The sequence below is a fragment of the Octopus bimaculoides genome, chromosome 1 (genome assembly GCF_046866305.1).
Source record: "Octopus bimaculoides isolate indiv1 chromosome 1, ASM4686630v1, whole genome shotgun sequence".
NCBI classification, from domain to species: domain Eukaryota; kingdom Metazoa; phylum Mollusca; class Cephalopoda; order Octopoda; family Octopodidae; genus Octopus; species Octopus bimaculoides.
This window is the reverse complement of record NC_142928.1, coordinates 80546336-80613835: the sequence shown is the minus strand read 5'-3', so window position 1 is coordinate 80613835 and position 67500 is coordinate 80546336. Positions and strand designations below refer to the sequence as shown.

At 36.6% G+C, this 67500-nt stretch overlaps 2 protein-coding genes and 1 long non-coding RNA gene across 5 annotated transcripts in view; 1 reads left to right on the top strand and 2 right to left on the bottom strand.

Moving 5' to 3' along the window:
• Positions 1-10706, bottom strand: part of LOC106877088 (uncharacterized) — a 51586-nt gene extending 40880 nt beyond the window's left edge. Inside the window, exon 1 of the mRNA XM_014925877.3 lies at positions 10563-10706. The gene's annotated coding sequence lies outside the window, so the exon portion shown is untranslated. The remainder of the gene's footprint in view (positions 1-10562) is intronic.
• On the top strand, positions 10645-14799 carry LOC149137600 (uncharacterized). Its single transcript, XR_016242018.1, has 2 exons — positions 10645-10785; positions 11420-14799. It is a non-coding gene; the product is annotated as an uncharacterized LOC149137600 (long non-coding RNA).
• An 18662-nt stretch (positions 14800-33461) lies between these two features.
• On the bottom strand, positions 33462-60767 carry LOC106877089 (uncharacterized). 3 transcript variants are annotated; one of them, XM_089352822.1, is made up of 5 exons: positions 57549-60767; positions 49832-51292; positions 42688-42765; positions 40525-40628; positions 33462-39284 (listed from the first exon to the last, which is right to left on the bottom strand). In XM_089352822.1, the coding sequence occupies exon 5, from the start codon at positions 39269-39271 to the stop codon at positions 35903-35905; it is 3369 nt and encodes a 1122-aa protein (XP_089208948.1). In that variant the 5' UTR covers positions 39272-39284; positions 40525-40628; positions 42688-42765; positions 49832-51292; positions 57549-60767; the 3' UTR covers positions 33462-35902. The 3 variants fall into 3 exon arrangements, with proteins under 3 accessions (XP_089208948.1, XP_014781366.1, XP_052823670.1); XM_014925880.3 differs by lacking the exons at positions 40525-40628; positions 57549-60767 and having other exon boundaries at positions 49832-51371; XM_052967710.2 differs by lacking the exons at positions 40525-40628; positions 42688-42765; positions 49832-51292; positions 57549-60767 and adding an exon at positions 39851-40482.
• Between the last annotated feature and the right edge of the window lie 6733 nt (positions 60768-67500).

Below are 67500 nucleotides of genomic sequence, written 5' to 3'. Positions count from 1 at the left end.
AATGTGGTATTGTGCATTGAGAATTCATCCCCCAGGGCCAGACCAGCAATCAAGAGTTCTACTGTGATGTTTTGAAGCATTTGAGGGAGGACATTCAGTGAAAGCAAGCAGATCTGTGGAGCGTGAAGAATTGGATTCTTCATCAAGCTCTCCTCACTTGCGAGTTTCTTGCCAAAAACAACATGGTATCACTTCCACATGTGCCCTATTCACCAGATTGAGCACCTGTGGACTGTCATCTCTCTCCCAAGATGAAAAGGCAACCATTTTAACACTGTTGTTGAAATCCAGAGTGAATCATAGAAGGTCCTTGACTTGCTTACAGAAAACAACTGCCAGGCCAGATTCCAAAAGTGGCAGGAATTCTGGGACTGGTGTATTGCTGTGCAAGGTGACTGCTTCGAAGTAGATGATGTTAAAACTTGGGTAAATAAGTTATTTTTTATTAAACAAAACTAGCTTGAGAAGAACCATTAAGCCAAGTGAGATCATAGTTGTGGCTGATGCCAGTATCGCTTAACTGGCACATAAATAACACCCTTTGAACATTGGGTGATATGCTGTGCTTGAAAAGACCTGTCAAGCCAAGTGAAATTGTAGTCATGGCTAATGCCAGTCCTGTGTGACTGGCACCCATGCCATTGACACGTAAAAAGCACTGTTCAAATGTTGAGCCTCACGGAGGCAGTGACAGGTGACTGAGACCTTTGGCAATATACTGTGCTTAAGAAGACCTGTCAAGTCAAGTGAGATCATACTTGTGGCTGATGCCAGTGTCACGTAAAAAACACCCACTACACTCTTGGAGTGTTTGGCATTAGGAAGGGCATCCAACTGTAGAAACTATGCCAAATTAGATTGGAACCTGGTGCAGCTCACCAGCTTTATCAAACTGTCCAACATGGAAAATGTACATTAAATGATGAGTCTGGAAACCTTTTGATACCATCTCGCATATGAAGGTGCATAGTATATGAAATATAAGCATTGCATGTAGCACTCTCAGGGATGAAAGGAAATGAATATTATCTGTTAAACATGCAATATCAACTTGCATGAAAAATGGAATGTAACTTAGCTGAGAGGATGCTGGATGTCAAAAGCGTCAGCCAATGATTGTAGGAAAGGCAGTTGCATTGGTATAGGCAAATGTTAACTTGTCTAACTCTGACTACAGGATCTCTTGAGAATGGAATATTGGAGACATTACCTGCATCTACAACACTGCTAACTAAAATGTGTTAATTATACAGTGATCCTGCGTCTTACAAGGTTAAGATGTACTTACACATTGAACTTACTTATAACTAGTGGACAGAGCCAGTGAGAAATGTTGTCTTGGTTACAACACATTACTGATGGGATATGAATTGTTACTTTAGCAAGTGGTCCAACACACCATCAACTTAGTTGTGATTCTAAGCTTCTCATGTGCGAGAAAGGCATTCTGCATTTCTTAGTCTTCAATAATATAAACTACAGAATTCTTTTTTCCTATCTGCTCTCACTTTTCAATGTTATTGTTCATTGCTGTGTTAACATGTGTTAGGTAAATTAGAAGCATTCCAATTACAGAAAAAGGAAGAAAAAGCAGATAAATAATTAAAAAAACATTAAATGAGAGAAGTGAAGTGGAATCAATACTGCAAAAATAGTCCAAATAGTAGAATAAATTTTATTGTGATAACAAAGAGAAATCAAGGGGTTTGGGTAGAACCATTTTTCAGAGAGAGAGAGAGAAAGAGAGATAAAATCTCAATTGGTTTTGTAAGATAAATAAACCAAAACAGACTTCCCTTCTTCCTCAGGATGTAATATCTATTCCACAATTTGTCAGTGTAGACGATTTTTTTCTCCTCATATTTAACTGTTTTACTATACAAGCCTTTGCCTTGTTAATGATGTTTTTTTTTTCCCTAATTTCTTAATTCTAATCTCAAAAACGTTGCCATTCTAGTGTAAGCATAAGTATAGTTGATTAAATAGGACTTTGTTATAGTTATATAACTCGGCAGTTTAAGAAGCAAAGTCTTTGAACCTAAAATGGAATGGGATGAAGCAACCATGGTGAAGCACTAAATTACTGGCTTTATGAATGATACTGAGTCTGGTGCCTAATCATCATCATCATCATCGTTTAACGTCCGCTTTCCATGCTAGCATGGGTTGGACGACTTGACTGAGGACTGGTGAAACCAGATGGCAACACCAGGCTCCAATCTAAATTTGGCAGAGTTTCTACAGCTGGATGCCCTTCCTAACGCCAACCACTCAGAGAGTGTAGTAGGTGCTTTTACGTGTCACCTGCACGAAGGCCAGTCAGGCGATACTGGCAACGGCCACGCTCGAAATGGTGACTTTTATGTGCCACCCGCACAAGCCAGTCCAGGGGCACTGGCAACGATCTCACTCGAAAATCCTAAGGAAGCCAGTCAGGCGGTACTGGCAACGGCCACGCTCAAAATGGTGCATCTTATGTGCCACCCGCACAAGAGCCAGTCCAGGGGCACTGGCAACGATCTTACTTGGCTTGCCGGGTCTTCTCACGCACAGCACATTTCCAAAGGTCTCGGTCAGTAGTCATCGCCTCGGTGAGGCCCAATGTACGAAGGTCTTGCCTCACCACCTCAGCCCAGGTCTTCCTGGGCCTACCTCTTCCACGGGTTCCCTCAACTGTTAGGGTGTGGCACTTTTTCACGCAGCTATCCTCATCCATTCTCACCACATGTCCATACCAGTGCAATCATCTCTCTTGCACACCACAACTGATGCTTCTAATGTTCAGCTTTTCTCTCAAGATACTTACACTCTGACGGGTATTCACATTGACATTGCACATCCAACGGAGCATACTGGCTTCATTCCTTGCGAGCTTACGTATGTCCTCAGCAGTTACAGCCCACGTTTCACTGCCATGTAGCATGGCTGTTCGTACACATGCGTCATACAGTCTGCCTTTTACTCCGAGTGAGAGTCCCTTTGTCGCCAGCAGGGGTAAGAGCTCTCTAAACTTTGCCCAGGCTATTCTTATTCTAGCAGCTACACTTTCAGCGCACCCACCCCCACTACTAACTTGGTCGCCCAGATAGCGGAAGCTTGAAAATTTCATCAGGGTCAATGAGATATATAAACAGACCATAGTCCCAATGAAAAACTTTCCTAGTCTTCAGTAACAATAATCAGTGTTTCAGGTTGAATACCTATTTACATAAGAGAAGTGTAACTGCCTGAATCACACCTAAATTCTGACACTATGTGACACCACATAGACACTATTATCAATAGTGTAACAGTGATTGTTTAAGGAGCTTGTCCAGAGTTTCTGCAGTGGGTTTAAAAAACAGCTTTGAGGGCTCTCCTTAATATATGACGAAGTCTGAGGATGAGGTCCATAAACAATCAATTAAATGTTCATTAACTATTTGATTGTCGGCCCAAATAGGACAAGGTGGTACCTCTAACTTGATGCCATCTGAAAAACTGAATGACTTCTCTCTTGTATGCTACTGATTCTTTAAAACAAACCAAGTTTACCATGGAAGCTATCTGAATAGCAAGATACTGGTTTACTTGTTTCAGTCACTGAACTCCGAACATTCTGGAACACATCTTTCAAAGGTTTTAGTTGAGCATATAAACCTCATTACTTATTTTATCTACTTTTACAGAGTGGCTATGTTACTTTCTGAACAGTAATATGCCAAATACAAACATGGACATTGATGCATAAACTCATTCACACATACACAAAACTGGCTTTTGTACTGTTTCTACCGACCAGATTTGCTCATAATGTATTACTTAACCTCAGGCTATTTTAAGCAGAAGGCACTTGTCCAAGGTGCAATATAGAGTTATGGAATCAGAAGCTATTATTGGGTACAATTTTACTGACTCCACATCAAAATTTCTAATTTCAGACATTAATGTGACTATTTTCTGTACTGGAAATAATAAAATCAAATTTAAGGTCTTCTATAAAGAAGGAGCTGGTAGAAAAAAATCAATGTTTGCTTGGCTTGATGGATCTTCTCAAACACGACATAATACTAAAGGTCTCAGTCATTGCCTCCATGAGGCCCAACACTCAAAAGGTGCTTTTTACATGCCACCAGCAACAGCCATGACTATGATTTCACTTGGCTTGACGGGTCTTCTCAAGCACAGCATATCACCAAAAGTCTCAGTCACTAGTCATTGCCTCTGTGAGGCCCAAAGTTCGAAAATCATACTTCACCACCTCATCCCATGTCTTCCTGGGTCTACTTCTACCACAGATTCCCTCCACATCTAGAGATCAGCACTTCTTTATATAGCAGTCCTTGTCCATATGCATCACATGACCATACCATATCTTGCACATCATATCTGATGCTTCTTATGCACTCTGTCAAACATGTACATTGACATTGCACATCCAACAAAGCATACTGGCTTCATTTCTTTCAACCCTATGCATGCCCTCGGCTGTCAGAGCCCACATTTCACTGCCATGTAGCATAGTTGTTTGCACACAGGCATCATACAATCTACCTTTCACTCTGAGGGAAAGGCCCTTTGTTACCAGCAGAGATAGGAGCTTGGTGAACTTTGCCCAGCCTATTCTTATTTTCACAGCTACGCTCTCAGAGCATCCAACTCTGGCACTAAGGTGGTCACCTAGATAACAGAAGCTATCAATAACCTTTAGCTTATCCACCTGGCAGTTGATGGAGTCTATTTTCTGTACATTTTCAGTGTTTATTGTACCTGTGCATCTTCCACATACAAAAGCTATTTTCCCTGTCAACCTTCCTCTGATATTGCTGCATGTGTCTAAAGCTTACACCAGGTGCATCTTATGGAGTTTCTACTTACACCTTTTCTACAGATTGAGTAGGGCCATCTACCTGAAGAGATTTGTGATTTGTCTGCCTGCCTACTTACTAAGATTTTGGCTTTTGCTAGGTTAACTCTAATGCCCTTCGATTCTAATCTTTGCTTCCATACCTGGAACTTCTCTAGTTCTGGTAGTGATTCAGCTATAAGAGCAAGGTCATCAGCATAGAGGAGCTCCCAGGAGTAGCCTGTCTTAAACTCCTCTGTTATTTTCTGGAGGACTATGATGAACAAAAAGGGGCTGAGGACTGAGCCTTGGTGAATCCCTACTTGTACATTGAATTCTTCGCTGTACTCATTGCCAACCCTCACCTTACTGGTAGCATCCCTGTACAAGGCTTGTACAGCTCTCACCAACCACTTGCCTATCCTTAGTTTCCACATTGACCACCAGATAAGGGATCAGGGGACACTGTCAAAGGCTTTCTCCAAGTCAATAAAAGCCAGGTGCAGGGGTTTATCTTTGGCTCGGTATTTCACCTGCAGCTGCCTTATCAGAAATATAGCATCAGTGGTGCTTCTCCCTGGCACAAACCCAAACTGCATCTCATCTAGACTAACTCTCTCCCTAATTAGTTGGGCTATGACTCTCTCCATAACTTTCATCACCTGATCCAACAATTTGATACCTCTGTAATCATTTCTATCTAAAGCGTCACCTTTACTTTGTAGCAGTTGACAATGGTATGACTCCTTTGTGAACCATCTGATTTACAATATGGGTGACTAGACCATAGCCCAGACCGCGAGATATTTTAAGCATTTCAGCAGTGATTCCTGAAGGGCCATATCCCCTCTTCATATCCTTAATTGCTTTATCTACCAAAATACTGTTGATTCAGGTAGCTGGTCCCTCAATTGGGTCAACATATGGCAGACTCTACTCCTCCCATTCATTCTTCTCATTCAGTAGTCTTTCATAATGGCATTTCCAAGCCTCTTTCTTTGCAGAATCATTAAGTGCAAGTGCACTATCATCCATCCGGACACATTTCTCTCCTATGACATCACAAATTTCTCTCACACACCGTCTTGCAATCCAAAACACTTCAGTTCTTTGGTCCTTACATCACTGAACATATGCAAACTTCTTTTCTACTTCTTCCTTGGCTAAATATACCTGTCTCCTAGCTTCCCTTCTGGCTATCTGATACAGTTCCCTGCTACCTCCACTCTTCCAGGCTTGTTTCTTTGCTCTAATGGCCCTGTCTACAGCATTGTTCCACCACCATGTTACCCTAGGTCTGGATGGAATTTTGCACCAGCTGCAGATTTTGTCTGTGGCACTCTGCAAACTGTCCTGCAGGAATTCCCAGTTACCCTCTAAGTCTGCAGCTCCTCCTCCCCCTCATCACATTTCACAATTAGGATGTACCTAAATCTCTGACCATATGAAGGGTCCTTAAGCTTCCACATCCTTCTTTTCCAGATTGATCTGCTTCTTGGAATCCTTCTAGTCTAGAGTCTAAAATTACTAATGATTAGTCTATGCTGGTGGGTACATTCCTCACTAGGGAGGATCTTTGTATTTAAGAGCAACCATGCATCTCACTGTCTAGTGACAATGTGATCGATCTGGCTAGCACAGTCACCTGATTTGCAGGTTATCAGGTGGCTGGCTGGCTTCCTGAAGTTGGTGTTGCAGATCAATAGGTTATCTGTATCACAGAACTCCAGTAGCCTTGTTCTCTCTTCGTTTTGGGAACCAATTCCGTGGCCCCCATGTACACCATGGAAGATACCAGGCTGCCATATGACATGTCCGTTGAAATCCCCAGCCATGAAGATGAAATCATTGTCACTTGTCTTTGAGGTAGCCTGTAGAAGAATATCATAAAAATGGTCCTTCTGTTCATTTGGTAGGCTCCGCTCTTTAATGAATTTTTTAGGAATAAACTATTCAATATTTTACAAAGTAATTTTTATTTTATTTAACCCTTTAGAATTCAGATTACTTTGTCAAATGTAAAGTTTCTTTATTTGAATTGTTTTCATAGCTTTGAGATTTCAATGATGTGATTGTTTATTTTTAAAATGACATTGTAGAGTAGGTGCGAGAGGCCAGATTTGGTCAATTTGAATACAAAACAAGTAGGATATTTGGGTTGGATATGGCTAGTTTAAATGTTAAAGGGTTAATGTAATCTTACATGTTACATTCATACAAATCTTATATTCAAACAATGCTTTAATCTCGAAAAGGAAGGACTATATATTTTGCTGAATTTATTTCTTTTAAAATAGTCATCTGTGAAGTAGCTTAATCCTTTTGTTACCATATTACTCTAAAAATACACTGTAGTTGTTTAAATTAATTTTGAAAATTTTTAAGAATTTAGTAAAATAACTGTCATTATTAAGCTGGCATTTGGAAGGTAAATCACCACAAAATTTTTATGGAAGTTTTATTTTAGATCATTTTAAAACAGAAAGTTGTGTTGTAGAACAAGAGGACAGTGCTTTTTACATGGCACCAGCACAGGTGAAAGCAGTTTGGTATGGTTTTTACAGCTGGATGCCCTTCCAAATGCCAACCACTTTACAGTATTGGGTGTCTTTCAGATTCTGTCGACCAAATCCATGCACAAGGTTTTGGTCAGTCTGATGCATGGTAGGAGACACTCAATGAACCTAATGGAGATGCTAATATATTGGCTCAAATGCTATTTATCATACTTGTAATTGTGTATTTTATTCTTAAAAAATATTAGATATACATATGCAGATGGGCACAGCTATGGCTTACCAACCATATGGTTTTAGATTCAGTCTCACTGTATGGCACCTTTGACAAGTGTCTTCTATAATAGCCCCGGGCTGACCAAAACCTTGTTGGTGGACTTAAAATAGAAACTGAAAGAAACCAATTGCAAATGTGTGTGTGTGTGTGTGCGTGTGCGCGCGACTATGTATATATCATATGTGTGTATTTGTGTCCTGTGTGTGTATTTACGTCAGAGAATTTTATCACAGATGAATGGGCATTGCGGCGTAATTACAAAAAAAAAAAATCAATAATAATAAAAGAAATGTGGATTGTATAAAACATTTGGTTTGTTTGAAATAGAAAAACGTAAACAAAAAAAAAAAGATTACTTTTTTTTTCATTTTACCGAAATTTCTGCTGACTTTTATACATCCCTATTCCATAACTAATACTCTTTTTTCTCAAATGTTCGTAATGTTTTTTTCTAGCAAAGGCACAAAGCCTGAAATTTGGGCGAAGTGGCTAGTTGATTACCTCGATCTTAATGCTTGAGAGGGACTTTAATTATTGACCTCTAGGCGGAAACGCAAAGTAGGCAATAATTTCGGCCAGTGTGTTAATGATTCAACTGACTCTCTTAATGTTTGCAATGAAATACCTATAAGTTAAATGTTTTCTTTTCTCTCCTCATAATACATATGCTTTTAAAAGTGAAAGCAGTTCTGACAAATATATCATTTTATCAAAAAATTACCGATGTCTTTTTAATGTTTCTAATTTAAAACTTCTAAGCTGCTTTTCTTTTCTCTCCTCATAGTACTTATACTTTTAAACTAAAATATTTTTGTTCGTTTGACTTCAAAAGAGGCAAGCAGTATTTTACTTTCGTTTCAGTATTTCAAATAAACCATATTCTTTGTCATGGATACTTCATTTTCTGGAAATTACGATATGATTCTCCACATTTACCTAGACTATTTCCTAACAAACTGAAAACGTATCAGAAACAAGAAAAAATTAAAAACCAGAGTACACAGTATGTAGTGTTAGTTTAACGCTGACGTTTAGGACTGTTGTCTATTAAGGACAAGTATGGAGGGGGAAAAAAGACTTGTCTTTTGAGGAGGGAACTTTCCTTCCTTACTTTGGTTTATTCTGTTTTTCCAAAATGAAGGACAACTGTCCGAAACGTTGAAAACTTCTTCCTTGTGGTGCTAAGCTAACCCACTGTACTATATAGCCTTGCCTTTCCGTTGTTTTGTTTTGTTCTAATACTCCTATACTTGCTTTTTTTTTTCAGCATGTTAACAGACTTGTAGATCCTTATATTACTCTTAATTCAGATTATACTGGATCTATGATTATCTGTTTCTAACAAAGGACAATCCTCATCTAAAGACGTTAAATAAATTACTATTTTCTTCTCATACATCATTTGAATACGTATAAATACTGACTTTTGCAAGAGATAAACACCCAATTTTCAGCTTTTAGGAAAACGCTATTTGATATGATCGAATGCAGTAATACTATAAGTGATGTAGCATAAAGCACCTCAACGTATTTTTATTGCGCAATAGTGTTCTACGTTTTGGAAGAGAGAACCAAAAATACTTCACTTTTAATATTTTCCAATGCTTTTGAAGCAAAGAAAGCAGCGACTCCTTCAAAGAGTCGATAAAATAAATATTAGTTAAGTACTCGTTTACCACAATTCCTTCTCCAAAAATTTGTGGCTTTGGAATTATTTTTTATGCTTAATACTACTACTATTATTTATTATTATCGATTTATAAGTAAAAGAATGAAATAGTGTTTTACTCTATTTTAAGGTAAATACTTCTGTGTTGACTCTCAAAAGAGAAAGCGAAAATTTTCGGTCATGCTAGCAGATTGCTATGTTGTAGAAATTGTTTTGGAGGATTCTATATTTTTATAAAGAGACTCCCTTCAATATCGAGTCTTACCTTTCAGCAGTCGATTGAAATTGATTTATCTAACCTTTTATTTATATATTTTTTATAAAATTTAAATGACGCTATGTCATTAGGCTTTACAAAGCCCCTCCCCTCCCCGTCAGGTATTAAATCACTTCAACTGCGATACACACCACTAATGAGATGTGAGCTACAAAAAATAACAATAAGTAAATAAGGTTAAGGGAAAATTTAAAGAAGATGGTTTTAAACGAAAATTTGGTTGGAAATGCGAAGCGACCCGGCGTTAGGATCAAAGTATGCGGTAGCATGTCGCACTGCCATAAAGAGTGATGGGAGAGAAAAGATATTTCTTCGTAACGCTAAGAATGGTCTACATCATGTCATATTTTACATAACGTTTTATTTCATTTTATTTTTTTACCATTATCCATTATATTTTTAAAAAATCCAAAATTACATTATAAGAAAAAAATAAAGAACTCATCCTCATATTTAATATTGGTTTTTGACGCAAGTAAGATTCTTGCTCATGCAGAAATATATAAACAAAACAGCTGGCTCTTAATACAATATCATGGCTCCGCTTTCAGCTGGGTTTGTATTTTAAAAAATTAGTCTCGGCATAATTTTAAAAAGCTCAAAAAACACAACCAGCTTAATGGAAAAATAGTTTAAACACGTTTATTAATTAATTTCAGCTTTTGATTTACATAAATCATATCTTCGATTTAATTATCATGTATATATAAGCACAAAGCTCCAGTTTTATAAAACAGAAATTAAACTCCGAGAATTTCATTTTCCCTTCTAGCTATGTGAGATTTCATGCAGATACCATAAATCATTGTTAACTCGATTTAAATAACACTATATATATATATATATATATATATATATATATATATATATGTATATGTATATGTGTGTGTGTGTGTGTGTGTATCTGACAAGTGACAGAGCTGATAACGGTATTCTTCTTTCATGCAGCATTAATATATATATATACACATAGAGAGAGAGAGGTCCTCATTACTTACATGTTTCACTGCTGCTTTTATTGCTTCAATACAGTGACAGCTTGGAGAAATTAACGCATTGCAAGGTAAAGAAAATAGAGCAGGAAAAAGAATGTCACAAATAATTAAAGCAACACGCTCATCTACCATTCACGTGCCAATTACGTCGATTCTCGTTGAGCATGCGCGTACCATCATCGCACGCCAGCCGTCGCACGTGTTAAAGGCGCGTAAAAAGCACCGTGTATCCTTTACACTGAATTTTATTTCACTTTATAATCATTTATTTGCCGTTTTAACTGCTTTGGAAACGAAATTATCAAAGTTAATGTATTGGCAATAATGAGTAAATAGATTAAAAGAATCTATGTTGACGTAAAATAATCAGAATATAATGTCCATATTCTTATATATTATTTGTTCATTTAAAATCAAGTTGCTTTAATGTAAGCCGATCAAATTAATATTATCATATGCAAAGATAATAAAAAAAAATTGCTTTGTCTATTAGCCATACAGAATGACAAAACATAACTGATGATGTTTACGTAAATGTAAGCTATAGCGGGAAGGAATGACGTTCATACTTTTATCGAAGGACGTCAACAGCATAAATTAGCTTAATGTGTAGAATGGCGTCATAGTCGCAAGTTTTCAAAAAGCTTACCACTTGCTTTGTAATATAAATAAATAAACGTTATATACCAAGAATTGCACTTCAAAACGCTGCAGGAAAAAAAAAAAGCCTTAAATTGTGAGAGTTATCTCCCATGTTCTTCAAGAAACTTAAAAATAATAGGAGCAGACGATGAAAGCATCAAAATATTTTTTTTTAAAGCCTCAACGAATCTGTTACCTTTCCTTATAGTTGTTTTCAGTCATTGGGCTATGGCCATGCCACGGCACAGTTTTGAAGTGTTTAGCCGAACAAATTGATCACGGTACTTATTTTAAAGTCTGGTATTATTCTATCGAATCTATTTGTCGAACCGCTAATCAGGGGACGTAAACAAACCAGCACCGGTTATCAAGCGGTGGTGAGGGCATACCCAAATATAAAGACACACACACACACACACGCATACGACGAGCTTCAACACAGTTTTCCACGGGAAAATTCGCTCACAAGACATTAGTTGGCCCGAGGCTATAACAGAAGATACCTGGCTAAGGTGCCACGCAGTAAGACTGAACCGAAAACTGTGAGGCTGCAAAGCAAGCTTATTAGCCACACAGACCAAAAAGCTTTATTAATTTATATGAGAAATCTTTGATGATCACATTGCAGAATACTCTAAAATAAACAGGCTTTGTTTAGATCGAAAATTTAAAAACGATATTGAGAAGTAATGTTTATCCCCCCACCATCAATCTGGCTGTTAGACGTTACTACCGTTTTCAACCCCAGGGAACGGTAGTAACGTTGAACAGCCGTATTGATGTGGCGATAAATATTACTTCTCAGTGTAGTCATTATTTCATCTCTTATAGAGATTGTCTAACTAGCTATTTTGCTTAAATCAGGGGTTTATCTATGGACCCCCTTTGATTGCTATTTTATTCTGATGGACCCCGTAGCCATTCGATGTTTTTATAAATGTTTTCAGACATTAATTTGTGTAGGCTGAACTATGTAAAATGGTAGAGAAAGAAATCTAGCTGTTTCTTGCAAAACATACCGCGGTGCATCAGCATGGCCGCAGCTCTAAGCTGAAACTATAAACAAATAATGTCTAAAGCAAAAATTTTTTAGGGGCCCTTAAAATACTATTGTGGATCACCAATTTACTATTTTGTTGTGTGGACCCCCAAAATTCTGATGTGGATCTTCAGAGCACATATGAATCCCAGTTGAGAACCACTGGCTTAAACGATATTTGTTTTAAAATGGGATACATTTAATAATTATGAAATATCATTTCAATATTTCTCTCTGTTATTAGCACAACCCTACAAGTGGACCAAGTGGACTCCCTGGGCCAGTAGATTTTGGGGGCCGCTACAATTTTGCTAATTCAAAACATAATAAGACAATAAAAAGGCTCCAAACAGTTTGAAAAGGGACTCAATTAAATTTAATGGCTTTTTAAACCTAGAAGGGTCCAATAATTTTTTTTTTTTAAGTGCTCAATAATTTTGAAAGAACTCTTGGATTATAAATATTTAAACAAATTACTTGATTGCTGTAAATATATTTAAGAACTTTTATCTCCAAGCGTTTGGTTTCTCTGAATTAAAGTCTGTCTTCTTCCCCCGCAAGCTTGTAGGGCCTTGGGCCATGATCCATATCGGCCCATACATAAATCTTGCCCAGTGTATTGTCGATTGAATCCACTGCTGATTGACACATATTTTAATGATTCGAAGGGACTGGGAAGTAAAATCAGTCTGGTGAGATAGAAACAAACCAAGTATTGGAGGGGGGGGGGAGAAAAAGGAAAGAAAATGTTACTGTACTTACTAGAGATCAAACTAGTTTCCTGTTGCATGTCTCCGTTTAATTTTTAATCATTTTAAATTTCGAATATCTCAACCTTGCTTTGCTTGATAAGAATTGTCATCAATGCCAATGACTTAACTTCTCATAACGAGTTTAATTTCTAAGTCGTTTAAAAATTCTTTCTTGCTCAATACATTACGCTAACCGAGATTTGTAACTTGGATAACATAATGAAATGAATGTTGGCTAAATGACCGAAAGAGTTCGATACAAGCGGCCTAAATGGAGTTTCTCTCAAGGATCTCTGGAGTTACGTTACTCAATAAGGGTGCGTACTTCGGAAATCGTGAAGTCTCTCCAGGTCGAGTCGTTACTTCTCCACATTGAGCGGCCATAAATCCGGTACTACGGACATGTGATTGGAATGTCGCTGGAAAGAATTGCAAGCAGATTATTCAAGCCGTTCCAACCAGCAGGAGATCTAAGGGTAGGCCAAGAATGAGATGGTTGCATAATATCTATATTCCCAGTTGGTCACACTTGAGATTCCTGCGGGAAAATGCAGTGGTGGTTGCTTCTGTAAGGACGCCGTGGAGAAAGTGCCTGAGGACTCGACTCCAACGACCCACCCAGGAACAGTGGGCACCGAAAATGGGTGGGTGGATACATATTGTTAACTTGCATTTAAGTCTAAATTCTTCACACAGAAAGTATCTTGGGAAATTTTCTAAGACAATTTTCTCATAAAGACTTAATTTTCTCCGTTGTTCTAAGTTCATGGCTAAAACAAAAAGAAAAAAAAGGGCGTTTTGCAGCGTTTAATGAGCATTACCAACTAAATGTAATTTGACTTTCAGAGAAACTTCGGTGCTACTTTAGCGTGCTGTCTACCGCAGTATCGGTAGTCTACGCTGTGAAATGACCTGATCTGGGTTAAGATTAGGATTAGGAGTTAGGGTGAAATTAAGGTTTATGATTAGGGTGTAGTGAAACTACCTATCGCCATTAGATACAAAACTACTATCGCCATTACATACAATCTTCTCATTTAAATATAAACAAGCGCGGGCGTAGCGGAAAACACAATCCTTGTCATCACGTGACTGATTATTATTCGAAGCGGCAACTTCTTCGAACCGTTCCCACCAGAACGCAAACTGACCAATCACGGCCCCTAATAAGGTCACGTGATAGAGTATTTTTCTGATGTCTTGTGAGCCTACCATCAACTATAAAATGCTTTAATTCAGCGGCAAAATTCGTCTCCATCAACAGCTTCGTCCAGCCAAGATTACCACCGCCGTCGCCACATCAGCAACACGATTCTACGACTACTACCAAGCATTCATCTTCGCCACCAGCATCTCCAGCCATAGTCAACACGACTTTCTATGTACACCCATCCAAACCACCGCGGCACATCTCTCTCTCTCTCTTCGATTCTGTTAGGTGTTTCATATTCACCACGATTAATAATAGACAAGAGAATACAGCCAGCGACGAACGTCTGTCCTCAAGAGCCCGGCCCGGCATGGAAGCCAACATCACAACTAGTGATCGATCTGCCACACACAGCCTCAACTTCTTTCACATACAGACTCTTCCTATTGTGTACTCAAAGAACTGGTATAAATGCTCACGTGTTACTGACTCTTTCTATCTGCTGTAATATCTCACATACACATATATGTATCACTCACATACACACTTTTTTTGTACGACGGCCTGTCTTTTATTATGTTATTATATGTCGCATTCACACTCACACACAGACATACATTTTAACGACACAATAAATAATTCTGTTATTCATCTTCATACGGTTGTGTTTATCATCTTCTATCGTCTTCTTTTACTGGCCATATGTTATCGTAGTATAACATATCTGTATATCATCTCTGATATATAATTTTGTGTTCGACCGTGTGACGCGTATAAATAAAAGGAGTCCTGTTTTTCCATTCGTCACCATTTCTTCTTTTTGAGTTCGCACGGTCGTTCTTACAAGGGTTAGGATTAGGGATTAGAGTTAGACTGCACGCTTAAGTGTAAACAGTCAGGTAAACAGACACGCTAAAGTATATAAGTACTGGGATCGATTTGTTCGACTAAAACCTTTCAAGGAGGTGCTCCAACATGGCCGCAGTCCAATGACTGAAACAAAAGATAAAAGCTAATGTATGCTTTTTCAGTTTCTCTGCTTTTACTCTATACTAAGTCGTTATCCGTCACTACGCTGCCGGTAAAAATATTTGTTAATTATGCACGTACTTTCATAAATTCTTCAAAGCGAAAGTCATTTTTAAAGTCTGTGTTGCGTTGTCTATATGTTGAAAGACGCAGAAATACACACACACACACACACACACACACTCCCCCTCTCTCTCTCACTGTATTTCTTTTTCAACAACTTTTTCTCCTCCCCCTTTTCCCTTCCTCCAACAGCTGTGGCAGACAGACAGCGGAGATCAGCTTCTCTTTTATAATATAAGATTCTTCAATTTATTGTGTCAAAAGTTTTTATCATCATTAACTTAACGAAATATACAATGTGCTTCTCAGTTTGTACAAATTCTTCATCGATTTGAATATCTCGTTTTTATGTTTGATTTTGTTTTTAATTTATTCCTATTAATTTTTCAATTCAATTTCTTTTCTTTTGTACCATGTCTACAGTGCCAATTCCTTCGTTTTCAATTAACTATCACATTTTGATTGCATTCATTAACTATCACATTGAGTTATAAGTCATATATAAAGGAAGTTTGTATAACTTGTTGCAAGCTGTCCACATAGCTTTAAAAAAATAGCTAATTTATTATTCAGTGTTTATTGATAAACGGTAATTTATTCTAATTGAAGTAGGTGAAAGCTAGGTGCCATAGCTCACACTCTTCACTTAGTGCTTGTATACATAACAAAAATGGGTGCTATTTGGCAGTTATGTAGATACGTCCTGTCTGTCTGTCTGTTTCCCTGCCTCTCCTTTCTTTCTCTTCCTCAGTTATAGTAACAGAAAGATTTTAAAAAAATTTATGCTGTTTAAACTGTTTTCTTTAGTTTGTATAGTATATTGTAACAAACTCTCTATTCATACATTTTCAGTTTCTCCTTATGAAAAGTTTTAACAATTGTACAAATACAGGCGCGGAAGTTCACCTTGCCATGAGTACTAGTAGTTCTAGGGCAGACCCTACTTTCAAGGTTTTCTGTATCCTAAAACTGCAGCCGATCCTTTTGATTGCTTGTCAAAAGAATGTCAACCAACTTTGAAACCTTTCTACCATGAACCAGTGGCGTAGCTAATAGGGGAGCACATTTTTCAAAATTGGCGCCTATTTAGCAATTATTTTTTAAAACTCTTTAGTTAATTTGTGCGATAAAAGTGGAATCTTATTCTTTTGTTTTGTTTATTGTATGACCTTGGAAAAACTTTCTGAAGTCATTATTTTATTTGACCAACCTCCCGTGTTTTTGAACTGTTTGCTCAATCTCCCATGAAGTGTTGGTGGCCAGTGACATCTGAAGAACCAAAACAAATCCTGACATCATAACCTCTCGATACTGGACGATCCCGTGGAGTTTCATCTTTTTCACGTTACACCTATATCATTAGTTGTAAGTTTCATACATAATATGAAACATGAAATTAATGAATGTAGAATACAATTAAAGGGTAAAGACTCCCTTCGGTCATGAATGACCATATGTACCTAGAAAATTGCCCTCTGAGGCACAAGTCTGGGCAAGGTTGCTTATGGAAGACCAGCAGTCGCCCATGCAGAGCAGCCTCCCCCCTCTCCATGCCACCGATGTTGTCCAAGGAAAAGGCAAAGGCCAATACAGCTTGGCACCAGTGACGTCGCAACTAATTTCTATAGCTGAGTGAACTGGAGCAACATGAAATAAAGTATCTTGTTCAAGAACACAACACACAGCCTGGTCTGGGAATCGAACTCACAACCTCATAATTGTGAGCCCGACGCTCTAACCACTGAGCCATTATAATTAATGAAATATTTTCGTAATACAAGAGAAATGAGTTAAACATTGAATGGTATGTGCCATGGCACCTTTTTTTAGTCCCCTAACTTTAGAACCGGGCTACGCCTCTACTATGAACCATAAGGAGGAACCATCGCCCTAATCAATCATAAAGGATTTTAAGTAGTACTTCCGTGGAGAGATCCTCTACATTTACCGCTTGTTTTGCAACCAGTTCTATCCTGCGTATACTAGGTAAAATCTCTCCCCCAAACCAACACTTTTTATTCTTACATATACACGCCAAGTGCGATCACTTCATACTGGCAAGCTCATCGGCACGGCAATATCCTTTCCATTACCCTTAACAATCCTGGAACAATCGTCTATCTTCGCCAAACTCATCAGCCTTTCTTTCCCCCAAACTCTCTCCCCCCTCCTCCCTCTCTTTCTCTCACTAACTGGATGTATTACGATCTCTGGAAATACACAATAGTGTCTCCCATTCCCAAGAAAGCAACATCTCTAACTCTACCAACTATCATCCTCTAAGCACTCACTTCTATCATCTCAAAGATGAGGCAGGAATCCATTAAAGGTAACATTTAAAAAAAATTTACCGCTTGTTTTGCAACCAGTTCTATCCTATTTTAAAACGGGGGCCACATTTTTCATTAATGTTTTACGTAGTGTTTTTGGTACGGAAAGACTTTCAAACTTCGTATACTTATCTATTTTGTGTTATAGAACAGAAAAATATTTTTGTATTCGAATTTATTTCATGTAAAAAATTGTCTTATTTCGATAATTTCAACCAATCACTGACAAGTTGTTTACATTTACATTCAGTTGTTTATATTTACTCCTTTGGCTGATTAAGCGATGTAAAGCGTATTTAATCTCCATACCTTCGTTTTATTTGCTTTTTTCATTTTAAATTTGCTTTAACCCTAACCCTAGGGTTAGGGTTAGGGTTAATTGTTTCAGAATCGTTTGTTTATGTAGTCGGCACTTAATGTATATCGGCTGAATGGACGTCAGTGATTGGTTGAAATTACAGAAATACGACAACTTTAACATGGAATAACTGATGGATTTCTTTTTTTTTTTTAAGAAGACTAAGAGAAAAAGATGTTTTATATGACACATTCTACCAATGTTCCAAGTTTCAAAGTGTTTCGTTAATGAAAAATGTGGCCCCCGTTTTAAAAAAGATCCCTAGATAGATATACATGTACCTACTCTCCTAAATAACTCACAAGTGCGTCCTCATCATAAAATTTGGTGAAAACCAAAGTGATATTGCCTTTATTATTCAGAGTTTGTTAAAGTAATTTATTAAAATTAAAGTAAGTGAAAACTAGCTACCATAACTCACATTCTCCAAAACATTACAAAACATAAGACTGTATCTGGCACTAAAAGTCTAGAAAAGTCTAGAAGACTTGATGACATTAATATAGACATGAACTGCAGCTTGGGACTTGTGACAGCTATATCACACTTTGAAGGCTATGCATTTGCAATCCAAGAGCAAGAGATTGCTGCAATACATCTCATAAATAAGAAACAGTGAAGCCCTTCAGCCCCAAGACCTAACAGAAAATGTCTATTAAATCACATTTCTGTGGAAGACATCACATGTGATCAGTAGCCGCTCAAACTTGTGACGTTGTCGCTAAAACAATAAACAATGCCATCGGAAGAAAAAAATAAAAACTGTGCAGGGATAATGTACAGAATCCTCTTGTTATTGAAACACCAACGCAAGGAATATTAGCAGAAGATTCCCATCAAAACTTATCAAGTACAAACATAACATACAAACGATGGTCCAGATGGAGTATATGTAATCTGAACCTTCCCCACCACTTTCTTTTTTTTTTTTACGGAATCCCACGTTTTAGGCTATGGAGATTCCGATTCTGAAAAAGAATTTTCAAAAATCTCAAATTCAAAATTTCGATTCCCCCCCCCCCCCCTCCCATTTCCCCATTTTAAAATATTTTCCGGAATTTTTTTTTTTTTTTTTTGAGAAATGCGTAAAAAAATACGGAGATTATGATTCTGAAAAAAAATTGTTTGAAAAATTTCAATCCCCCCCCCTCCCCAAGCAGGCTATTTACATGCTAGAAATATCAGCCAAATCTCACAAAACTGCGATAACATAAAGCAAGAAATGTGTAATCAATCTACTCACCTTTCTGCAGATTTCTTTCAGAGTAATTTCCCGCAGTAATATGAAATTATAGCGTGTTTTTTTCATTATTTATTTATTTATTTATTTATTATTTCAGAAATATATGAGTTTTGTCGAGAAGTGTGTTCGGGGAAGCCGTGCTGGTGGAGTTTAGGGAGGATAAACTGCCGCAATGTGTTCGAGAAATGTATAGAAATTCTCAAAGTTTTTCTTCGCAGTAAATCCATACATTTCTCGATACATTGACTCATCGACGCGGGACCATTTCATGTCGCCCGATGATCCAGTCACATACTTCAGCCGTCTTTTAATTCGGGACCAATAGGCCTCAATGTGATTCGTACAAGTGCCAGTTTCAGGGTCGACGAAATTCGTTGAGTGGTTAACCGTTTTGTGTATGTAACCCAGCTGTTGTAGATTCCTATAGCTTGCCCATTTGTCCGTATGTACTATATAGTACCCGGTAACACATTTTCAATTATAACGGCTTCAAGTGTTGCTGCGCTTCTATTAGGTACACGTTGAAGGAACCCTTTTTTCACTGTGGTGTCATAGCACCCGACAACCCACGTTTGATGGCCTTATTCTCCCTACGTGGCTCTTCCTTTTAAAGAGCAAGCTCTCATCTATTTCCACCTCATGACCTGGACCACCGAGCGGAGCTTTGTCTCGAAGCATCTTCCCCGAACACACTTCTCGACAAAACTTATATATTTCTGAAATTAAAAAAAAACAAAACAAAAAAACACGCTCTAATTTCATATTACTGCGGGAAATTACTCTGAAAGAAATCTCTGCAGAAAGGTGAGTAGATTGATTACACATTTCTTGCTTTATGTTATCGCAGTTTTGTGAGATATGGCTGTTATTTCTAGCATGTAAATAGCCTGCTTGGGGATGGGGGGGGGGGGGGTTGAAATTTTTCAAACAATTTTTTTTCAGAATCATAATCTCCGTATTTTTTTAACGCATTTCTAAAAAAAAAAAATTTCGGAAAATATTTTAGAATGTGGAAATGGGGGGAGGGGGTGATCGAAATTTTGAATTCGAGATTTAAAAAATTTTTTTTCAGAATCGGAATCTCTATAGCCTAAAACGTGGGATTCCGTAAACAAAAAAAAAAGTGGGGGGGGGGGAAGGTTCAGATTACATATACTCCATCTGGACCCAAACGATAACAAGTTATCGTTTGGGACAGATAAGGAAAACTATGTACCTTTATAGAAATCAGTTGCCCTGCTGATATAAATATCTTTTTGAAAATCAAAGAAAATGAGGATAATTACGAGCAGCTACTTTAAAACTTTTAAATTCTATACCCAGACTATAAATTTACATATATACCAATGATAATTGGTTTACTTGGTTTTTGTTAGAAATGCTTGAGCGACAATCTGGAAAAGCTAAGGTTTTCAAAATCAGACATCAACAAGCTAACACACACATTACAAATACGAGGTGCATTTCAGAAGTTTTCAAACTATTTTAGGAGAGGCAGTTATATTATTGTAACTTTAGTAAGTCATTACTATACATCTAATAAGCTGACCTGTCGACTTTTGCTATTCCAGATTGGAGGAAACGGCCATAACAGTACTTTGATCACACCCTCCTAAACACTACTTGTCACAGCTGACTAGTTTGCAGAATGCAGTCGGGACGTGAAGACAATTTAGAAACTCGCAAAACAATAAAGTTTGTGTTAAACTGGGCAGAAACGCTACTTAAACTTATGGAATATTCCATACTGATTATGTATGTATTAACTTTTTCGCTGACACCTTGTAGTTAAAGGTCGGTAGAGAGGAGATGAGAGATGTGGGAGGAAGAGGGATTTTTATAAAATTGATAAAATTCACAATTTTCTGGATGAAGATCGTCGTATGTCTAAAAAGACAATACGCATACAGTTGTGGCATGAAGATCTGAACATGCGCAAAATTTGTTCTCAGGATGCTTAGTGACAAGCATCTGGGTAACCAACTACTTGAGAGAGATGGGTATCTAAACTGTTCCTCACCTTCCCTACAGACCAGACCTTGCTCTCTGTGACTTTTAGGTTGTTCTTTCTGTTGTCAGCTGAAGGATAGCTTCCGGGCAGGTACATAACCATGCGGGGGCTATGGTGTGCTTAACTCCCCGCCCCCGCCAGTTAGAATTTCAGTTCCTCGCCTCAACCACTGTTTGTAGACAGTGAAAACAATAATTTTAACAAAAAAGAAAAAAAACCTTCTTCACATCCATCCCTTTTGTGGACATCCCTTTTCATCATCTTCATAAGAGCTGACGTCGCTAAAGAGGCAATAGATTATTTCCTTTGATTTAGTTAGTAGACGAAAATATGTGGGTAATTACAAACGCGTATCTGTGTGTGTGTGTGTGTGTGTGTGTGTGTGTGTGTGTGTGTGTGTGTGTGTGTGTGTGTGTGTGTGTGTGTGCGCGTGTACTATAGAACTGGTCAGTACTGAAAACAATGCCAACTTAATTCCCTATGGAGAAATAAACTGGAGACAGATTTATGTCTGCGAGTATGTCGAAAAGCATTGACTGCTTTATCTCCGGCGATAAAAATCGGATCTTTCTAATTTGGCGGGCGCCATTCTTTATTTATGTTTTATTTAGTGTGTTTTCTACTGAAACACTTTAAAACTTCGTATACTTGTATATTTTGTCTTATAAAACAGAGAAACAATTTTATATTCGAAGTTATTTCGAATTAATATAAAATACATTATCAAAGATTCTGTATGGTCTGGCATTGGAGAAAGTCCATGGAAATCATAAGTTGTCGCACTAAACCACACTAATCCTACTGAGCTCACAAAATCATACACATACAGACAGTAGAAAAAAATGTTATCCTATATAGGGTATAGGCGTATTACCCCACTTGACAGGGGTAAATAAGCTGGCTATACAGAGAGAGGGCGCTACACAACATTGAGGTTCAGACACGAGACCTCACCTTCTTTTCTGCATGAACACGCAATCTATGAGGATGTAAATTGATTGGCTCTGTCTTAGGCCCGCTAGCAGATAGGAGCAAAGCATAGAAGATCATGGCCTTTACACACCAACCATTCTGTTTGTCATTCCTTTGGACGTGTACGTGTGGCCACAAATAAAAAGTGTTTTAAGACAACCTTGCTCGTATGTGTTTTCCATCAGGGATTACTACCAACCAAATTACAGCCTTCTTGGGAGTCTTAGGTAGTTCAATAACGACCTGCAACCCATCTAAAAGGGCAACGGTTCTTGACCTTTTTTTTTTTGTAACGCCCTTTTTTAAGTAGTTGTTATGCCTGGTACCAACTTAAGTAGCGAGTGAGGCATCACGACTGAACTAACTTAGCATGGAAGATAATTTATAAATTTTGTTAAACAAAAAAAAAAAAAATGGATTGCATAAACTTTTAACAGTGAAATGATAAAAAATTAATAAAGTCAAAAGTTGTAAATTTTCTTTATACATTGCAAGTTAATGGCTACTCTGTGCTTGATAAGATTTAACTAGTTTCTGTATCAGGTTCGATACTAGTCAAGTCATAAGTTCCCTTTGTGACTTATTCTAGATTTATTTCGTTACTTAGAAATTACGACACCACATTGTGTCCTTTCTCTATTAAATATAAAGAAAGGAAAGCAATGAACAATAATTTAATTTCTTGCCAAAGTTGGGATTTCTTTGCATTTTGGGCCAGAATGATTCATAACCAAGCTGTTGAAAATATACTTGAACTTCGAATTCACTTTTTAAGTCAATATTTTTTTTCATGTAAATTTGGTTGAGTGGAAGCAACATAAGAAAATAAAGGATTTATGACCCAGTCAGGTACTTTAAGATAAATAAAATCTTTAAACTTGTCAGGAGCCGTGTGGCGTGAGGTAACGAGAATGACTCTTTAGTACCACATCACATGACCGTTACAATAAAAAGGAAATTGGATAGTACATATAAGTACCAGATGGAAAAAGAGACACAACCACTTAAAATGATCAAGAGTACATTTATTGATATATTAACCTGTGTGTGCGTCATGTATACAGAATAATAAACAGGCAGTCATGAGAACAAAATGTATGTGTGCGTGTGTGCAGGCATAGATGTATGCGCGTGGAGAGAGTTAAAGAGTCTATAGCCATCGAAGTGAGAAGTAAGTTCATAGACACAAGAAAGACAATATCAGTTCGTAGTCAATAGTACATGGTAGTTGAAATACTGTATCAAGAAGTCGCGGCCATGATGCTGAGCCGGTTACAGGTACATGTCGTACGTGAAGTCGTGGCTGCGATGCTGCTGCCTGGGTCACTTGCACAGGGGTTCATGCAGGTTGTGTATTCGCAGTTGATCCGTAGTGAGATAATTCACAATGAACCGTTGGAACCTGGATGAGTTGCTTGCTGAGCTGTGTACATAGAGAAATGATGGTGGCGACGAAGACGAAGGTTGCCGCAATGCTGTTGGACAAAGTTGGTAAGTTTCAGCGCGTGGTGGTGTTGTCGCTGGAACTGGCAGTGTCTTGTGGTCAGTGGCTAGACCTTAAAAGGTCTGGAACCGGATTTTTTCCTTTTGGCTGGCACGTAGAAAAAATAATTTTTTGTAACTAAACACTTTCAAATTTCGTATACTGGTAGAATGTGTCATCTAAAACATCATTTACTCTTGGCATTTTAAAGAAAATTCTTTATTTTCGAAGCTATTTCGTGTTAAAGTTGTCGTATTTCGGTAATTTCAATCAATCAATGACGTCTATTGAGGTGAAAACAATTACTGCTGTGGTTTGTCAACAAGACGTTCTGGTGGTGTAAATTTACTTTTTCACTGTTATTTATGACATCGTTCGTGCGTTTGTACTGGTTTAGGGTTAGGGTTCGGGTTTTAGAGTTAGGGTTAGGGTTTTAGGGTTACGGTTAGGGTTTTAGAGTTAGGTTATATATATAATAATCTACTTTCCCTTTGCAATTTTTGGCGCCGTAATTAGGTAACTAATGCATTTCATTCTTGTAGAAAGAGAGAGAGAGAAGGTTTAAACAATGATGATATATATGATATAATATATTGCTATACCATTGAAAGATTAGGTAAACTTCGTCACTCAATCTCTCTCCCTCCCTCTCTCTCTCTCTCTCTCTCTCTCACTCTCTCTCTCTCTCTCTCTCTCTCTCTCTCTCTCTCTCTCTCCACAAAAATGAAACGCATTAGTTACCCTATTACGGCGCCAAAAATTGCAAAGGGAAAGTGGATTTGGCTTTCAAATCTATTCTGCAATCTGGGATTATTATAGATTATCCTGCTCCATCAATTTGCTGGTACCATAGGAAACTCAAGGACCATGACGAAAAGTATACACAGCTCTGCTCTTACACTTCTCAGGGAAACTAGCATGGGAGGTGCTGTGTATGCCAGTCGTCTCTCCCATTGATTCACCTTACCGTGCATTTTTTTTTTATCCAAGATGCCATTTCTTCAAAGTCCTTTATGGTGGACATGGGTACCAGCGTGAGTATCTGGCCTCGAAGGTTTACTTCCACCAATCCTGGTCTTTCCGACATATCTTTTTATGCGGTGAATCACTCCGCCATTAAAACCTATGGTCAAATTTTCTCTTACCCTGGATTTATCACTCTGTAGGGATTTCAAGTGGATCTTCGTCATTGCGGACCTGCCCTATCCCATCCTTGGTGCTGACTTCTTACATCACTATTCTCTCCTTGTGGACGTTGGAGGACGCCGGCTTATTGATGATACTACCTCACTCGCCGTCTCCGAAAAGATTCTTCTGTTCCTGTTGTGAGGCCTTCTTTCTTTGTGGCTGCTTCAGGTGACTCTTACCACCAGTTACTCACTTCGTTTCCAGAGCCCACTGATTTCTCATTTCATCTGTCGAATCCAGCCCATTCCACGAGACATTTCATCACAACTGAGGGACCTCCAGTTTTTTCCCGACTGCGCCGTTTGTCTCCAGAGAAACTCTGGATCGCCCGGGCTGAATTCGAGCACATGCTCCAGCTGGGCCGTACTTGTCCCTCCACAAGCCCATGGGCAGCACCTTTACACATGGCCAGGAAGAATGAAGCTGATTTCTGACTGGTTGGAGATTTTAGACGTCTTAACACTGTCACTATTCTGGGTCGCTATCCGCTACCAAATGTGCAGGATTTTTCGTCTGCCCTGCACGGCTGTAAGATTTTTTTCTAAAATCGACTTGGTACACGCATACCATCAAATCTCTGTCAACCCTGACGACATTACAAAGACAGCCGTCACCACACCTTTTGGAGAGTTTGAATTTTTGTCTATGCTGTTTGGTCTTCGCAATATGGCCAGCACATTCCAAAGGTTCATTGATGAGGTCGTTCGTGGATTAGACATTGTCTTCGCACACGTCAATGACCTTCTAAACGCCAGTGGTACTGCAATCCAGCACCTCTGACACTTAACCCAACTGTTCAAGCGCCTACGTTCCTATGATGTGAAGATCAATCTGGCTGTGTATTCGGTTCTACCAGTCTGAAATTCTTGGGGCATCTCATTGACGCCAACAGTATTCGTCCGCTTCCTCCTTAAAACAGATCAGAAATTTTATTGGTTTAATTAATTGTTATTGTCGTTTCATTCCTAACTGTGTGGAGAAGTTGCTTCCCTTGACTCAGCTTTTAAAACATCAACAGAAAAAAGACTCACCGATAATGCTGTCTCCTACAGCCATCCAAGCTTTTGAATCTGTCAAAGCTGACCTTGCGCAAGCATCCTTCCTTGCTCATCCTGTTGCAGATGCAAAATTATCACTCACTGTTGACGTCATCATCCACCATTGCCGCAGTTTTAGAGCAATCTGTCAACAACAGAAGTCAGCCATTGGCTTTCTTTTCTTGCAAGTTGAAAGCTGCCGAACTGAGATACAGTGTTTGGTAAAGAACACTTAGCAATTTATCTAGCGGTGAAGTATTTCTCTCATCTTCTTGAAGGTTGAGATTTCACGATTTTCATTGACCACAAACTGCTAACGTTCGCTCTTTTTGCAAAAACAGACCGGTACTCACCCAGAGAAACAAGGCATTTGCACTACATATCACAATTCACTAGTGACATTCGCCACGTTACTGGCACTGACAACATCCCTGCCGATGCCTTATCTTGCCTGCTGCTTCGACTGATTTGGTTGCTATGGCTACTGACCATCCCTCTTGGACTCTCCAGACATCTCTTTACCACAGTTTTCCTGCTGCAAGTTTGAACACCTGCCTCTGCCTTTTTCTGAAGGAACCATTCTCTGCGATGTTTCTACCGGGTCACCCCGACCCCTCGTTCCTGAACATCGCCATCGTGCTGTTTTTGAAGCACTGCATTCACTGTCACACCCCGGCATTGCGGCCACAGTAAAGCTTATCTCGGCCCGCTTTTTCTGGCTGAATATGCGATGATCTATTACTGCTTGGTCATGTGCCTGTCTACCATGTCAGCGTTCCAAGGTGCATCATCACGTGAGAGCACCTCTTGGGCACTTCCAGCTACCGGACACCAGGTTCTGTCACATCCACATTGACCTGGTTGGGCCTTGGCCGGCCAGTTGTGGATTTACTTATATATTGACCTGCATCAACCATTTCTCCAGATACCTGAAGCCATCCATCTTGTTGACATTTCCGCGGAAACAGTCACCAGAGCACTCATCTCTGGGTGGATATCTTGCTTCGGAGTGTCCTCTAGGATTACCACTGATCGTGGACGCCCATTTGAAGCTTGTCTATTCCGTGAGTTTTTGAGATTGCTCAGAGTTCAGCACATCCACACCACAAGTTACAGAATGGTGGAACGATTCCACCGCCAGCTTAAAGCAGCAATTCGTGCTGCTCCTGATCCTCATCGTTGGTCCGAGTTTCTCCCCGTTGTTTTGCTGGGGTACCGCTCAGCTGTCAAGGAGAATTTAGACTACTCCTCTGCTGGGCTCCTGTATGGAATCACCGTAGCACTTCCTGGACAAATGTTGGCGCCTGTCGACTTACCGAATGTGAATCCCACATCTTACGTCACGCGACTCAGGTGATTCTTTGCTAACCTTCCACCAATGCTTCCTCGCGACCAGTCTATTTCTTCTACAGTACCTCTGGATATTTCTACTTGGACTCACGTGTTTGTAAGAAATGATGCCGTCAAGGGACCACTCACACCTCCCTACACTGGTCCCTATCACGTTCTTAGAAGCACACCAAAACTGTTTACGGTGGACATTCATGGAGAAAAAGAGACTGTTTCCATCGACAGAGTAAAAAAGAAAGCCTTTTCCGAAACATTTATGCCACTTGCTGACACACCCATCATTCCACAAACACTGCCACCCCCACTCCCACAAGCACCACCTCCACTCACCAAAACACCAACTACACAAATGCATTCTTCACCCTACAGGACACGTTCTGGTAGATCGGTTCATTGGCTGAAGAAATTAAATTGTCTCAGGCTATCTACATTTCTAAATAGACTATTAGATACCGCATTCATATTTTCTCTCTCTCTGAGCATCATTGTACATATATACTTTGTTCTATTTGATTGGACACCTTTCTTTGCTGAACGTTTTTTCTTTGTACATACTTGCATTATATTTTTTAAATGTTCTGCCATATTGTTCTCTACAAGAACAGACATTTTCCTGCATGTTTCCTCTAAGTTTGTACTCTTGCATTGTTCACACAACTGTTTTGCCATGTTTCATTCTTCTGTGCCCTCCTATCACTCATGTACTTCGACTACTTTACTCTTGTTCGACTGATTCTGGTCTAAGGAGGGAGCTGTAGGTGCAGTTACCTCCCTTGACGTCAGTTGTTTAAAACAGCTCGCCACCAGATGGCGCAAGCAGCATTAAGGTTCGGACACTAAGCCCTGGCACTTCCTCTTTTGCGACGGGATACCAGACTGTGAAAACATGACCTAGCTGGCTCTTGTACAACACACGCCAGCTAGCAGACAAGAGGTAATACACAGATGAGCATGGCCTCCACACATCAAACTCTTTCCATTATTATTTAACTTGTATATATTTGAGACCAAGAGTAAAGGTATTTAAAGTCTCAGCCTTGTTCTATGGATTCCTTTATCAAATGATGTTACAGCCTTCAGAACAGAGTCATCATTAGATGGCTCTACAACCTGAGACCACCACCATCTATAAAAAAAAAAACAGCAATAAATACTTGAAAATGGACCACAAAAAGGGTTTTGTGGCATATTAGGCGGTCACCATAATTCATTCAACGAAAGAAAAGAAAAAGAAATTTCCAATGATTCCGGGAAAGCAGGGGTTTATGGCATTGAGTATAGCAGAGTGTGAAATTGAAAGTTTTGTAGGTGTTGATGGTAGTCAGAATGGTGCGCATAGGAGGTGTGTAGTTGAAGCCCCCTGTGTTAAGTTTGTTAGTTATGTGAGAGCTGAATGCCATAGTTTGAATGTGTCATGTGTCTTGTTATTTGAGGAAGGAAGGTAATTCTGCAAGTTGGTGTTGTCAAAGATCCACCTTTCTAAATGCGTGAATATGCTTAAGAGAGGAATGATTCTGTGAGATATTACTGCAATTGGCTTTTTGATAGTCTTAACAATTGCAATCACTTTGCTTTGGCAGTACTTTTTGAAAATCTGACAGCGCTTGTATGAGTAATTGTTGATACAGATAAGCATATTTAATTCCTTCAGATCCTAGATATCTTAATTTATGTTCGTGAATTCAAAGTTTTAGATTTTTATGGGTGTCTGATACAAGAAAAAAATGAAAATCATGGACCTGTTTTTTCTGTGTATATTCATGTGTGTGTGTGTTTGCTGTTTGTGTTTGTGTGTGTGTGTGTGTGTGAGCCTGGGAACGGGTGAAAGTGCAGTCACTAGAATTTTTGTGAGGTGCAAAATCAAAATTTGACCCCTACTTACTTTCCTCAGTTTTAGAAAACTGAATAAATAACTGTTTAGGCTAATTTTTGAGTAATGTCTGATAACCTATTTATTCATTATTGATATTTTTTGGTATATTTGAACTTGAATATCTAATCACTGTTGTTTTCCTTAATTAGACAATACCCCAACTCTTTTGACAATGTGTGTTCATAACATACATGATTCAATGATGTAAGCGATCTCTGAGACAATGCGATGTTTTGACCTCATTGTGTGTGTCCTCAGTCAAAGCTACTCTACCAGACCGTTGATTTCGAGTATGGCAATGTCATTTGAAGCTGCTCTTGTTATATTGTGAAGGTAAGTAGCTTAGTGGTTAGGTTATTCAGCTCATGATCATAAGGCTGTGAGTTCAATTCCCGGTGGTGCGTTATGTCCTTGAGCAAGACACTTTATTTGACATTGACCCAGTCCATTTGGCTGGCAAAAATGAGTTGCACCTGTAATTCAATGGACCAGCCTTGTCACATTTTGTGTCATGCAGAATCTTCCTGTATGTTAAGGGCATGCATGTCTGTAGAGGGCTCAGCCACTTTCATGTTAATTTCACGAGTAAGCTGTTCCGTTAATCGGATCAACTGGAACCCTTGTTGTCATAACCAACAGAGTGCTAGTTAGTTGTAATATGGGATATGGTGTGACCGTTGCTAATGGTCTAATTACTCTAGATACAGTTACTTTGCAATTTTCTTGTTGGTCTGTGTTGATGCAATTTTTTCTAACTTTCTATTTTTTATGGTTTATATATATTTCACTTGTGTTGTGGTGTTGATGTACTATATTTGAGGTTCCTGCCTTTTATTATCTTTATATTAACTTGTGGGGTGTGTTTTTTTTTATTTTTGGTAAAGTGCATCTTTAATTATTTTACTGAATGTCAATGCACTACTGTGTTTATAGGAATGATATAGCCAAGTGGTTAAGAAGTTTCATAACTGCAAGGTACTGGGCTTGATCCCACTGTATTGTATTATGAACAAATGTCATCCTTTGTTAGTGAAATTGGGAGCACAGAAGTCCATTGGGTGGATTGTAATTATAATTCAAAAGGTATAACCATATCATACTCACTGTGATATGACTTGTTTCATCCTATTGGAGTGTAATTTGGGAGATTTGGTGTCCTGTACAGCAAAAATATTTCTTAAACAGGTTTGACATAAATATAGCATATAATGATGAAATCTTTTAACTCTATAAAATTGTTTTGTCGGACACTTATGCTTTATTGTATGGAGCACTAAATACTTAGTGACATTTTTGTAGGCTCTTTACATTCTGAGTTCCAATTCTGCCAAGGTCGATTTTGCCATTCATACATTTGGGGTTGATTAAATAGGTACCAATTGAGCACTGGGGTCGATATAATTGACTTATATCCTCCCACGAAATTGCTGGCCTTGTGCCAAAATTTGAAACCATCATAGTATTTAGAATGTTTTTATTGTGTTTAAAACGTGTATTCTTGTGCCTGAAATGTTCAGATTTTTCTTCTAATGTATTCTTTGCCAAGCTCTGAAATTGAGAAGGGAGATAATAATGGTATTTCTTGCATTACCATTGCTGTTGTCATTATAATTGTTCTCTGGACAAAGTGCTGCGCAGTGTTTTGTCCATCTTAACATTCTGAGCCTTTCATCCTTTTGGAATCAATGAAATAAGTTCCAGTCAAACACTGAGGTCAATGTATTCGACTACCCTCTGCTCCTTAAATTTCAGGCCTTGTGCTTATGGCAGAAAGAATTACTACTATTTCTGCAGTGTGTGTGTGTGTACATGTGAATGTGGGGTTTTTGTGAAGTCCATTACTTGTTGCTTGATTATATTTGAGTAAACATTTTGGAAAGCACTTATCCTTTTATGCATTTTAGAGTTTGTTTCGTGTAGAGACCTTGCTTTGGTCAAATTCCATTGATGTTTGCATGTTAAAAAAAATATTTTCCTCTCTGAAGAGCCTACATTGTTTGACCAGTGTTCAAGTCATAACCATCTTGTCTTCTTTTCTGACAAAATTTACTGTGGGTTCCCTAAGTCTATCAAATGCAAAACAAATTTAAATGCTGCCTTACATAGAGGACATTCTGTTTATTGGCATAAATATTTACTTGGTTGGTTTTTAATATTGGACAGGATATGTATAAAGCTTTGATAATATTTATCTTCAACTGCTGATGGAGGTAACAGTATTTTTTATGGGATTGGTGAATATTTAGAAAAAGAAGGTGCAGAATTTTGTTTATATATATATTTAGTACCATTGTAACGTGTTATTCCATTTAAAAATAAAATTATTTATCATCTGTGAAGAATAAAATGAGAAAAGTGAAAAACACTAAAATCTTCGAGCAAATTACAAGGATTAATTGAATTTAATATTTAATTTCAGAATTGACAACTTTAAAGGAATGTGAGATAAACCTCCCCCTTGATTGTTAGCTTTGTATTTTAAATTTTATATCAGGCATTTTGCATGATTAATTTAAAACAACATGAACAAAAAGCATTACATTTGATAGTGTAATCTGATTGCTGGAAGGTTAGAGGATGACCCTGTTGCCAACACACAATTCTGACAGATATGAAACATGACAATGAATGAAGAAAGAGTATTTAAGAAACAAAGAAAAAATATGAAGCCATTTCCGTATACAAACCATTAGACTACTATTAAAGACAGAATAGACATACATTTAATCTTTTCTAATTTTGTTGCTATTATAATAGTTTGTATACAATGAAATAGAGTAACCAGCTGACATTTCTAGGTTATATCACTGAGTTTTATAAAGATTTAAAAGATACAAGTTGTCAAGTGTTCACATGATATTCCACTATTGCAAACAACCAACTAATTTGGAGGCCTAACAAAATACTTCATACATTTTAATTGCTGTCTTTTCTATTTTTTTCTTTACTTTTTAAAAATTTTCTAAAAGGCAAATTTCAAACAGTAAAAGTAAGCTTAAAATAACCTGGCTTTTGACTCTCAGTTCTTACAATTTCACCTTACTTCAATCATTAACACTCTTCAAGAGCATGTTAGTACCTAAACTCTTAATTTCCCCAGTAGTCTAAAGTCAATGAGACTCATCACCAGTTAATGAATGTTTCTACTCATATACATACTATATTTAATTGTGTATGATATAAGAAATGTAATACAAAGCATGAACATCTAAATCACAGGTAGCATTATAACTGAATGTACAAAATTTAAGTTTAAAAAGTGAGTGAGAGGGCTGTATTATGTTTGAGATAGTATTGTACTAGCATTGAGATATCATTGTACTGATTGAAAATAGTGATTAATTTTACCTGTTCAATTTGAGCAGAGCAAATAAAATATTCATTGATCATTAGATTGAAACATCTGGAGTATTGAGATCTCTCTGAACTTTTTTTTCCCCTAAGTTTGGCAGTCCAAGGTATCCATGATAGTAGTAGACTCAGAAAGGACTGAGAAATAATTGGAGCAGATTTAAGAACATTAAGCCAAACAGATGAGAATGACATGATACATTAAAAACTTGTGAAGGCTATGCCTGCATGGAAAAGAAAGGAAAACATTAAAATGATAATCATGATGATGGTGCCCAGCCTGTTTTCTCTTGGTAAATTATAGCTGTTCTGGGCAAGAAATTAAACTACATCTGGTGGTGAGACTCCAGCCTAGATGTTCAGAAATTTGGGAGAGAGTAGAGTTACTCCTTAATTACTACTATCCTCAGGTCTGCTCTGACTTGGGATGGTAGTACTTGTCAAGGGCTACAGTTACGGGTCAAATAGCAGAGATGGGCTTATAGCTAAGGCATATAGAACTTACAGAAAAGCTAGCTTGTACATATTTGTGGACAAGCCCTGATGTCACATAAACCAGTTTCCCTGCCTAAGGATTACATAGGCCTTTGTCTTGTGAGTAAGCTTAGAAGAACTAGAGGCTAACAGAGTAAACTGTAAATAAACTGACAAAAGGCAACAAGAAATCGTTGCATTAGACCCGTGAGGAATTACTTTGAAGGGGAAACCATGAAGATTGTTGTTTGAAATTGAAATAAATTGTTTGTGACCCCAGCCCTCTTACTTTTCAGACAGACTTTGTATTTAGCATTTTTTTTTTATCACTCATCTTATTACAGATTATAGAACTGTTACAACTTTTCAGTTAGTTTTCAAAAGAATGAACTGGACTTTTGTAGCCAGACTCTTGTCTTGCAATTGACTCAGCAGAATTATATTATTTGTGGTACTTCACCATAACTTGTGCAATAATTATTTTGATTAGAGACAAATTGAAAATATTAGGAGATGAATGTAAGCATTAAATATTGAATGAAAATATAAAACGAGAATTCCAGTTATGAAATAACAAAAAATATTTATTCCAGATTACATTTATTTTTTTCCTTCTGTAAATATACATGCTATATACAATTAATGTGTGTGAATACCAAAATCAAGTTGTGTAGACATTATTTTTATAAGCCTCATTTGGAATAAAGTAGAATGGGGGACCTTGAATATCTATGAGTTACAGACATTGTGGAATTTAGACAAAAAACTATAAAGTAACAAAACATTTGTAATTATCATGATTCTATTGCTTAGAAAGGGTAAAGGCTCCACTTCAGTCATGAATGACCATGGGATTACCCCTTTTAAGTTCCCCTCTGACGTACATATCCAGGCAAGGTTGTTTATGGATGACCAGTAGTCACCCATGGATACCAGCCTCCTCTCTCCATGCCACCGATGTTATCCAAAGGAAAGGCAAATGCTGATACAGCTTGGCACCAGTAATGTCACAACATATTTCTACAGCTGAGTGAACTGGAGCAACATGAAACAAACCATCTTGCTCAAGAACACAACACAGCCTGGTTCAGGAATCGAACTCCCTACCTCATGCTTGTGAGTCTGATGCTCTAACCATTAAGCCATAGCAGTGAATTATCCCATCTTATAACATCAACTGGATTGGCTTATTTGAGAGCAAAGCATCTAGTCTAAGCCAATGATTCTCAACATTTTTAACTTGGTGGTACACTGGAAGTGAAATAAAAATTACAGGTGCATGAAAAGTTTAAAAAAAAAAACTATATTTTGAAGTTAAATATTTTGAAAACAATGTACCTTGTTTTATTCACCATACTTGTGTATCACAAAATTATGATTAATCCTTTTGCATTTAAACCAGTTATTCTGCCTGATAATGTGGAGGAAAGAATTATGATGGTGAAAATGATTATGAATCTGGCTTTATTATCATACTGGTGTTTAGTTAAATATGTTGCCTATATCAATCCTCAGTACTTTAGTACAATCTACTGGATGAAAAGCAAAATTGACCTTGGTGGAATTTGAATACACCATATACAAATAGATATTTCCCCTCTGATGCTTTAACAATTCTGATATCAAATATCATCCTCACCATCATCAATTCAATGTCCATTTTTCTATGCTTTTATGAACCACATGGAATTTGTTGAGGCAGAATTTCTACTGCTGGATGTTCTTGTTGCTAACCCTCACCTGTTTCTGACCAAGGTAATATTTCGTCGTGGCCAGATGTATTTTCACAAAAAATTGGAAATAGAGGATATCATCTGTATGATAGTGAAGCTCCTTTACAATTAATACAAAATATCAAGGTAAGGAGACACCAACAGCCATACCTCCATGCACACACACACACACACAACTGGCTTTTTTTCAGTTTCTTATTTCTGTATTGCCCACAAGGGGCTACACACAGAGGGGATAAACAGATTAAGTTGATTATATCGACCCCAGTGCGTAACTGGTACTTATCGACCCTGAAAGGATGAAAGGCAAAGTCAACTTCGGTGGAATTTGAACTCAGAACGTAACAGCAGATGAAATACTGGTAAGCATTTCGCCTGGTGTGCTAACGTTTCTGCCAGCTCGCCGCCTTCAGTTTCTGTGTACCAAATACATTCTCAAGGCTTTGGTAAGCCTGGGACTATAGCAAAGGACACTTGCCCAAGGAGCCAAGTAGTTCACACAGAAGCACTTACACTGGATTGTATATTTAGTGTATGTATGTGGATGTGCAAAAATACATTATGCATATACATAACTCCAAATCATCACTGAGATTTATGGTGACTGATGATCCGGCTGTGCCCGTGCTATCTTTTAGTCAGTCTATACAACTGGGACTACATTATCTAATGTAATCTTAGATGGTAAATTATGGGAAAAATTTGGCTGCTATTTCCAGCAGGTTGAGTCACCATGTAGAGGCACCGTCTTTAGCTCCTGATCAACAAATGAGTAATAACTCAATACTCAAAGATATCTTTATCACATGACACAAGTTTTCTTTATATATGTTGCATTGATTCCTGTAAACAATTTACTTGTTGCATGAGCAAAATGATGGTATTAGTAGAGAAGCATATTTGACCCCAGTGTATTTCTAGTGCATTTCTTTTTGCCTCCAAATGAATAGAAAACAAATTTGAATTGGTTGGGATTTGAAGTCAGTACAACCTAAAACCACAAGCTTTGTACTGTGTTTCTTCTCTTCCTCCATTTTTTATTGAGTTAAATAAGTTGATTAGACTTTTGCCTATGTGGTGTTTTAGTCTTTTTGTCCTCTTTTTAATCATACTTGTTTTGATGTTCTTTTGAATACTATTTTCTAGTATTGACACGTAGGTTATGAATTTCTACATAAAAATATTTGTAATATTGACATTATTTTTCTTTTCTTTTCTTTTTGAGATAGTTTTGTATTAGTTTGGTTGTCCTTTGCAACAAATTACTAGCATTTGGTCTCTTGTTTAGAATCTTTCTTTGCTGGGAGAGCAAAACGAAGTTTATTCCAAAACCAAGGATCATCATATTTTAAATAAGTTTTAGTTTTCAGGTAAAGCTTGAGATCAGGATCTAGTAATTCTTCATTGATATTTTCAAAAAGAACAACTATTAAGGTATTCATTTTTTGGGAAAGACCATCATAATGTGCTGTTTGGAATTCATACTTGCACCATTCACTTTTTAGAAAGTTGTCTGTAATTAACAGTATAGTTCTTTTGCTATTTTCAATGCTATTGATAATATTCTCTGTTATTTGTAAACCAACTTCAAAATCACGAAAATGTACACATAGCTTAAATGGTGGATTATTCTGTTCAAGTTGCGGAAGTAATTCATTTAAGACAAACAAATCCAGAGAATTATCAAAAGATACAAATGCATCATAAAGTTTATTTTCTTCATCAATAATTAGTTTCTTTGACATGAAACGGTATCCAAAATGAATAAATAATAATAACTGAATTTCTTGTCGATAAGCATATACTAGAAAAGTGATGAGGAAAATCAGAATTATTACAGAAGATACTGCAGACACACTTGATATTAGAACCTTATCTTGATAGGGGGCAAATTTTGTAATATTAAATGTGACATTATTTTGACAGAATTCTTGTCCATAATTAAAGATATTGACCAATGCATCATATTTTCTACAAAAAATCTGCTCACCATTAACCAGTAATTCAGTATCTTTTGCAAATATCTTTTCAAATTCACTAATATCATTACATTCACAAGACCATGGATTATCACTGAGATAGATCTTCTGTAAAGCCTTAGAAGAAAACATTTCACTAGTAATAGTTTGCAATTTGTTGTTCCGTAAATCCAAATATTTAAGTTTGGGAGTTTCAGAAAAAGTGTTCTCTGGGATATATTGAATTTTGTTATTATAAAGTATAAGTTCCAGTAGATTTTTTAAGCCTTCAAAACTCTTTTGCTGCAAAGCCTCAATGAGATTATTTTGTAAATATAATTTTTTTAAATTTGTAAATTTAATGAATGTTTTATTGGCAACTATTAATATTTGTGAATTATTCATATATAAAACTTCAGCTGCACTGTGGTCAGTGAAGTTAGTATTGTACAAATAGTTCAGTTTATTTCCACTAAGATCAATATGGATACCTGCAGATGGTAATCCTTTCAACTGAGTCAAATTGGTCTTTCTGCAATCAACTTTATGGAAGTTTTTGTCTAGTGAAAATAGACATAGACACTCTACTGGACAAATATCTTGGCATAGGCAATTTTCAGATATTAAACAACATTTACAACTGAAAGTACAATAATATTTTATATGGCTGTTTTTAAGTTTATTGTAGTCACATAAAAGGTCATTTTTATTTACAGTATCCAATGTTCCAATTGGTAACCACGGTTCAATATCACCACAAAATATCATATCAAAAGATTTAGTTACAAAAGGATGCTTTTGTTGCCACGTGATAGACTCCTTCAACCATGTCAAATGGCAGTCACATTTAAATTTATTACCTAATAATAAAATTTGAATTGCTTTTGCATTACCAGAACGTATAAAATTAAAGCTTCTTACAGTACTTAATCGATTTGATCTGAGATTCAATTCAGTCAAGTCATTCATGTCATGAATTATATCATCAGTCAGAAATTTTATGTAGTTATGTGATAAATCTATGAGTCTTAAATATTTAGGAAACATTGCTTTTGCTAATGTTGTTAAGTGATTGTTTTGACAATAAAAATCTCTAAGTGATTGTAAATGACTAATTGTGTCATATCCTAACTCTGTGATACTATTGAAAGCAATATTGAGTCCCCATAATTTATGTAAGTTTTTAAAATGGTGTTTATTTATATTTGTTATTTTATTATTTTTCAAATTAAGTATTCGAAGAGACTGTAAGTGTGAAAATGCATCATTTTCAATTATTTCTATTTCATTATCTGCAAGGACCAAATATTCAAGGTTTTTAGTAGTATTCAGCACTGAAGAAATTTTTTTGATATTGTTCTGTTTTAACTGTAGGAGCTTTATTGACGATGGTAGCTTTGGTATATGATTCAATGAATTTGTTGATAAATCCAAAGAAGAAAGTTTTGAAAGAGACAAAAAAACATTTTCATCAAATATTGATATTTGGTTATCATTTAAGTTGAGGATTTCTAGACTATCAAGGCCTTTGAATGCAAATTTTGGCAATGATGTAATTTTGTTTCCAGAAAGAGTCAAAGTAATTAAAGATTTACTTGCTGCAAATGCATTTGGGTGGATAGTTGTGATATTATTTTTATCCAGCATAAAATGTTTAAGAGTTTGAAATTTTGCTACAAATTCAGGGATATATGTTAAGCCACAGTTTTCAAAGTTGACTAAGACAAGTGGTTTTCTATTCAGAAAATTCCATATTCTGTCACCCAAAAGTGTATTTTTAGCTCGAAATAGTTGAATGTTTGATAAATTCTGTAGTGTAATAGGCATCTCCTTTATTGGATTATTTGATATATCAAAATAATACAATTTGTAAGAAAAGTCAAAAGATGTCTGAGGCAACTTACTCAAGGAGTTATTTGAAAGATCGATATATTCTAAATTTTGAAGATTAGAAAATGCATCCTTCTGAACGCTTTCAATTCTATTGTTTTGTAACAAAATATACTGTACTGATTTTAAAAGATCACTGAAGCTATCAGATATAACAGACAATTTGTTATGATTCAATGCAAGTACAGTTATATTATTAAATAACATAGAATTTTTTAAACAAAGATTAAAAACTTCAGATATATTTTTAATATTATTTTCTGCTAAATTTAAAGTTGTCAGTTTATTCTGATGACAAAGGGAATTAACTGGAAAATTAACTGAGTCACAGTTGTTGATTCTTATAGTTTCCAAATTGGGAAGATTGAAAAAAGCATTTGAATTTACATTTAAATATTTACTTTTATAAATGGTGAGATTTCTAAGATTATCTAAGCCAGCAAAAATATTTTCTGTTAGATTATTAAAATAACAAGTTTCAAAGACGAGTTTTCTCAAATTAGTTAAGTGCTCGAATGGGCTATTATCCAAAGAACTGGTGTAACCATATTCATCACATTTTATATATAGGTACGTTGTATTTTCTGCAGCCAACATAGAGAAGATTTGATAATCATCTGATTTTAACTGAGTAAAATAGCAAGTAACACTCACTGTGCCAGGCACCGTTTGCTGATTAGTGCATTTACATGAAAGAGGGCAGTGGTATGATTTTCCAGAATGCACTAAATATATGCCAGTGAAAAACAATAGAGAAAATATAAAAGGATTGTGTAAATATATCATATTTAGTTAATATCTGAAAAAGAAAGAAAGAAAGAGATATTAGATAAATGTAAGTAAACAATCATCAAAGAAGAATGAAGTTGCATAAGTATAAAGAGATAAAAAGCACATTCAGTTTTTAGAAGCACTTACTTCTTAAATACAAAAAGGCATTTAGACACATGATGTAAAAAGCCAGAGAAATTGATATTATAAACTGCAGGTTGAGGCAATCAGAACTGGCTTCTGAAGCTTTAAGACATTAGAAAGTAAGTTTGTAGATACATCTGGTTATATATTTGGCAAAAGAAAAGAAAAAAAAAAAACTACTATCCCAGAATACAACAATATATAATTTTTCTCTTTTCTAAATTTAAACGAAAATAGATCTCTCTTGATCTTGTTTGTAAAATAATGTGATTATAATTATATGACCTATGGTTTGAGAATACAGGTTAACATAGGAGAATTGAGATGCAAAATTTCACATCTTAATTTACCAGATCATTTGAGGTAAATTTTAAATATATTTATGGCTTCTTTATGCATAATTATGTGTTTTACAAGTCAATGGGATAATGTGTGTGGGTAGATACATACCTATCAGTAAGAAGGAAAATTAGCTAAATCACCATCACCATGACAACATACTGTATTAAAATCAAAATGAAACAGGGCTTAATTAATGAGATACTTCTTGTAAGATCACCTGATGAGATATTTCTGCACTGAAGGATGTGCCACAACCAGTTGTACAGTCTCCCACTCATGAGGAACCACAACAGGATGGGTCAAAACAATCGTTGTGAGCAATAAAGTTTCTTGTATATTTCATTTTCTGTCTTTATCATTTGTTATAGACTCAACAAACACTGAAGAATTCCTGAGGTAGATCCAGCAACAATTGTGAAAATACTGTAGATGATGTCAAGTAGCCATAGGCAGTGAACATGCTTCCCTGGCTAACTACTAGGTACATGTCCAATACTTAAATAATTACTTACTACATCCATTATCCTACACACACACGGTCAAATTGATACAGACACCTCTGATAAGAATCTAATAAGATTCGAAAATCAATTAAGGTTGTTAATTTTTAAAAATTTCCAGGGATATGGCTAAATTAGCCCTGTTTATGTATGTACTATAAAAGTTACATATATCCACTATCATTATCCTACATATATTGTATATTACACCTAGATACTGTGTAGGCTGATATCCCTGTTGACAAGCCCCTAATATTTAAAAAATAAAGTGTTAACACTTACAGTATGCAGATTATTAGCTTCGGTTTTATGTACCTACTGTAACTGATGTGTATAAATAGATTGAGTATTGGTTTCGCTGGGATTGGTTAAATTGATGTTGATGCCTTAAATGAGAATCCAATTTTTTTCAATCTATAGAGAAGCAGCTAAATCAATTCTGTTTATATATGTACTATATATATATATGTGTGTGAGTGTGTGTGTGTGTCTGTGTGTATTACTGACTAAGTTTTTGATATTTCAAATCCTATCTTTCCAAACCTGTTCACTTCTTCATCTTGTCTTAAATACAGTCTGTTTAATATGCTCAGTGTTTTTGCTTTTTTTTTTATAATCAGATACCAAATGAGTATGAAAGATAATGTATGCGCATTAAATATTCATGCTCACATAAGCAGACAGTGACAAACAGATAACCATTAAAGGATATGACATAATACTTTAATGTTGTTAAAAGAATCCAGTAAAAGAATGAAAAGTGTTCTACATATGCGTGTGTGTATTGTTTTGTAGTTACTTTATACACTGTTAAGAGTCAGTGTTTTCAGAAAGCTATAAAGCCCAGACATGTGTCTTTTTATAAACAAGCCAGTTGTCAATAAGGAATAAATATGTACGAGAGAAGAGAAAGAGAGCGAGAGAGAGAGAGAGAGAGAGAGAGAGAGAGAGAGAGAGAGAGAGAGAGAGAGAGAGAGAGAGAGAGAGAGAGAGACAATGAAATAAGGTGAACATAAAAAACTTGTTCCCCACCATCCCACCTCACCGAAACATACGCCAAGCATTCTAACATGATAGATATGCAAGGAGTGGGTCAAGGAATAATTGAATTTGGATTTTTCCTTTTTATGAAATTAAGATATAAAATAACCTTTGGTTCATGAATGTTTAACTAAGCAAACTGAATTTCATGTCAGCTATCATTCTATTGTTATTACTACTAGCTGAAAGACTGCCCTCCAGGCATTTTTCTGCTAACCACTTGATAATATTTCCACACTTGATTCCCAATTCTAATAATTTTTATGATATTTTACATCTAATTATTTCTTTGTATTATAATGCTCACTTGCTTAGTAAATATTTGTTTTCATTATTTTATCAAAGTCATAATCTCTCTTTTTTAAACAAATATCACAGTAGTCCAACAACAGAGGGTAAAGCAGTTTGTCAAGTTTTACCTTCCCCTCAAAGCAACAGAGATTTCAATTCAGCAGCCCATCTGTAAGCTCTGCAGTGTGTGTGTGTGTGTGTGTCAGAGAGTGAGAGAGAGAGAGAAAGAGAGAGAGAGAGAGAGAACATTGCAAACAATGAATGAAATAAGCATGAAATGAAAAAAATCGTATAAATAAAAGGCATTGCTACAAATGTATACACCCCTGACTTTGTTGCCTCATAACATCCAGAAAAATGGATACTTTTTAACAAAATTTTCTACAAATACTGCTTAGATGTTGTGGCTTCAGAGTATATAGGAATTTATGAGAAAGAATTTTTCCAAGGGGGTGGAGAGAGGAGTTTCAGAAAATTCACATGATCTGACATTTTTCCCTCATAACTTTCAGGAAAATGAGTATCTTTTGATGAAAGTTCATACAAATCCCTTTCAAATAGCATAGATTATGATTATAAAGAAATTTGTGGGGAAACTTTTTTCAGAGATTTCCCCCATTTTTCTAAAACCACAGTTGGGAAGGTGGGGGGAGGATCTTTGTATGAAAATGCTAATATTTTCTCTGTGCCTTTTCAACTTATTTTTCTCTGTACAACTACTTGTTTGGATTAATAAGAATTTTTCTATATGTGTGTGTGTGTGTGTATACATGTGCATGTGAGCCTGTGTGTTACTGTCTCTTTGCTTGACATCACATAATAGTTATAAACAAGTGTCATTGTCAAGCAAGCAGTGACTTTTGTGGCCAGTCTGTGAAATCATGTCTGGTCACAGAAATATTACCTTACTTGGAAACAGATGAAGATTGGCAACAGAAAGAGCATCCAGCCATAGAAAAATCTGCCTCAATGATTTTTCTTTACCTGTGTAAACATGATGACAATGATGATTCTGTGGTCAACAATAGCAACTAACCCTCTTCTAAAAAAAAACAATAAAAAAAAAACTCTTGTCCTTGTGCCTTGGCAGAATTGTTTGTACTGAAAAGATACCTTGTGATATTTCTCCAGCTCTTTACCTTCTGGGTTCCACTTTCATCAAGATCAACTTTGCTTTCTATTCTTTCGAGGCTGGATTGATAAAATAAAGTACCAGTGAAATATAAAGGTCAATGTAATTGAATAATATATTTCCCCTAAAATTTCTTTATTGAAACAATAAAGTTTTAAGCTGGTAGAATCATTCTCACCATGGACAAAATGCTTAGTGGTATTTTTTCTGACACTATGTTTTGAGTTCAAATTCCACCGAGGTCGACTCTGCCTTTCATCCTTTCTGGGTCGATGAAATAAGTACCAGTTACGTACTGGAGTCAATGGAATTGATGATCCTTCTCCCACAAGGTATCAAGCCTTGTGCTTGTGGTTGAAAGGATTCTTCTTCTTCTTCTTATTATTATTATTATTATTACCAGGAAACCCTGGGTAGCTGTATTTAACAATATTTGCTGTTTTTGTATTATAACAATATCTTTACTCTCTTAACTGATGGGGTGTTTTTCTATTTGCTGAAGCATTACCACATGAGATATATGCATCTCAGTATGTGTTTTGGTGTTGATTCCAAAACTGACCTTAGATTTGCTCCATCGCATCACATTGTTGTTGTTGTTCTTCTTCATCAGTATATGCTTTTATTTATCTTGAACATACCAAGAGTTAATTTTACACCACTATTTGCGAGAATAGGATACAGTATAAAAATGAAAGAGGAGTATGCCAACACCAACATTGTTCTGGAGAGGTTACAAATCATGTTCATGGATGGGTAATTTGTGTTGATTTGAAAATGGCAAACCTTCTACTGGGCCAGTAAAGAGGTTATATTAAGTACCCTTTTTTCCTGTGCAACTGGGACAGTAGGACTACAAAGGATCACTGGGTGAAAAAAGAATACCACCCACTCCTCAAGAAACAGTTTGATGCCAGGTGGCAAAAACATCATTAATGACCATCTGGCTGATAGGAAAGGCATTGTCTTCCCCCCACTGCACATAAAATTTGGTGTTCATATGAACTTCACTGTGATCAAGAGCCTTGATGAATTACTTCAGATATATATGTACTATTTCCAAATGTTAATGATGATGAGAAGACGGCAGAAATATTTGATGAACCTCAGATAAGAAAACTCCTCAGGGATCCACATTTTGTTACAACAATGAGTGCAGCTAAAGCTAGAGTTTGGAATGCCTTCTCTGATGTGGTGTGCAATTTCCTTGGGAACAGGAAAGCTGACAACTATCAAGAGATTGTACAGGAATTGCTCTTGAGTTTCCAGGCACTTGAATGTAGAATGAGCATTAAATAGCACTACTTACAGAATCACGTGGGTGAGTTTCCAGAGCATCTGGGTGACATTAACAAAGAACAAGGTGAACTCTTTCATCAAGATGTAAAAGTAATGTAAGAACACTACCAAGGCCAATGGGACTCAAATATGATGGCCAATTACTGCTGGAGCTTGATGTGAGACATTTCAGAAGCTGTGCACAAGAAATTGTCAAAAAGGAGGAAGTTCTCGCAGTAATAAGATGATCAGAATGAATGACCACAACAAACAGAGATTTTGGATTTATATTTTGTTATCACCTAGCTTAATTCTTACATGCTAATGTGCATTTACTCTCAGAATTTGTGTTTTGATTTATTAGATTAAATGAAACAAAAAGACATTGTTTATTAAAAATTTGATCTACGTATGTTTAATTTTTCCTTTATGAGCATTAAATAAATGTGTCTAGCTATTATTATTATTATTATTCAGGTCACTGCCTGGAATTGAACTCGGAATCTTGGGGTTAGTAGCCTGAATAATAATAATAATAATAATAATAATAATAATAATAATAATAATAATAATAATAATGGCAACATCAAAAAATATCTTAGGAATGAGAACCCAGTTTCGAAATTTCCCCAAGACACCTGATGAAGGCTGGAGGGTATATCAGCCGAAACGTTGTGTTAACAACAAACAAGATGAGGACAAATATCCGTCAATTGTAAATAATGTAAATAATGAGCGAAATATGATGTTCCCAGGTTTATATCAGAACACAGTTTTAGGATTTCTGCAGATTTTACTTTTCCATTTTTAAGTTGGCCACTCTGCATCCTGAATCAGTATTGTTCACCTCAAGAATTTTTAAGCAGCAAACATAAGAATTGTTAATGACGAATGAAAGAATTGTTAGCAGCAAACTGGTAAGTTGTATTTTCAATTTAATATTTTTATTAATCATTTATTTTCTAGCTTCCCACTACATTATAATGAGCAAAGAAAAAACAAGGTTGTACCAGCAAAATTCCAAAAGGAATGGCTTAAGATGCCAGCGTCTACTAAGTGGTTATGTGAAGTACCTAGTGACCAATCTAAAGCATGTTGCAGATATTGTAGATGTAATATGTTGGCAAAATATTCTCTTTTAGTAAGCCACTGTGAAGTAAAGAAACATAAGGCATCAACACCACAGCAAATGATTCCTCTTACCAATTTTATCAAAACCAAAAAATGATAAGACATCTATGCTTGAAGCAAATTTAGCAATGTTTATTTGTTGTCACTCCTCATTTAATAGCTGTGATCACTTAATAGAGTTATGTAAGAATTATATGTCTGATAGTGATATTATAACCAAAGCGAAGTTGCATCATACAAAATGTGCAAATATTGTGAGAAATGTTCTAGCTCCATATTTTGATGGATATGATGATGATGATGAGATAGAAAATTTATCCTGTTATTAGATGAATTCAATGATATATTGATAAACAAGTTGTTAGAAATTGTTATATATCATAGTGACAATCACAAAAAAGTGGTACATGCATATCTCAGTGTGGTGTCTTTAGAAACATGATGCAGATGGCATTGTAGATGCCTTAAAAATTGAATTAGTGAAAAAGAAATTAGATATAAAAAATTTACTGACTATAGGAACCGACAATGCTAGAGTAATGATAGGAGTCAACAAAGGTGTTTTTCAGAAATTAAAAGAATTTCCATCATTAGTTCTATTTAGATGTGTATGTCATTCTTTACAGTTGGCAGTATCCTACACTTGTGCTGAATGCTTGCCCATAGATTTAGAATTTTTAGTATCCGAAACCTATAAATGGTCCTCTCATTCTTCAACAAGACAAAGTGCCCACAAACAACTTTACCTTGCTATCAATGATAAAGAGCCTTTGAAGATCATGAATTCTTCTTGTACAACTAGGTAGCTCTCAATAGAACCAGTGGTAAATAGAATTTTAAGCCAATGGTTTGAATTGCAAACTCACTTCCAAACTACAACTACAAAAAAAAAAAGTGCTTTACAGCACAAACGTTGCATGAAATGTTTTGTGATTCTAGGAATGAACTTTACCTTTTAGTTTTGCATCCAATTTTAAAACATGATCTGGAAGTGAATAAACTGTTTGAATCAAACACTGTCAACAAAACAAAATTACTTGAAGATCTTTCAAATTTGATCAAATCTGTTGCTAATATGATAATGTTGCCAACATGTAGAATTGATCCTCTTGATCCGGATGCTTCTATTGAAAAATTTCTGGATCCTAAACCAAATTTATGCTACAGGTTTTAGAGAAAGATAGCAGAATTGATTATCAAGAAGGCTGTAACAGCCACGAAAGAAAATAATATTCACAAAGGAGCACAACAATTTTTACTCTGCCTTTATAAAGAGCTCAAGCATTGTTTGTCAGTAAATATTAATATACTGAGGAATATCAAATGTTTTTCAGTAGAGAATATTTTGCAGCATTTTAAAGAGCCAATTTTACCTGCATTTAAACGAAAAAAAAATTGCTTCACTTGAAATTCAGTTTAATAGCATTAATTTAATTAAATGGGCAAATATGTCTAATACTGAGGTATTCTGACGGGAAGTCTTGGAATATAAAGATGCTACTGGAGGAAATCCTTTTAAAGATGTTGCAAATTTTGCCATTAATCTATTGACATTGCCAAACTCAAATGCAGAAGTTGAATGGTTGTTCAGTAGTATGGGTGTAATCAAATCAAAATTGAAAAGCAAAATGCATCTTCCTATGCTTAGATCAATACTGTCTATAAAATATGGCCTGAAAAGATATGGCAAATGTTGCAAAAACTTCGATGTTCCAAAACACATAACTAAGAAGATTGGAACCTTGAATGTATACAGAGGTCAAGACCTAGGCACTGCTGCTGAAAGTGATCAAATCAGTGAAATTCAAGAAATTATTTCTCAATGCTGAATATAATTAAAGAAAGTAAATAAAAATGTAAATAAAAATTAAGCTTTTTGATATAATTAGTCTTTAGCAAACGAACCTGGTGGGAGGGAGAGGACTTTCGGAAAATTCACAAGATCCGATTTTCCCCTCATAACTTTCAGGAAAATGGATACTCTCTTTTACTCGTTTCAGTCATTTGACTGCGGCCATGCTGGAGCATCGCCTTTAGTCGAGCAAATCAACCCAGGACTTATTCTTTGTAAGCCTAGTACTTATTCTATCGGTCTCTTTGCCGAACCGCTAAGTTACAGGAACATAAACACACAAGCATCGGTTGTCAAGCGATGTTGGGGGGACAAACACAGACACACAAACATACACATATATATACATATACATATATACGACGGGCTTCTTTCAGTTTCCGTGTATCAAATCCACTCACAAGGCTTTGGTCGGCCCGAGGCTATAGTAGAAGACACTTGCCCAAGGTGCCATGCAGTGGGACTGAACCCGGAACCATGTGGTTCGTAAGCAAGCTACATAACAAACAGACACTCCTGCGCCTGGATATATATTAATTTTATTTTTTTTTAATGAATCCCACGTTTTCGGCTATGGCGAATCCGATTCTGAAACATATTGTTTGTAAAATTTCAATTTTTCAAAAAAAAAAAAAAACCCTCAACCCTCTCCCCTCCCAATTCTACGGCCTTTGCCTTCAAGCAGGCTATCCACATGCTAGAAATAATAGCCAAATTTCACAAAACTGCGATAACATAATGAAAGAAATATGTAATCAATCTGCCCATTTTCAGTTCCACAAAACACACGATGGTCAAACGCACTGGTCAAATGATCAAATGATTCTATTTAATTTCACTTTGCCACAGTATTTCTCAGCTATTTTTACTTTTCTGTTTTTTAAAGAGCTTGCTGTTATTTCTGCACTCATACTTTTTCTAACTTTCAAAACAGACAAAAAATTTTAAAAAATTTAAAAAATGAACACTTTAATTTCACATGAATTACTTTGTCATATTACTGCGGGAAATCCTTTTTTTAGAAAAGTAAAACTGGAGGCAGATAAAGTGATAAATAATAGCATGTAAATACTGAGTTTAAAAAAAAACAAAAACATTCGAGTAGAAAAGCTGTAGGCTGCCCATGATAAATTTTTTTGGTTCCCCCCAAAAAAAAGAAACCTTTCAAGTAATGTTAGTAGAAAAAGTTTTAATATAGTAATCTTTCATTTTTTCACAATATTCTTCAATTCAAATGACGAACAGGTACATAATATAATTATATAAATTATCTGTGTCGATTGGAGAGTACATAGCTAACCACAAAATGAAATTTAAAAAAAAAAAAGTGTTATGTGCCAGTATGTATGAGTGCGCGCCTACTAATTTTTTCCACATTAAATTCCAATATAATTGTAATTTACGCCATCTGAAAGGTATTTGTAGAAAATTTCATCACAAAATACCCTTTTGTCTGAAAGTTATGAAGAAACAAAGTCTATTCGTGAGAGTTATCCGAAACTGCTCACCTCTGAAAAAAAATTCTTTATTTCACAACAAATTCTGGTATAATCAGAATCTGCAACATCAGAAAGTTATTTATGGAAAATTTCATTAAAAATATCCATTTTTCTGAAAGTTATGAGGAAATACAGTTGGGGGCGGGGTACACCGGGGCAGAGGTAAAGATGATGGACCACACTCCCTTTGCGATTTTTTTTTGTTTTCTTTTTTTTACAGAAACACACTATATCGAGGGCGGAGATTCCGAATCTACAAAAAAATTTGCATTTAAAAATTTAAATCCACCCATTTCACCCCACCTCCCCTAAATTTCTTAAATTTTTCTCTTTTTTAAAAACATTTTTTAGACAAAATACGTAGAAAAATTCGGAGATTATGATTCTGAAAGAAAAATTTTTGTAAAATTTCAATTTTTCAAAAAAAAAAAAAAAAATGATAATAATAAACACCTCCTCCCCTCCGCCCTATGACAAGAAGTGAAATTAAGTGTTTCCTCTACAAATGTTTCACGCATGCATAGAATTAAAAAATAGCAGACGCAAAAAGTATCTAACCAGAAAACCTGACATGCTAGAAACACGTTTTCAAAATTTTAATACGAGTTACCAAAGAAGAAAAAGTTTCAAAATTGAAACCCGCCCCCAACCGGAAATCTGACAAGCTAGAAACAACAGCCAAACCGAGGATCAACTTTCTAAATACGAATTACCAAAAGAGGAAAAAAAAATTTTTAATGTCATTTTGTTGTTGTTGTTGTTGTTGTTGTGTGTGTGTGTGTGTGTGTGTATGTGTGCAAGAAATCTAATTAAATTTTTTTTTCCTCTTTTGGTAATTCGTATTTAGAAAGTTGATCCTCGGTTTGGCTGTTGTTTCTAGCTTGTCAGATTTCCGGTTGGAGAGGGTTTCAATTTTGAAATTTTTTTCTTCTTTGATAACTCGTATTAAAATTTTGAAAACGCGTTTCTAGCATGTCAGGTTTTCTGTTTAGATACTTTTTGTGTCTGCTATTTTATAATTCAATGCATGCGTGAAACATTTGTAGAGAAAACACTTTAATTTTATTTCTTCGGTGAAAATGATGACCAGATACATTAATATATGCGCAAATATATTTTGTTCGCCTTTGTTAATAATTACATTTTCACCCTTTAAAAAAATTGAAATAACAACATACCAAAGCGATGAATTACAAACACAAATCCGACAAGCTGGTCATAGCTCACGTTGCTGCGACCAGAAAGAAATGGTAAATAGATAGCATTAAAGATACGTGAAACGATTAGATGAAGAAAGCACTTGTTCAAGACACTGTAGAGAGAGAGAGAGAGAGGGAGGGAGATTGAACTATAATATTTAATTACCTTGATCTTTGTAAAAGATTTTTTGGCGTTGCCGAGTTTTTATACCTTTTCCTGATATATGTAAGTCAACATTGACTTGGTGATGTTCAGGCCGTGAAAAGTTATATTCGACGTTCTTGAACAGGTTGCTGTGGTATTTGTTTAACAAGTCAGCTTTGAGAGAACAAATCTTTTAAAAAATGTTCTCGTCGTAATCATCCTTTCTTATTTTTTTTTTTTACTTATCTTCTTCAAACTTAGTTATAAATCTAGTTTTACATTATCCAATAACTCCCATTTTTTCCTTTCCAAGACAGAGTTAATTACGAATGAAATTTGGCTACTATTTCTTAGTAGGTCTTCTTAGTTGATTCGTAACGTTGGTTGGTTGTCTGTTATGTAGTCTCGAGGTGATTTTTCTTTGAATTTTTGTTTTCATTAAGAAATAGAATCAAACCAGTTGTCTGTTGAAGTCTTAAAAAGATTTTTGATTGAAAATATGAACAAATAAGCAGAAAGGCACCACGTAAACTATACTTTGTTATCAGCATATAGACGAGGTTTTTAAGCTGAGAATAACTAAACCAGCCTTGTCATTTTTTATACTAGAGAGAGTGGAGGAGGGAGAGACAGAGAAGAGAGAGAGAAAGAGAAGAGAAAGCTTGTGCGCGCGTGTTGCTAGTATTTACACTCAAGCCTGTATTAAGGAGTGGATAGCTATACGAAGTGGGTAGCCTATTCGTATATAATAAAGATTACTTATTTATCGTTATTAATTTACATCATTTTTAAGGAACTGAAATTTTACTCTCTCTGTGTATGTGTGTGTGTGTGTGATGTGCGTGCGTGAATGTGCGTGCGTGAATGTGCGTGCGTGAATGTGCGCGCGCGCGTATGCTTGTGCGTGTCTAGTTGAGTGTGTCACTTACGAAAGTTTTTACTTTTCGTTTTGTTTTCCAATCACTCCACCTCAAATATCACCATCTTCGGCCTTTCACTACACAATGGATTTACCAACTCTAGACTCCACCGGGAACAGTGTTACATTTTCACATACATACATACATACGACGACCGTTCCATCTTGACAGACGATAGCCATCCCATCAACAATCCACACATATCATCACGCAGTACAATCACTTCGTTGGTGAGCCCTCAAGTGACTTTGAAGTCCGGCTGCTGAGCGACAAGGTCTACAGCACAGATGACAAATGTTCAAGCCTCTTGATCCTTGCTCGCTGGTATCTGATTCTAAGGAAACGCCTCTGTGAACCAGCATATGTCTCTTAAGTCCGGGTATTGTTTTACAAACCTTGTGACATATGCCACAGGTCGCAGAAGGCGGTTGGTATTTAGGGTGTCTGGAATTTCTACCCTCATGTGATTCACATATCCTGCATTTGACAGAAGAACGCGATCACATACAGTACACATCCTATACTCTCCACTGATTACAATTTTTCCCTTTCGACAGGCCCGCTTAAGCTCAAGTTGCTGAAGCATCTTTTCCTCCCAGACATCACAGCTCGTCCTGACAACAGCTCTCCACTTGCTTCGATCCAGAACATCTCCTTCCCAATCACTTTCATACATATATAGTTTTTTTAGGTTTTGTTTAATGCAATCTTTATACCTCTTTCTCGGTTTCTGCCGCGGTCGCTCACCAGAGCTGAGCTCACCATAAAATAAGCGCTTCGGCAAACGATCATCCTTCATTCTAATTACATACCCAGTCCATCTCATTTGGGCCAGGATAATATGTTTTTCAATTGAGCTACAGTGCGCCCTGCGCAAAACCTCTGTATCTGCTACGAAACTCTTCCATTTTACTCCTAGGATGCGTCTTAGGCACTTTTGATGAAACCTTTCTAGCATCTTTACATGACGCTTGTAGGTGGTCCATGTTTCGCCCGAATAAAGAAGTGCAGTCAATACACACGCTTTGTAGATGCTGATTTTTGTCTGCAGGGAAATATCTCTATCAGCCCATATTCGCTTTTCAAGCTTTCCAAATGCAGCACTTCCCTTCGCTATTCGATGGTATATTTCTGCATCAAGACCACCATCCCTTGACAGTGTGGTTCCAAGGTACATACATACATACATACATACATACATACATACATACATACACACTTACATGAAATGAAAAAGAGCCTTGACCTAGTTACAACATTGTCAAAGGATTGGAATTTGGTCAGGAAAAATGTTATTATATGGTTGTGTAAAAGGGGAAAACTATAAACCAGACTAGCAACATCTCCATCAATGATTTGACTTTTTCCTCTATATCTGACGAGGAATGTTACAGGTATCTAGGGATGGATGAAAACATATCTTACAATGGTACTCATAACAAAACACGTGTCACTAAAGAATATTACTGCCGAATAAAGAAAATTTGGACCTCAGAACTCTCTGCTTGTAATAAAAGTGGCCCACAATGTGTTTGCAGTGCCAGTACTCATACCAACATTTGGGCTGCTTGATTGGATGCTTGATAAGATCCGAGCCACTGATGTGAAAACCCGAAAAATACTAACAAGCATACATAATTTCCGTATAAACAATGACGTAGACCACCTCTACCTAAAACAATAAGGTGGCAGAGGCTTAACATCGATCCAAAAGCCTTCGAATGTCGTATCATATCCCTTCGGCAAGATCTTTTAACCACCAAGCGTAGAAGTCCACTCCTTGACCAAGTCTGCATGCATAAGGCTGATAATACCTTAAGACTAAGGAGGCAACTCCTTGAGCAACATCCTTTGTCTGATAACCTAGAATACACGCCCAAAGAAATCGCATGACTCTGCGGCAACGTATCATCAGATGAAAGGATAAGCCTATATGAGCAGAAGACTATGCATGGATCAGTTAGTAGAAAACTCCGAGATGATAGTAACATTGATCATGAAAGCAGTCTATCATGGACCAATAACCGGACTACTACCTCCCAGGAACAGGAAATATCAACCAAGTACCTGATGCACAAAAGGGATAGAGATGCAGGAAAAGCAGTAAAATGTGACAACTGATGCAGACTTTGTGGAGTTAACACCGAAGATATCATCCACATCATAAGCAGTTTGCTTGAAAATGTCATCACGGTATTATCTACCGTTGAGACATGACACTGTAGCTAGGACACTAATGAAATCCATTGGGAGAATAACCCGGGGACAAAAAAATAAAAACCCACAGTATGGTGGAAGCCATAGCCACTCATAATAAAAAAGGAGTACTGGTGGAATGTCCTAGTGAAGACATCAATAAGGATATAAGCACAACAGACTTGATATACTGATTTGAGACAGAGAAGAGAAACTGTACATTTGTGGAAATCAGCTGCCCAGTGGATGTTAATATAAGGTTGAAGATCAGTGAAAAAGAGAATACCTACACTGAACTATTGAGAAACCTGCAGTTACTCAATACAGATTATAAGTTCAGGTTTATACCTGAAATTATTAGGGCCCTGGTATTTGTAACATACTGCCTAAATACCAATCTTGAGAAATTAGACTTCTCAAAATCAGAAAGGAGAAAGCTAATTCGAAACCTACAGAACCAATCCGTCACTGGAACTGCAAAGATCTGTAAAACTTTCCAGAAGTTTAGCATTTAAATATGTATGAGCATGTCTAGATTTGCAACTATATGCATGAGAATATATACATAAAGCAAAACATACAAATCTGCGCATATACATACATACATATATACATATAAAAATACCCTGTTGTTGATACTGAAATTCCAATGAAGGAGCCTTGGATCTAGGTTAGAAACCGGTTCTTTCTCTATTTGCAAAAAATCTTAAAATAAAACTGAACAATGACATACATATACACATACATTTATACATACTGTAATCCCTCGCCATATTGCGGTTCACCTATCGCAGTTTATTATTTAATATACAGTACAGTACTGTTTCTACTTTGCCGATTTTCGTCTATCGTGGGGTTTTTTTAACGTAACACCCGCGATAGTCGAGGGATTACTGTATATATATATATATATATATATATATATATATATATATATATATATATATATATATATATATATATATATATATATAATTATGTGTATTTCTTCTATCTTAATGAATAAAAAATTTTCTGATAGAATAAATGGGTTAATAGAAACCAAAGTAGTAAAGAACACAAAATAACTGTGGTTAGCTCCTGTTTTAAAGGCAGGAACTCCTTGAAATTTTGGGTATTTGAGTATATTTAAGAATTTAAGGATTGGAGAAAACGCTTGTTTTCCTTTGAAACATATGTAGGAATAAAGTATGCAATTATAACATGCGTTTTCTCCAATCCTTAAATTCTTAAATATATATATATATATATATATATATATATATATATATATATATATATATATATATATATATATATATATATATATATATATATATACATATATATACATATATATACATATATATGTCCTCATTTGCGTTTCTTGTCGTGAAATACACACACACACACACACTTGTAATTCTTTATTGATTGATAAACAACACATAAAACGAAAAATTCTTGCAGAAATGTATTTTATGCCGCAGGTATTTTGACGTTGACAACATTTCTTGTGCTATTGTTTGATTTTCTACTGCAAAGATGTTAGCTTCGTTCAATATATGAACAGGAAACGAGAGCAGGTCAGGAGAGAGACGTACACTCGTCATTGAAATAAAATAGGCATTGTCGTTATGACTTGTTAAAGGTCATAGAAAAAAGGCAGTGTCTCTGGAAACTGATTGCGCTTGAATAGAAATAGAATATCTGATAGAACGAGGAGATTGCGTGGAATGAAAACATCTTGCCTAGAAAAATCGACCAAAATGGTGGCTGTGATCACGTAGAGTATAAGAATTTTACAGCTCTCTCGTTAGAGAGTTTTGGTACATCCATATTTCTTAGCAACGTAATGGGTGCTCCTACTTTGAGAAGAAGAATGCAAAGATGGACACCTATGGGCTGATGAGAACTGAGAAACTTCGTGGGATACTCGTCAGTATCGATAACGTCCACTACAATGTGAACTGACTTCTATCATCTGGATGGAGCAAGTACGTGTTGAAAGACAATGACATTAATATTCTGCATATTATGATTTTCGGAAGGCAGGATACGACATTCACGGACCCACTTGTATATATATACATATATACAGGGGTTGAACAAAATAATGGCAACACCTAGCATCATAGCATCATAATTTTGAAATATCTATAAAACCGTCAAAAGCTTGTTTATTTTTGTTTTTTTATTTATTATTAGTGTTTCTTAATATGTTTTGCTAAAATTGCTGTTTCTTTTCAGATATCATAAGAAAAAGGTAATTAAAATTCATTAAAATGACAGATCTATTGGACTTCTAAAGAGGTCAAATTGTTGGTGCTCGTATGTGAACATTGATAGAAGGGAAAAATTAGGAAATTAGGATTAAGATTCCTCGCACACCTTTCTATGTGTTCACTGACCTGTATCTGTCTGCATCGTGAGTGGCGGATTTGCTCTTTGTGGAGAGTGGTTCTTTGACGGAGTGATATTCCTGTTTGGCCAATATAATTATTACCACACCCTAAGCATGTAATAGCATAGATTAGATTTTCCGAGGCACAGGTGAAATAATTATTTAGGATAGAAAAATATTAGATTTATAAGCCCTAAAATTTACTCCGTAATTGCCCACGGGCATATGGTTAAGAGTGTGGCTACTAACCCCAAGATTCCGAGTTCGATTCCAAGCAGTGACCTGAACAACAACAACAATAATAATAATAACATCGAAAAATACCTTAGGAATGAGAACCCAGGTTCGAAGTTTCGCCAAGACACCTGAAGAAGGCTGGAGGGTATAGCAGCCGAAACGTTGTGTTAACAACAAGCAAGATGAAGACAAATATCCGTCGAATGTAAATAATGTAAATAATTCCTCATCTCTTAAATATAGAACTGTACAAACTAAATGCTGCTCTCACTGAGAATCTCCGTAGCAAAAATGACATAAGCAATGATGAAATGAACAGTATTTTAACATCAGCTATCACAAAAGCCGCAAGGGAAATACGTGACAAATGCAATCCTAACAGTAAAAACTCACTATGGGTTTCAGAAGCCACATTGAAACCGATTGACAATCCCAATAACCTGAAGATGAAATACCTTAAACAGAATGACTCTCATAGAAACGTCATCAATGCTGATCATTTAGTTAAAGAATCTGACAAGTAAGACAGAAAATGATACATAGAAAGCATCTGCAAGAAAATTGAATCATTTAACATGACCCGCCTACACAAAGAGGCTTGCAGAGCGGTGACGATGCTGAAGAAAGGAAACCGACAGCAAGGTATTCAGCAAATTTGTGAACAAATACTTGGTAAAGTTGGTACCATGTAAGAGAACGCATGCCGAAGAGTTATCATACTGCAACTTCGGGTGCCACAATGCACACGAAGTGTCCATCGAAAATTTAGAGATGTCTGATCTGCCTGTCGCACTCAAGGAGGTATCAAATCACAGAGCAGCAAGTACAAACCTCTGTCTAGCAAACGAATCGCTCAAATATGGAGGAGAAGCGTTCCAAGTAGCATTCATTAGCATATGCAACAAGGTTCTCTTGACAAGTGTGCTGCCGAATGAGTGGAAGTCATCAATCATAGTATCACTACCAAAGAAAGATGATCTATGACAACTGTCCAACTATCGGGGAATAAGTCTTATGAATTAAGGCGCAAAGCTCTTTATAGGCTTCTGTTAAATCGCAAACGTGCAAAAATAGATAAAGTGTCTACCTGAGTGGCTTTAGAAAGAACCGTAGTTGCATTGAACAAATTCACACGTTGAAGTGGGTACTGGAGAGCTGCTTTGAGTGGTGTCTCTCAATAGTTGCGCTGTTCATAGACTTTCGAAAAGCATTTGACAGCGTCAACAGAACCGCTATGTTTATGATTTTTGAAAGGACAGGGATACCATTAAAGGCAGTATCGGCAGTTAAATGTCTTTATGAACATCAAACAGCATATGTCCTTGTTAATGGGAAAATGTGAAACTCCCCCGGCTTCACACCTCAGAGTGGAATTCTGTAACCTTATCTGCTTTTGGTGGTTATGGATCACATGATGAAAATTGCAGCCCATACGGAGGATGGAACTCGCATATCAGAGTCACATAAGTTGGCCTATCTCACATTTGCAGATGAAATTGTTCTCTTTGCTCTGATCCTCATAGAAGTACAGGACTACTTGGATTGTGTCATGCCAGAAGCAAAGACTGTGGGCCTAGAAATAAACGAATTGAAGACAAACTACCTCACCATTAATATAAACACAGATGAAACAACAGGCGTCCTTAGCGAATGGAAAGCAGCCATCTAGGGCTGATTAATTTACTGACCTTGGATCAACTGTAACTGATCTCTCTCTCTCTCACAACTCAAGCAGTGGCATCATAGATAGAAAGAGAGCGACATGTGGAACAATGTCGCAGCTTGAACACCAGTGATCGTCTGACATCAACTCAACAACGAAGATAAAGATGTACAAAACTCTAATCTTCCGATTTTTACATATGGATGCGAGACATGGGTAATAAATACGAATCGGCAAAGGGCCATGTTGAACACTTTTCACACAAGAAACCCGAGGAAAATTTATCAAATATCCTATAACGACCACGTTTCCAATGATACATTGTACCAAATAGGTGACGATTAGCAAATGAGCGCAAGGATAAAGGAGCGCCGGCTGAGAGGGATTGGTCACCAACTGCGACACCCACTCAATGAATTCTTAACACACTACAAGATGGAAAGCACGAGAGGAAACGACCAAGAACAAATTATCACCGTATGATTCGTGCAGACTGCGGGATGTCGCTCAATGAAACGCTTCTAGCGGCTGAAGATGGAAATGAGTAGAAAGCCTTAATAAACTAATATCTGCCTATGATTGACTATACCCTTTTCCCCCCTATTATTCATACTTCTTTGTTGAATTTTGAATAATAAATATTAATTGATTGATTGTTACATTTGGGGGTGGTCAGACTTTTGCCAGTTAACCACATACATTATATACTTGATCTTCAGTTCAGCTTTATTATTATTCTTAGTTTGAGGGAAATGGTCCTGATTGGTGCGCGCGCGCTGGTTGCCGCTTATTCACTGCGGGTCCCAAGTAAACACCTCTTTCGCTTACTCGATTTCATCGCTTCCCACCTCTATCCGGTCTTATACTACGTCTATGGACCACGTATATTTTGTATATAGAGCGTATGATTAATTGGCAAAAAATATGACAATCTCCAAATATAACATATGTTTCAACACGTGATTGCCCATCGGGAATCTTGCAAAACATACGTAAACGTAAATATATGTGTGTGCGAGAGAGAGAGAAAGAGGGGGAGGGAGGGAGGGAGAGAGAGAAAGTGTGAGAGAGAGAGAGAGAGAGAGAGAGAGAGAGAGAGAGAGAGAGAGTTTTAAATTTCTGAACTGAACAAACAAGTCAAGCTTGGCGTTCTGTGACGAAAAAAAAAATTCGCACAATGAATACTATTTCCCATACACATACAAGTTATCCGTGAAAAAAAAAATGAGAGAATTTCACCAGCTTTCCTTCTTTCCCTTCTTTCTTTCTTTCCCTTCTTTCTTTCTTTCCCTTCTTTCTTTCTTTCTTTCTTTCTTTCTTTCGTCTTTCTCTTTTTTTAAGATTTCTTCTCTATTCTTCATGCAGTTTCGACGTGCACACTCCCAGTTACACGTCTCAAAAATGACTCACTGTTCCATGCTCATCTCTTACATTCGTAAGTCAAATAGAGTTAACATTAACTTAAAAAAAAAAAATCCCTGTCCAAAGATTTCCACTAGGATAAAATTACTAGTTACTGTTAGACATTGCATTTTCCAGTCCCCACTAAAAAATTGTTATTCTATAAGTATATTCAGTTATCTTATTCCTCGAGGGAGTCGTCCCGTGCATATTTTGTTTTTGGATTAACATGCAGTTTACCGCCGTGAAAAAGTAAAAGTAAATTGTCCGAAACCAAAATCCTGAAGTCAAATTAGTTCACCTTCAAATAACTGTCGGTCTGGAAGATTCTAGAATCCGTTTGGCGAGAAAACGTACATGCTTCCTGAAGTTACCGCCTCAACCATAAATCAGTCAATCAGGGCTGATTGATCAAATCATATTCTCGTAGCGTTAATGCCTTTTAGGGCGACTCTTCCTTTTATGAAAATATATTAGGTCGTTATTCTAGACTGAGGAATTCCGAGAACTATAGATCTCGCTATACTTTCAAGAATGTTAGTTAACCTCTACAAAAGGAAAGCTAATCGTATGAGCTGTGATAATTATTGTAGTATCTTTTCGCCCGTAACTTTCCAAGTGAGAAGAACTTTATCCAAGATCAAAAAGTGAACAGGAAGAATGACAGATGGTACTGCGCCACCCACACTGAAGTCCCATCTGCAACGCACACCAAGTACCCATCGTCTGTGATGATCTTGGCGGTCGTGAGCAATGAAGGCTATGTCATGCAGTCTCACATTTCCCTTCAAGATTTTAGGGTCAGTTCGGCAGCCTTCGTTAGGACAATGGAGACGGTGGCCAAGTCCTGGATAGAAAGAGTTGCTCGGGGGAAGCCGATGTATCCAGCAAAAACCTACTCCCTCTTACACAGCCTGCATGACCCAGGAGTTGATAGCCCAACATTTTCACTCTCCTGTTACACCTAACATTTGGCCTTCTAGCTCTCCTATTTAAAACCCTCTGGTCTACTACGTTTGGGCGTTGTGAAAGGGAGACCAAATTCATGCTCACAATATCACTGGTCACTGATGTCTGCTATTAGGGGATGTATTGCTAACATAACTAAAGATCGCCTGATCAACACATTTAGTCATTTCAAAAGTTGTATCTGGTAGTTATCGATGTCGATTGGAGTTTTGTTGAATAGACTTTTATTATGTATATGTAAGAACATTTGGCCTCAGTTCACCTCACGCGCACGCGCGCGAGCACACGCGCGCGCGCACACATTGAGAAATGACTGTAACTAAATACATTTTTCTAGTGTGTGTCCCCACTTCATACAGTCATACACACACATAATTTAGTACGGCTATGCGTGACGGATTATTACTAGCATGAGAATATCTGATACCTTTCATAGACAACCGATGTCTATGTATTGGGTGGTTCACTGTCAGTAAATAAAAATTTTAGGACCGCGTGCATTGTTTTATACTGTGTTTTATATGCTGTTGAAACGACACCTGTTGTCAAACTGTCTCGTCTCTCCCGCACTTAAAACCACTTCATTTCAACGTATCATTTTTAGGATGGTAAGGTACACACACACACACACACACACACACACACACACACACACACACACACACACACACACACACACACACACACAGTGGAGGATAATGTATGTGTGACTGAAAACCAGATATACAGATATAGACAATAGGAGAGGCAGAGATATTTAATAGAAATTCACAATCAATGGGGCAACACAATTCATTATAACACCTGTGTATGTGTGGTGGTGGTGGTGGTGGATTTATTTTTCAGTAGGAAAAAAACCGGTCTCCACCAAGAAACAAGACTTTGCCATGGAGATTTACGTTGTCGTCAATTTAAATTTCATCATTGCCAACTTAATTGTTGTCATTATAGGACGGAACGAATTGTATTTATAAACTGACATTAACATCAGCGATTTCAGAATGATAAAAGAATATAGATATTACAAAGTTTTATACAAGATTGCAAGTTCTGTATGGTAATAAAAATTGATGTATATACATTTAGTACATTAAACATACATAAAACTGCATACTATACTATATACATACTAGAAAAGCACTCGGAGAGCGCAGACCTCCGCCAAGCAGCTCATTTCCATCCATATACACGCATGCTGAAAATCGCCCAGTTTCCCAAACCAACGCCGGCAAAAGCATAACCTCCTTGGCGAGGGTAAAAAAATAATAATAACGCAGCCATATGATTTTAGGAAAAAAAAAACCCTTTAAAAACAGGAATCATCTAAAGCAGTTCACAACCACCAACATCATCAGCAGCATCAACCACATACACCGCCATCAATGTTATCATGACGATTACTTTCACCACCACAACCAGTATAACCACTGCAATACCACCATCACTCAACTAACACTATCATCAACACCACTATTACCACCATCACCTCAGCATCACACATCACACCGTTCCTGTCGCCATCGATACTATTTTATCCTCTTCCCATACTTATCTCGACCACCGTCATCGTCAACACTGTCTCTAAACAACGCCACCATAGGTTACGTGGAAATGATGTGTTTTCAAGGGAGATAATCAAAGAACGTAACATTGTAATACTTCATGTAAAGTAAATATAATAAATGAAAAATCCTTCAAGAATCCATAAAAATTCCTGGATTACTACCAAAATTTGAGTTATTTTGCAAACAGACGGACAGACGGACAAACCAACGCCAATGAAAACATAACTTCCTTCCTTGGCGGAGGTAATAAAACACGACAAAGTAAAAACTAAATAACAGTAGTTTAATACTTTTTTTCATTATTATCATTTCTTAACTCTCTTAACCTGCATTGGAGTAAACATTAAACAAAGTAAGTACGTGTTTATGGCATCAAGGTAAGTGTGTGTGTGTGGGGGGGGCGCACAGAAATGATAAATGGTTTACGGCACAAAAGAAATCACTTTAAACTTTCAAAAATAATATTCGGGACACCTTATCACTACTAAGTATAAATGCGGGTATGTTAGATAGGATAAACTTTGAGGATCTGCTCAAAGACTGCAATTAAAAGAAAGTAGGAGAAATCTTTTCAAATATAAATAAAGTGGAAGTATACAAAAATAAACATTATCGTCCATTTACTGTTAATTTGTTTTGTTTTGTTTTTTTCATTTTGAAAAATAAAAATTCATATATAAGCGGTGCTCCAGCATGACTCCAGTCAAATGACTGAAACAAATAAAAGAATATATATGTGTGTGTATGTATATATATATATATATGTGAATCTTGCAAGCATGAAGTGGATTCGATCCACCATAGCCAAATTTAAATTAACACCTCAACAGAACTTTTCTCACGGTAAAACAATAGTTTTTTCTGTGACAGCAGTTTTACATTTGCCAGATTGCCTTAGGTAGGCCGAATTAATGTCTTCACCACTTGACCCTTTCTAACCTCTTCTATTTCACCAAAAGCTAGAATTAAGATAACAAGACCACCAACTAGATCTATTGTTCTCAACGATATGTCTATCCTTCCGGATAGTTATAAAAGCAAGAACCCCAAGCAAAAATCAGTTAGTCATTTGGTGACAACTGAGTTAGTCGGCTCGTGACAACTCAATCAGTTAGTTAACGAATGAGAAACTCGAGTCAGAGACAGCTATCATCAGTTAGGGAGCAGAACGCTAGAATCATGATCACAAGCAAGGCAGCTACTAAAGACAATGGTCAAATAAAGAAATAAAATTTACTGTCAGCAGCTATGAGACCCAACTTCACACTCTCTCACTTTCACTAACTCACTTTGTCTTCTCTGCACATTACCATATCTCTCTCTATGGTTTACTACTACAATACGACCACACAGGCCGAAATTGACTTTTTTTTTTTACTTCGCATGCTTCACGATTTTATCACCTGCCCGTCGAGACAAGGTATATTCGATGTAACGGTAAATAAATATTTCCTTAAAACTTCATGCATTGTTCATCTTTCACCTCTTACAACATGCCGTTGCAATAAATTTCAACCCTAACATATATATATATATATATATATATATATATATATATATATATATATATATATATGTTAAATCTCTGAACGAGGTATTAACAGTAACTGCACGATAAAGTGAAGTATATTTGCCATTTAAATGTGACTGACCCCTAAGGGTGGATGTTACTGTTGCTTTTAGCCCCAGGAGAACATCTCCTCCAGCTAGCTTATCGACACACATCTGTGTCCTGTTTATTTTTGCCAAGGGAAGTTATCCCTCCCATCTTGGTCTGCGATACGTACGGACCCGAGTTTCAGGGTTATTTCCCTTCTTCAGCGTACGATAATCGCCGACCTTCGATGAGAAAGACAATCCCTTGGCAAAATATAAGTCTTTTTCCAGTGAAGTTATTCACTGTCGATAAGCCAGCTGGAGGAGATGTTCCCCTGGGGCTAAAAGCAACAGTAACATCCACCCTTAGGGGTCAGCCACATTTAAATGGCAAATATACTTCACTTTATCGTGCAGTTACTGTTAATACCTCGTTCAGAGATTTAACATTGCTTGTTTTCACTTTTTCGATATCAGTGAATAACTGGAGCACCACATTTTAGTCGAAGAACTTATTCTTTGTGAGCCTGGTACTCATTCTATCGGACCCTTTTGCCGAACCACTAAGTTACGGGGACGCAAACACACCAACATCGGTTTTCAAGCGATGGTGGGGGAGTGGAAGAAACACAGACACATACACCAATATATACATATACATACACACAAATGCATACATACATACATACATACACACACAGATTTATAATAAATATATATATATATATATATATATATATATATATATGTAAGAACGACCGTGCGAACCAAAAGGAGAAATGGTGACGAATGGAAAACAGGCTCCTTTTTTAAAACGCGTCACACGGTCGACACAAAATATATGATAAATATGTTATAATTCTATAGCATAGAGAACTAAGAAATGCCAGTAAGGAAAATGATATTGACACAACCGATAGAGATGAATAAGAGTAAGATTTATTGTAGCATTAAATCGTATGTCTGTGTGTGAGTGTGAATGCGACATAATAAAACACATTAAAGACATGTAAAGAGAAGAGTGTGTGTACAAATATGTATGTGTATGTAAGAGTTACAGAGTATAGATTAGAGTCAGTAACACGGATTGGAATTTACCAGTTCTTAATTAGAGTACACAGTAGTAAGTGTCTGTATATAAGAATTTAAGGTTAATGCAGAGCGGTCACTCGTCATGATGTTAGGGCTTCTATGCCGGGCCGGGTTCTTGAATGCAGATGTTCTTCGCAGGCTGAGTTCTGGCTGTATTTTCGTGGTGAAGAAATCACACAAATGGGCTGAGAAGTGCTGCGGTAGTTGTTTGGTTAGCTGTTGGTAGCTTGTGTACGTGTAGAGTCATGTTGACGCTGGCGACGATGCTGGTAGTCGTAGTTGGACGATGGTGTCGATGTCGTCGCTGGAAACTGACTGGCTGGTTGGTGCTGTGTTACGCGTGTGTGGTCAGCGGCCAGATCTAGGAGATCTGAACCGTGACGAATTGGCGGGTATAATTTAGGCTATTTATAGGAAAATAGGGGCTCCAGGAAAGCATTAGAAGAAACACTCTCACGTGACCTTATTAGGGGCTACGGTTGGTCGGTTTGCGTCCTGGGGTGAACGGTCTGGATATAATTTACCCGCGCAAAGAATAGTCAGTCAGGTGATGACAGGGAATGAGTTGCTTTCTACTACGCTCGCCTGTTAATATATATAGTGAGAGAAGTGTTCACTACATATATATATATATATATATATATATATATATATATATATATATATATATATATATATATATATAAGTGTAGTATATTGCCACTTAAGTGTGGCTGACCCCTAGGGGTGGATGTTACTGTTGCTTTTAGCCCCAGGAGGACATCTCCTCCAGCTGGCTTATCGACACACTACTGTGTCCTGTTTGCCAAGGGAAGTTATCCCTCCCATCATGATCTGTAGCACGAACGGACCCGGGTTTCAGGGTTATTTCCTTTCGTCGAAGGGAAATAACCCTGAAACCCGGGTCCGTTCGTGCTACAGATCATAATGGGAAGGATAACTTCCCTTGGCAAACAGGACACAGTAGTGTGTCGATAAGCCAGCTGGAGGAGATGTCCTCCTGGGGCTAAAAGCAACAGTAACATCCACCCCTAGGGGTCAGCCACACTTAAGTGGCAGTATACTACACTTTATCGTGCAGTTACTGTTAATACTTCATTTAGAGAATTAACATTGCTATATATATATATATATACATACATACATACATACATACATACATACATACATACATATATATATATATATATATATATATATATATATATATATATATATATATATATATATATATATATATATATATATATATATATATATTATATGTATTTATTTTCTCCTAATTAATAAATAACTCGGACAAAATAAATTGGTTAATAGATACCAGGGTAGCAAAGATCACAAAATAACTGTGGTGTAACTCCTGTTTATGAGGTAGAAACTCCTTGATATTTTGGGCACTGCTCCCAAATTCACTCACAAGCCTTTGGGCGGCCCAAGGCTATATTAGACATCTGCCCAATGTGTCACGTAGTGGGACTGAATCCGGAACCATGTGGTTGGTAAGCAAACTTCTTACCACACAGTCAACCTAGGCGTATGTTTACATATTTTTACAATTCTGCGACAAATAACCACTTACGTCAATATCTGTTCATAAATTAATAAAAAAAAATCAAAACAATTCGCCCCATCCTTCTTTGGCGACATTTAAGTTGCTAACGGCGAAATCAAAGTTGATGACAACGTAACCAAGCCTAATAGCGAAGCTGAGTCTGATAATGACGTATTTGAGAATGACGTTGACAAGATCGGGCTTAGTAATATTGAATTTGAATGGTAAACTCTGTACATACAAGCATGCATATATACATGCATACATACATATATACATATATACATACATGCATATATTATATTATATTATATTATATAAGTGCATATGTATGTGTGTGCTTGTATTTCTGGACCGGAAAAAAATGCTTATGAGCATTTCTTTTGTCTTTACGTCTTGAGCTGGAATGCCGCCGAGGTCGACTTCGCTTTTAATCCTATTGGTGTCGATAAAATAATTACTAATTAGGTACTGTGGTCGGTGTAATCGACTAACCCCTTCCCCGAAATTGCGGGCCTTGTTCCAAAATTTGAAGCCAATATTTATAAAAATGTGTAAAATGTGCATATGAAATATACGCTGGCGTTGTGCTGTAAATAATCTCTCCCCGAAATTTCTTTCACTTCCTTTATTTATACAGGGTGTCCATTTATTACCATTACAGTTTGAAAAATTCAGGAAAAAATGAAAAATATGGTTAATTCAGCGGAGTTTATGGGAAAACGTAGGCGAACAATTAAAGCACGTAAGTTCCACTGGTTGCAAGCAACATATCTAGGCGATAAATTGTGAAAGTTGTGAAGATAATTTATGGAAACTTACTCATATATACAGCTGTAGGTTAAAAGTCACGTATCAAGATATTTGGCATTTTCTTTATATCACGTTATTACTAATGTTATTTAATTTGTTCATCATGTACAAGTACGTGTGCATTCGGTATTCTTCTATTCATTTTATTCATTGTTATTCATTGTTAGAAAAGCATGGATTTGAGCGTATTGAACTTTGAACGTATTGAACTTGTTTTGTGCCTGACTTTAGTGTTATTCTGTACATGTATGTGTGTGTGTGTGTGAGGTTGGTGTAAATAATCGTAACGTATCATTTTGTTAAAAATGCATTCATGCCACGCGCGCGCGTGTAGGTGCTAAACAGAGAAAGTTCCTACATCCAAAGCGACAAATTAAGTGAATATCGAAATATATTGAAACAAGCAAAGTAGCTAGTTAGAAACTCTATATAAGAGACGTAAGTAGTAACTATACTGAGAAATAATGTTTATCGCTATTTGAATATGGCTGTTCCGTAGGAACCTGCGTTAATACTGTTTTTAACATCAGCAGTGCCTCCTCTAGCTGGTTATCAATGCAATCTGCACTCGATATATAATGAAAGCAGGGGAGCAAACCCCTAACATCTTCCAGCAGACGACAGGCCCACCAGAATGTACGGTTTCTAGCTATTTGTGCCCATCCTTAGTGGTGGACACTCGTCCGTTAGATATAGCAGTAATTCGCTCTAGCTCGTCACAGGGTTAAAAAAGGTAGTAACGTCGGTTCCTACGGAACAGCCATATTGAAGTGGCGATAAACATTACTTCGAAATATATTGAGTTATCCGTTAACGAGTTATCGAGTAACTCGGTATTATATTTCAGATAATCATAAGTGTTCTATAACATTTTTTTCAAAAAATCAGTTGTTGATGTTGCTTTTATATTATTTTTCCTTGTCGTTTGTTTATTTTTAATTAACTTATTTTCCTCCTGAAATACATATAAAGGCAACTGACAATAAATTTACTAAAATACCGATATATTGAAATAACAGTGCTCTTCTAAAGTATTTTATAAATGTGTGCATTTTGTGCGTGTATGCGTATGTGCGCGCGCACGTGCGTTCGTGATCTAAATGCATATACCAGACTAATGTTTTTTTGCAATGAAGGATGTAAGGGGTCTAAAATGGAATTATGAATTCTACTGAATGAATTGAGAGTAACTTTTTTCTAATTATCATATGGCCGATTGTTTTCTCTTTTCGTTCACTATTTTGATTAATGTATATGTAGCGTACACTTGAGGGAAATTCCTCTCCTCTCCATTATATAT

Excerpts from the sequence above, each read along its gene's own strand:
- LOC106877089 (XM_089352822.1), bottom strand. The coding sequence starts at position 39,271 with ATGATATATTTACACAATCCTTTTATATTTTCTCTATTGTTTTTCACT.